Here is a 72,089-nt window from a genome sequence, read left to right as displayed (position 1 = left end):
ATACTATTTAAACTGCTCATCTTTGATTATGCTGTTAACTTGAGAAAGGCCCCCTTGTATCTGGTGGCCGAAACGCGTTGTGTTTACTAAATAAATTCCTGATATCTGGATTAACCACGTAATGGTGTGGTTCCCTGAACATCTGCGCCCACATTAAGCTGGGATTCCATGGTCCAATAGCCCATTGTGGCTTGTTACAAGATAGAACAGCTTCTTAGCCTACTTGACCAATCAGTTAGCCCCTAGAAATAATAATAATAATAATAATATTAATATATATATATATATATATATATATATATATATATATATTATATATATTGGGGTTGGAGCTGGTTGGGCATGTTATCTAGTCAGAGTTTTTCTGAGAAGGTGCATACAGAGAGGGCTCCTGCTGAGGAACTTCTTTCAGGGCTTGACCTGGAGGCCAGGACCTGTTTGCATAACTATGCCTATGAGAGCCTCAATCCTAGCCATGTCAGACTATAGTCCTATGTGGTGAGACTGCGGTAAACGGAAAAACTGTATCCACATTGGGCAGCTACCTTATTCAAGCCTCTATTTCAAAGTATATTCAAATATATTCTAAATGTATTATTCTCAAGTACCCAGTTTAAGGCATCTCAGACAAGCGTTAACTGTACTGCATCTGATTGATTCAAGAGCTACTGTTTAGGCTTGGTTCACACTGCATTTTTGCAATCCGTGTTTTATTTTTCCCATCCGTTCCTGCAAAAAACATGAATCTGTGTGCATTCGTTTGATCTGTTTTTCCATTGACTTCCATTATTTAAAAAAAAAATAAAAGTTTAAAAACAAAAACGTAGCTTTTTTCATGGATAAAATGGATGAAAAAAAGGGATTGCAAAACGCAGTGTGAACCCAGCCTTAGTGTACTGTGCCTTTAAGAAAATTTAATCAGTAAATGTTTTTCCAGGTTAAGTTAATTGCTGGACTCTGTGGTTCCTCACACTACACCTTCACCTGTTCTATTTAACGGGTGAGTGTTGGTACCTCCAGGCAGTGGCGGATTATAATGTGGGCGGTTTGGGCGGCCGCCCGGGGCCCGAGGCTCCGGGGGGGCCCATGCCACGCCGCCCACATTATAATGCCGCCCGGGAGGCCCCCTTCCCCTCGCCACTGCACTCTTGTGACCGCAAGCATTGTTTCGCTTGCGGTCACAAGAGTTTCCGGCTGCCTCCGGCTGATGCGCGGCTGCCAGGGGTGTCCCCTCCTCTCCCCGGCAGCGCGCGCATCACACAGCTCCTAGTGCCGCCTGGGGCTCTGACTTCCGGTACTGGGAGCGCACGTTAAAGACGCTCTGTGTACCGGAAGTCAGGGCCCAGGCGGCACTAGAAGCTGTGTGATGCGCGCGCTGCCGGGGAGAGGACGGGACACCCCCGGCAGCCGCGCATCAGCCGGAGACTGCAGAAGGAGAGAGGATCCACGGGGGAATGCAGGGTAGGTGAGTTGTATTTTGTTATTTTTGTGTTATTTACTTGTTGGGGGGGGGCATCTATAAAGGGGAGAAGGGGGGGGACCATCTATAAAGGGGGAAAGAGGGGGGCCATCTATAAGGGGGGAAAGAGGGGTACCATCTATAAGGGGGGAAAGAGGGGTACCATCTATAAAGGGGAGAAGAGGGGGACCATCTATAAAGGGGAGAAGAGGGGGGGCCATCTATAAAGGGGAGAAGAGGGGGGGACCATCTATAAAGGGGAGAAGAGGGGGGGACCATCTATAAAGGGGGAAAGAGGGGGACCATCTATAAGGGGGGAAATAGGGGGACCATCTATAAAGGGGGAAAGAGGGGGACCATCTATAAAGGGGGGAAAGAGGGGGACCATCTATAAGGGGGGAAAGAGGGGGACCATCTATAGAGGGGGAAAGAGGGGGACCATCTATAGAGGGGGAAAGATGGGGACCATCTATAAGGGGGGAAAGAGGGGGACCATCTATAGAGGGGGACCATCTCCTATAGGATTAGCAGCCTCCTCTCCTGACATCCTCTGTGCTGCTGGAACCTCCCCTATAGATCAGCACCCTCCTCTCCTGACATCCTCTGTGCTGCTCAGACCTCTCCTATAGATCAGCACCCTCCTCTCCTGACATTCTCTGTGCTGCTGTGACCTCCCCTATAGATCAGCACCCTCTTCTCCTGACATCCTCTATGCTGCTCGGACCTCTCCTATCAGTTCAGCACCCTCCTCTCCTGACATCCTCTGTGCTGCTGTGACCTCTCCTATAAGATCAGCACCCTCCTCTCCTGACATCCTATGTGCTGCTGTGACCTTGGGGGGGCAACATCAGGGGACCAGGTGAGGTGGCAATATGTTTATTGGGGGCAGTGGAGGTGGGGTGGGCAATGCTTACTGGGGGTAGCAGCAAGGGACCAAACATTATGTTTATTGGGGCCAGCAGGGAGGGGAGGCATGCAGTGTTTATTGGGGACAGTGGGGGGGGGGGGGGGGGGGGGGCGCAGTAGCGGATTATAATGTGGGCGAATTGACTGGGGGGGGCCCAGGTTGGGTGGACAGCCCGGGGCCCAGGGTACATTTAATCCGCCACTGCCTCCAGGGGTGGGCACATATCATTCCTGACCACGGTGACAAGTGCCTAAGCAGTACCCTAACACCTGCCCTAGCTAAGACCATCTGGCTCTCCTGGGTCACCACATTAGTAGTATTACAGCTCAGCTCTATTTACTTCAATGTAACTGAACTGCAATACCGCAAATAAACTGAGGACAAGGGTGATGCTATTTCTGGAAAAAAAAAAAAAAAACAGCTATGTATTTTTAATGCAGGATAACCCCTTTAAGGTGGCCAAAGACCTTCAATACCTGGTGGACGAACAATTCTCCATTAGACTTCAGAACATACAGCAGACAAGTACAGAGCTTGGCTACGTTCGGTTCAGAAGTCCCATAAAGAGTACTGCAGCTCCATTTGCTTGTTTGTCCCCCATTCTTTTGATCGTAAGGGGTCCCAGCAGTGGTACCCCCATCAATGAGCTAGTCATCCCTATCCTGTAGATAGAGAATGGATAAGATAGAAAATGGATAATGAAGTAGAGTGACTTAATCTTCTTAGTGAAAAACATTAAAAATTACATTAATGCAAATCCCCCCCCCCCCCAAACACGCTAAAAAAAATATCTATAAAAAAAAAAAAAAAAAAAAAAAAGAAGAAAAGAATTGTAATTGTATTAATTATACATGTACAGTGAAGATAAAAGAAAACAAATAAAGATACAGGTATATGGAGCAGAGGTGATGGGTGATAAACAGGATCGATACATAGACTATGTGTAATGATAAGGAGATCAATGTGACTGTATACAGTAACACTGCCATTTCCATGGGTGCAAGTCCAAGTTCACTTTTAATCACATTAGTGCATATTAAATAAAAAATAATTTCCTTGTTTCATACAGGAAGATAAAGTAATGTAAATGTGCTTGGATATTACAGTATAGCTGTCATTAAAAAAATAAATAAATAACTTTTGACATGTCCAAAGATTTGATCAGTCCGGCTTGGGCCCTTATCTATTTTCTTATAGATTTGCTGTATCCAATAAATAAAGCTAATCTTGCTAAGAATGCTAATGCTAAGCCCAAGTGACGTCATGTCAGATGATAAATCATAGAGGGGCTTCACCTTATCTGAAAGCCCATGGGCTGGCTAGTTTTAAGCAGAGCAACATCGTAGTTATTGGTTTCAGGTTTGTACAGCCCGTTGTAGTAAATGCTCTGAACTGAGCGAAGGGTTGATGGGTTGAGGGCCGCAGAGCGGCATGGACCTTCCACCTCAAGAAGAAATCTGTGACCAGTGATACCACAACTTGCTGTCTGCGTAAATGTACAAGTGAAAAGGGGTCCAGTCCAAGAATTTTAATAACTTACATGGAAAGAACGTGATTTTAGTAACTGCTATTGTTAATACTCCTCCATGGAGCACAACTATTATTCTACTTCAAGGGAATAGGACCAAAACAAGAGAAAGTACACTGGGCTGAACAGGTAGGATGATTTAAAGTACGGAACTATAGATGGCATATAGAGGGGGAAGGGTTTACTGATGCACTGGTTTTGTAAGTTACTTTGTGAGGAGAAATGAAAAAGCAGGAACACAGCAAGGAAAGGGTTACACTAAGCACTGAACTATTGAGACTAATGCTGCGTTTACACGGAGCGATAATACGCCCGATCGTACGATTAACGATTTCTAAATAATGATTTGTTTTTGATACCGATCAGCGTTTAGACGGAAAGATATATCGTATGGAAAAATCGTTTTTGCGATTGCTTAAGGCTATCTCACACATAGTTTAAATCGGTGAAAGACTGTTTACACGAAACAATCTGCGAATTTTTAGCGAACGACCAACGACGATTTGAGAACATGTTCAAAGATCAAAATTACCAAATTTCTTGCTCGTCGCTTGATTTCTCGCTCGTTGCTCGTTCGCTATGTTTACACGGAACTATTATCGCTCAAATGCGATGTTGTCATGCAAATTCGAGCAATAATCGTTCCGTGTAAAGGCAACATTAAGCCTTGATTTACCTTTCTGGGCAGTGCAGTTGCTCTGGAGGTTCATAGTTTGCAGTTATACATCCCAGCCCCACCCCACTTCCTGTGTTCTGTCTTAGCTCTAAGAAAGCTATGATGAAGCAGAGGACCAGCACCAGGCCCTGGAAAATGACCGAAAAATTACCTCAGGTATGGCAGTGACGTACCTGATGTAAATAAGGATTGTCATTTTCTCCTTTAAAACCTAGAAAACCATAAAAACCTTTTAGAGAGCAATACAGTTCAAAATCTTTCCACTTTTCCACTTATTCATAGGACAAGACACACTTTGAGAGTGGTGAATTCTCAAAGATAACACCCACAGAAATTTCAGCTCAGGTTCACTTCTTTTCTTCCGGTTAGACAGATGATTTATCCCATTGTATAATGGGAAAGAAAAAAGCTGAAACAGTTAACTATTTAACTGATGCAAGAATATTAAACAAGTAGGAGAATATGAAGTGTTCTTCGTACTCACACAACAGAAAGGAGCTGTATGTACTCCACTGGAGATACCCACTCACACAGGGTGTTCAGTGCCAGCAGCGGCCAAATACCTGATGTTCCTTTGCTGATGTATCAGGTAATTATACTGGACCCTCACTTGGTGGATAAAAGAATAATTTATTTACAGATGGGGGCTAGGTTCACACTATGTAACTGTGCGGCTATATTTTTTATGCGGCTGTAAATGTGCGGATGAAACTCCGGCCGTGGGAAAAAATAGACATGCGGCTCAAAACATACGGTCATTTACTTGGAAATCTGGTTCAACTAAAAATAACAAATAAAATCTTAAGAAAGTGATGCAAACACCTTTGGATGCATCTGGGAAAGCAGGGAAACAGTTTACAGGAATCGCTATTACCGGGGTTTGCGATCCTCTGCACTAATGCAGATGTCTCTCATGGTTAATCTATTAAAATAATAAAACACATTTTCGTTGTAATAAAGTGCCTTTCGTTGTTCAATAATTAAATTTAAACTAATCCATCATTTTGCAATTAAATATACTGTTAAAATAAATATATATATAAATAAATGTATATTTATATATATATTTATTTTTTGACAGTATATTTAATTGCACAATGATGGATTCGTTAGAATTAAATTATTGACCAACGAAAGGGACTTTATTACAAAGAAAATGTGTTTTATTAATTTAATATATTAACTATTAGAGGCATCGGCATTCGGCATCATTGCCGGCTATTTTTGAAGTACTCCGTACGGACCGCCTGTCAATCCAATGCCGTGTTTCCAGCCGCAAACAATGGTCTTGTTCATTTTTTACGGGTCCGTTTACGATCGGGCCGTAGATTCAGACATAGTGTGCACTGTGCAGCCGTATATCCTATACTTTCCAGCGTACGCATGAACCACCAAAAATACCGCCGCACAATTACAGCCGCAAATACAGCCGCACAGTTACATAGTCTGAACCTGGCCCCAACGTGTATCATGGCCACATTGCCCCTTCTTTTGGGATCCAACCATTATCTCCTTTAAAGGGGCATTACAGCCCATATGTAACCAGGACCAGACACTGCTGAACTGGAACTGTTGGGGACTGGGATAGGTAAGTATATTTTAGGGGCTTATCCCTTTGGGCTATGTTCACATTACGTCAACATCCGGCCATTCTGTGACCCCTGGCTGGGTGATCTTTCCGACCTCGGAGCTCTGATGTCAGTTTTTTCCGGCGCCGCATGGGATCCCGGTCGGAGCGTATACAATGTGTGTATGCTCCGGCCGGGATCCCACTGAAGATAGGCTATGTTCCACCCCGCAAAACTACGGCCATAGTTCTGCGGTGAGAACTACGGCCGTAGTTTTACGTAGTGTGAACATAGCCTTAGGCTGATCAGAGCGGCTATTGGGCTGTGCACTTCATTCAGTATAAACAAGGAGACATTAGAAGCCGATAGGTTTGGAGCTAAGATTCATTGCGGAACAAATATGACTGAGGTTATTTCACATAAATTATTTTATTACAAGCGGCCATTAGAATTTATCCATTATCTTCCCTTTATGAGTGTTACTAAACAAACCAGAGCATTATTGTGAGGATAATAGGAGTATTAGCTATTCAGGGTAATATATGGACTATAATACCAAAACTACATGTGAGTCTATAGGAAAGCTCTACATACATTTTTAAGTCCAAGTTATATGTATTATGTTCTGCTGAGCAAATCTAAAGTGATCGTCCATCACTTTTTAATTGTGTAAGTTGGTTCAGCAGTACTAGCTAAATGTAACTGCTCTTGGCCCTGCAGTTCTCCACACAGCCATTAGTGGCAGCAGAGAACCGTGCCCCCCCCCCCTTACTTCTTCCAGTCTGTGTATTAAAAACACAAATATTTACATTTTCACCGCCACACTAAGGAATAGGTGAAGGATTTCAAGCAGAATCTGCATTTAATGCTTTTATGTGTATCCCACTTGATATTCCTCTCATGAAATATGTACAGAGCAGTGTCCCATTGTGGTCAATAGGATTTGGACTCTTGCTCCATGGATCTGCTTTCCCATAGAAGGTATTTGGGCTTTGAATTTCTGCTTTCCGCTCGAATTCCAACCCTATTCCACTAGCGCTAAAGAGGAAATTTAAAACAGAAACCGTTCCTCTTTAATTCCTCGCCTTTAACTCAGTGTGAACATACCCTAGGGGTTGAATCAGCTGGCAGCAGAAAATCCACAGCATTTTCACCATGCCTCCATAATAGCAAATCATGTGGATTTTGTTTCAGACTTGATGCAAATATGCTAAGTTCTCTTCTCCATCTCTCTGCAGGAGGCAGGTTACTTTGTAAACCTACAGAGACCGTCTCCTTCAGTCAGATGGCAGTGAGCCTTGTCAAAACTTTAAATGATTTTTTAGGGCATGTCAAAAGCTTTTTAAAGTGACAATTTTAAAGTGACAGGGACTCTCATATACCTTATATACCGTCTTGAGGTCTACACTTTGTTATTTGTCTTGCGATCACCATTAGTGATGAGCGAGCATGCTTGTACCATGCGAGCATTAGGGCACTCGATGGTACTTGTTACTCGGACGAGCATCTCGCGATACTGGAGAAAATCTCATCATCCATTTCCTGTAAGTTTGGGCGCTATTTCTCAGCCAATAAACATGCAGGAGACTCTTTGGTACATCCTGCGATCACGTGAGACCCATACACGTCGATAGCAGCGATTGGTTGGCCAGATCAGATGACCCTGCCATGTAAAAATCTCGGCTGCCGAGGCTCGGCTCACATGCATGCTGGAAGAGATCAGGGACATAACTGCTCCTGATCAGGGAGAGTGTTAGGGAGGGAGTTAGCATTCCAGTGGGAAGGGAATACTAGCAAAACAACCAAACAGCCCTTGTAAAGGCCCTATTCCACGGAACGATTATCGTTCGTATTCGGCCGCTACGGACGATAATCGTCCCGTGGAATAGAGTGCAACGATCAGCCGACATCGTTCATGTCGGCTGATCGTTGCAGTCGCTTGTTTTTCAACATGTTGAAAAACAAGCGACTGATATAGCAGCGATCTGCTGCCGTCGCTCCGTTGAATAGGAGCGTCGGCAGCAGACGCTGCTATATCCTATGGGCTTCCCGGACGATCAGCGATTTCCCGGGCAGCCCCCCCGCAGCTCCCCGCCGCCCCCTCACCCGCTCGCTGCAGCCGCGTTGAATAGCGGCGGCAGCGAGCGGGGAACGAGGAGCAAACGAGCGCTGAGAGCGCTTCTTTGCTCCTCTAAATGACCGGTGTAATAGGCCCATTAGGGCTTCAAATCGTTTTTAAATTGTATTACTACAGACTGCTGGCTGGGACTTGCAGTGCAGCTACCAAGATTTCAGCAACACACTGTAGTGATCGGCTGCTGGCAGAAAGGGGACATTAGGTGTAGCATACACACCCCTAAGAAGTGCTCAGTATTATTTTATTGGGATCTCTACTATATTTTCTGATTTCTGTATTTCTTACACAAGGCATATCTAAGTTCCCTACTGCTTCCACAGTGTAAAGGGGGTGTCACAGAGTGTATATAAGTGCAGCCACCACCAGATTGTATCCCACAGCCCCCTAAAAACTAGTGGGCCCTCTACTATATTTTCTGATTTCTGTATTTCTTACGCAAGGCATATCTAAGTTCACTACTGCTTGCTCAGTGTAAAGGGGGTGTCACAGAGTGTGTATAGGTGCAGCCACCAACAGATTGTATCCAACAGCTATTGCCCAGAATTTGGCATAATGGTGAGATTAGGCAGGCATCCATACATGCTGCTCCTGCTGTTTCCTGTCCATTTCTGTGGTGTTTCCATCATTTTCTGCGGTTGACAGGTTTTCACACGACCTTCCCTCTACAGAACTTGGGTCCCCTGCAAAAATGCTCGAGTTTCCCATTGACTTCAATGGGGTTAGTTACTCAAAATGAGCACTCAAGTATCGGGAGATATTCGTCTCGAGTAACGAGCACCCGTGTATTTTAGTACTCGCTCATCACTAATCACCATATATAAACATGAGAGCTGACACAGCGTAGCAATGTCTTATTATCAAATACATGAACTTCAGAGGACTCTTGCTGCCATCTAGCGACATTATAGTAACACTGCACACAATTAAAGTAAAAGCTCGGAATTGCCACTAAATACACAGTATAGCACATACAGTACAACCCACAAACCATTAACCCTTAGGGAACACAGCCAGTTTTCAATTTTTGGCGCTTTCGTTTTTTCCTCCTTGTGTATATAGGGCCATAGCGCGTGCATTTTTCCACCTAGAGACCCAGATCTAATTTGGATGTAAAAGATGTAAACCCATGATGTGTTCTTTCTCTTGGTACCTTGATTGCGCATATGCGAATTTTTGATCACTTTTTATTACAATTTTTAGAGATTTGATGTGACCAAAAATGCATAATTTTGCACTTTAGAATTTATTTACGTTTACGCCGTTAACCGTGCGAGATCGGAAATGTGATAATTTATTAGTTCAGGTGATTCCGCATGCAGCGATACCAAATATGTCTGTTTATTTATTTATTTATTTTTATTTATAAAATGGGGAAAGGGGGGTGATTTTGACTTTTTTATTAGGGGAGGGGATTTTGTATTAATAAAAAGAAATTTTTTTTTACACACATTGTAGAAGTCCCCCTGGGGTTAGGGTTATTACCCTGGGGTTAGGGTTATTCCCCCTGGGGGACTTGTAGTATTACTACACTGAAATATAGTTATACCGCATAGATCCATGAGATCTGTGCTCTATTGCTTCGGGCTGCTGCAGCCAAAAGCAATAGAATGCCGAGCCGGGATCAGCGCCATTACAGCGCAGTCCCCGGCCGGGTGAGGATACCAAGATGGCCCCTTCGTGATCACGATCCCCCCACTAGACCACCAGGGATCCCCCCCTCCCCAGGCTGAACCCCTAGCTACGCCCCTGGTTGCATAGAATGAAACAATATGGCCAAACCATCGTACTTGTCGAGCAGTGGTTTATGAAAATTCCAAATATCTGACACTGTTATTCTCCGTCTCACAAGTGCTGATAATAGTAATATACAAGCAAAACCAATATGTGTCAGGACAGAGCAGCTTCTCTTGCTTGGGTACTATGTTATTATTTAGATATTGCTTTCCTTGACTTCTTCCAACACCTGTGTCCTGCTGGAGTCTCCCCAAGGATCACTGCCTGGTGTGTGTTATTGCGGAGCACATAGTGAGAAGGTGACACATATCAGAACCTGCTCCACCATGCGACTCCTACTGCTCGTCTGTGTTCACACTTTGCTGATATCTGCAGGTAAATTCTACTTTATTGGCTTTTTTTATTGCATCTATAGAGGTTAAAGGGGTTCCTATACACAGGGTCTTCTCTAACTAAGCTGAATACCACTGAGGAGCTGAACTGACTGGTTAATAATACTAGAGGAAGCTAAGGAAGAAATGTAGTATTACTTGCAATCTATTCAAAAGTACGGGGGACCACGTAATATATGACCAGAGCAGGTCCCAAACTTGCCCCTATATATCCCCCCCCAAACATATAGATAGGGATCCTGAGGACAATCACTTTAGGGAAAGTGCTTTGTGCTAAAAGTTTGTATTCTACCTTACCAATGTAGAACCTGTTTGGATCATACATTAGCTATAAAGAGTGCATCTGGACCTTGTGTCCGAGAAGATCCAAAAACAACAGTATTATAAATGGCACTTGGTGGTGGGGGTTGTGACAAATTTACACATATATGTAATAGACACCCTATGGACACAGCAAATCCACAGATTACCTTTATGAGAGTAGGTACAAAAAACACTCAGTAGTTCTCATACATGACAGGATATATACATATATGTATTTGCCGTTGTATTCTATTTTTAATAGGGTACGTGTATATTTCTATGTTTTTTGGTATTTTTTACATGATACAGATGTAGGTTTATCTTAGTTTACGCTGTGGTATAGGTTTTGTTGGGGGCTTCTGTCACAGATTCCGTTCCGTTCACCAGTTCTCCATTTGGGGTTGGTGATGTCTCTTCAGGCTATTCAGGATAAGAAGATCTCCTTGTGAGATTTGCAGTCCTTGTTGGGAAAATGGAATTTTGCCTGCCAAATCTTGCCCATGCGTTTGGAGCAGGCTATGGTGGGGGTGCTGGCACCTCATCATATAATTCAGCTACAGAAGGAGTGGATTGATGACTTGCAAGTATGGGCCTCTTTTCTGGAACAATATAATGGGTGTTCGTTGTTTATTGATATGGAGACACCAGATTTTGAATTGATTACATATGCAGTGGGAGGAGGGGGCTTACTGCAAGGCTAGCTGGTGTGCTTCGGAGTGACCTTTGGTGTGGAAGGAGGCAGGGTTTCTGAAGAACCGGGTTTTGCTCAAACTGTTCCTCACTGTGGTGGCAATGGCCATCTAGGGGGACAGGTTCAGGAATAAGAATATATTGTTCCATTGTGACAATATTCAGGTAGTATCAGCAATTAGTCAGCTGTCAGCATTGTCGCCTCCTGTGGTGCGGTTGCTGCAGCATCTGGTATCACTCTTGTTGTCTCTAAATGCCTGGGTGGTGGCTGTGCATTTGCCTTGGGTTCGGAACAATAGGGTGACCCTATTTCTCGTTCACAGTGGGATCGTTTACGGTGTCTAGCTCCAGAGGCTCAGGTGGTGGGGGATTCCATTCCAGCGGAGTGGAATCTGCCGTCCGAGCGATGAGCAGCGAATCAGGGGCTCATTGGCTGCAGGCACATGGGTGCAATATACTTCAGCATGGGAGCAGTGGGAAAAATGGAAGTTAAGGATTAGTGAGGTAGTTGGTGAGAAGGTGTCATTTCTGCTGCTGCTCGGTCATGGATAGGACTGGATAGGAAGGTTCACAGGATCGGAAGGTGGGAGTTGGTGCGGTTCTGGTCTTATGTTCATCTTGATTGGGTTTGATCTGGGATTTTGGTAAAGGGGGATAGGTCAGGACTTGAGAGGTTGAGGTTTTGGTGTTAATCTTTGGTTTTGTCTTTAGGTCGCCCTCCCTGCCTGGTGTTAATCATGGGAAACCTTCATGTTCTGGGGTGCCTTGTGTGCTGGAGTTCGAGGGTGCCTTGCGTGCTGGAGGCTTGGTGACATAGGCATGATGTGGAACTGAGTCTTACCTGAGTTCCCCTAGGTTTTTTCGGTTAAACAGGTTCATGGATACTTTAGGGAAACACATGGAAGACGGGGGATGACTTGAGGTCCAGGCCATATCGGGAGTTGGTGAAGGACATCAAGTTCGACATTTTGTAGCTTTGGTGCCTGTTCCCCAGGTTGTTCATGGTCTGGTTTGAAATTGTGCCCAGAAAATATTGGAAGATAGCATGGTCTCTGGAGAGCAATAACAAGCTTGGGATTAGAGGTAACTAAGCCATGAGATGGTTTATAGTGGGTAATGGGGTGGTGGCTGTGTAGCACACAGAGTTGGAGGTAGTGGAGGGTGCCTTTTGAAGGTGGGACGGAGTTCATTTAAACAAAGTGGAGATTAACATGTGTTGTCTTTCTCTGCACTATAGAAGTGGTGTTGCGGGTGTGGCAGGAAGAAAATGCTTAAGGGGTCAATCATTAGGGAGTAGATTACATATGGGACTGGTGGTGTAGGGGGGAAACCAAGGTGGTTCTGGACTCCCTAATTAATCAGGCAAAGTTAGATGGTGGTTGAGGAAGAGGAACTCGCTTGGGTTCATGTGGGCAGAAGACCGGGTTTGTTAGCTTAACATGGCATACACAAGTGTTTAGTAGACATGCCTAGGAGCCAAGTGGAGATTGGCTGGAGGTAAATCCTGTGAAGGTAAAGTCCATGGGAAAACGACCAGGGTAGGGTTAAGTAATGCTGGTACTGGTGGGTGGGGTTAGTAAGGTTGAAAAAATATCATTGTATGAGGTATGCAAAATGTTATGTTTGTTAATAAAACAGCTGCTGTGGCCAATTCATTCCAACACAGTGTTATGATTTATAAGGGGATTAGGGGGGTGGGGGTGCAATGGTCAGTCATAATACCCTTGTCATGTTGCTGTTTTGTTGTGTTTTATATAAGCTACAATATTCTTTATGTTTAGGTCACTGTCTTTGGTGTGACACATGCCACACATCTAATAAAGAAGAGATACGTGAATGTCGGGGGTCCAAAGTTCAGTGTGGTGAAAAACAACTGTGCCTCGCTTTAGTTTTGAAGACAGTCATTAGTGAGTATAAAGCCTGATATGCCTCCTGTGTCTCAGAGTGCCACCAATAGTGAATGGTCAAATCGGGTATCTCTAAAACAGTATGGCATCAGCTTATGATGTGGTTGTGTCTGTCTCAACCTTTTTAGTATTCATCATTAAAGGGTTGTCTGTTTTTAACTACATGGCAACTCTGAGGCATTTGATGGGGTCCCTTCCAGGGCTTTGGGGGTGTGACTGTGAGCCAATGACATAACGTGGGTTGCCAACACCTCGGAAAAGTTAAGTATTATGCACAGTGGCAGATTAACTGTACCATACGCCTCCAACTGTTCACAAAAGTACCTATCTCCCTTTTACATATTACACCTCAAGGAACATCAACCCTATTGCACACTAAAGTGGCATCATCATTTGCACACTGGTAGATTGTATGGTGCATGAATAGAAAATACTTCACGTTCCCAATCTGAACTGTATAAATATATATAATCAGATTTATGTAACAGATGCCAACGTGTCTTTTTGTCTCCAATCTCTCAGTTCAGGGCAGTCAGTTTAAGCGTATTAATCATTATTCTCTCAGAAGACAATGCTCGGATGGTGAAGGTTGTGGTCTCAATGGAAAAATATCATCCCCAACGCATAAAGTCATGTTCAGCACAAAATGTTGCAACACAGACTACTGCACGGTGCTTCAGCCACAATGTACGTATATGTATAACAGAAGACATGCCATTACATTAGAAACCATTGCTTCAAGATATAAAATCATTGTGCAAAGTGCAGCTACAGAGGGCGCAGGATGAGCCTTAGTGGTGTGTGACCTGTATAATCAGCCAGGACAAATCTGTCACAGCTCAAGGGGGCGCCATACATTGCCGAACCACTAGAAATCGCAACTCTAAGATTTGTATAGGAGTATTATATAGACCTTGTATATTACTGATCTATAATTTAGTCACTTTAAGCAGAGGTATAGCTAGGCTCTCCTGCACCCGGGGCAAAGAATCAATTTGGCGCACTTCCCCCCCCCATCTCCACTAAAAACACAATGTGGACCTAGCCTTACATTGTTCTTCAGACAAGATCAATAATTTGTTGAATAGTTCACATATTTCTGCATGATAATAAATACTATAATTTACATTCTTTGAATGATTTGAATTTTATTAGGGAAGGGATTTTTTTTATATATTTATGTATGTAAATAATTTTTTTCTTGTTGCATTGCATTGATCAGACCTGATAAGCAAATCAGTGGCCGAAGTGGTCACCAACTTCAGCCAGTAATTGGCTGAGCAGGCCTGTAATGTTACGACCTGGCTCCTACACAGTGGAATAATACTAGCAGTGGTGCAGGAGCCATGAACGTTAGTGCATGCTGTCTTTTATTTACCTCCTCCCTAGATATACAACAGCTTAAGAGCTTTAACCTCTTAGGGACATATGCCGTATCTGTACGGCGTATGTCCGCAAGAGGTGTTCAGAGCGGGGCCGCGCGAAGACCCTGCTCTGAACCGCCACGGTCCCGGGTGCCACACGTAACCCGGGGCCGCGGCTATTAGCGGGCACGGTCCGATCGCTGTGCCTGCTAATTCAGTAATTGGATGCAGCTGTCAAAGTTGACAGCTGCATCTGATTACTGGATGCAGCACTTCCCTGGTGTCTAGTGGGGGAGAACGCTCCACCGAGACGTTGTCCCGGAGGAGCGATCGACATGTCTATGCCGGCCGGGTGTCAGCTCCAAAATGGCGCTGATCCCAGCTCGGCACTCGGATGCTTTCGGCTGCAGCAGCCGAAAGCAAACGAGTGCCGATCTCATTGATCTATGCTGCATATCTATGCAGCATAGATCTCAATGAGAGATCAGTATACTTATCAGGGGGGCTTCTAGTATAAGTGTAAAAAAAAAAAAAAAAAAAGTGTTGTTATTAGTAAAAAGCCCCCTCCCCTAATAAAAGTCTAAATAACCCCCCTTTTCCCATGTTTTAAATAAAAAATAAATAAATAAATAAACATGTTTGCTATCGCCGCGTGCATCATTGCCCAAACTATTAATTAACCCCTTAAGGTCAAAGCCAATTTTCATTTTTGCTCTTTTGCTTTTTCCATTTTATGTTTAAAAGTCCATAGCGCTTGCATTTTTTCACCTAGAGACCCATATGAGCCCTTATTTTTTGCGAAACAAATTGTACTTTGCAATGGCAGGCATTATTTTTCCATAACATATGCTGCGAAACCGGGAAAAAATCATTTGCGCTGTCAAATTGAAAAAAAAAGAATTTGTTTTGATTTCGGGGAGTTTTGCATTTACGCCATTCGCCCTATTGTAAAACTGACTTGTTATGCATGTTCCTCAAGTTGTTACGATTACAATGATATATAACATGTATAACTTTTCTTTTATCTGATGGCTTTTAAAAAATTCAAACCATTGTTAACAAATATATGTTCCTTAAAATCGCTCTATTCCCAGGCTTATAACGCTTTTATTCTTGGGTCTATGGGGCTGTATGAGGTGTCATTTTTTGCGCCATGATGTGTTCTTTCTATTGGTACCTTGATTGCACATAAGACTTTTTGATCACTTTTTATTACATTTTTTCTGGATTTGATGCGACCAAAAATGCGCAATTTTGCACTTCGGAATTTTTTGAACATATATAACAAGACAGTTTTACCCCAGGTCAAATGGCGTAAAAAAAAAAAATCATTTTTTTTGTTCAATTTCACCACACATTGAATTTTTTCCTTGTTTCGCAGTGTGCTTTATGCAAAAATTCAGCCTGTCATTGCAAAGTACAATTAGTGACGCAAAAAGGGCTCATGTGGGTCTCTAGGTGGAAAAATGCAAGTGCTATGGCCTTTTAAACACAAGGAGGAAAAAACGGAACCGCAAAAACGAAAATTGGCTCCGTACTTAAGAGGTTAATGGGTTATATATTTTTTTGCTAAAACGTTGCTTTATTAAAGTTATATTAATTTGTATTTTAGATTAATTAAAATAAATCTATACATCCCTTGTTGACTAGCAACAGTAAAAGGTGACACAGGACCCTCTGCTGCCACCAAGCCCTGCAGTTCTCAGATCAACTGCTAATGCATAGCACTATACAGAGCAGGGTCCCATCTACCTCCCTCCAATCCAGTCCAGTAACGGGCGGGATGGGGGGTGTTGTGCGGGGACAGGATCCTGCAGTTCCAAACATAAGCATTGGTGATAGCAGGGGGGCCCATGTCATGGCACCCCTTGCTGCTGGTTCATAAAAATATTTCAAATCCCACCAAGGGCAACATCTGCAAAGAGTTTGTATGTTCTCTCTGTGTTTGCGTGAGTTTCCTCCGGGTATTACGGTTTAGTCCCACACCCAAAAACATACAGATATGTAAAGTGCTGCGGAATCTGTGTGCACTATACAAATAATTAAAAAAAAAAAACATTACTTTTTGAGATATACATGCCAAGTTGGGTTTATGCAAACCAGGGAGGTTCGAGAACTCCAATCCCAAGTGGATGGTCCAGGAATGAAGCGAGGAAGGAAGGTGACTGAAGCTGCACAGGAGCTTAGACTGAACTGGTGTAACCTCATGACCTCTACCACCATGTGCTCTGTATAGTGGTAGTATTCTCTGGATACTTTTGCACTGCACAGTATATTATTGGTTCTGTACAGCCCAATGCATAGTAACTAGCAAGTCCATAGAAAGCAATGTAGAACAATTCATATACAGTCTAAGGCCATATTCCGTAACTGTGATTTTGTTTAATTTTTTTTTTTTTTTTTACACTTTTTTTTTCAGTGCCAGCAGAAAACAATACAGATAATGGGTTGGTCTGCCCCGCCGCTTCTACCTTCATGGAGAAAGAATATAGTCCGAGCTTCGCCATGAAGTGCACCGGAGACGAGGCGTCTTGTTTCGAGTTAACAAGCAGTAAACCACAGTCACCATATTGATATTTTACAATCTTTTATTCTCCATGGCTACATCTCCTACAATGAATACCTTGTTTTGTCTTGTTTTGTCTCGTACAGAAAGCGTTCCAAAAGAGTACATAGCTGGCTGTGCTTCCCCTAGCTATTTCTATGTGAGACATTTAATCAGTGCCTTCTATCATGAGCAACCCAATTCAACAACTGTACAGGCATCCTGGAAAAAAGCAACTCCAACTAGTCCTTTGCCAGTGGGTGAGCGTCTTTTATATTATTTAGGTCCTTTATAGTCTCTTTCATAGTGTATCTTCTAGTGGTGGAGGGTCTTGTTATTTGAGCCTTACAGATTTCTGTCTATTAGCCCCCCATCACATTGTGGAACAATGGCTAAGCCTTAAAGTGTTAAAAACTTCTGACATGTCACAGTGGCGGGTCCGGCTGCTGAGAACCTCGCTGATCGCTAGAACGATCGCTAGAAGCGCTCTGCCCCTTCAGCTCCTTTACAGGGAGATGACTGTAACTGAGTTGAAGGGGCAGAGGAAACATTTTAGCGATCGGTGGGGTTCTCAGCAGCCGGACTCCGACTGATATATGCACTTCTGACATGTAATATAGACATGTGAGTAGTTTTAAAAATTGGTAGTTACACTTTAAGGCGTGGTTCACACACACTACGACACTGGCCGTTCTGTGCAACGCCGTTCATCCTGGTGCATTAGAGGCTGGATAAACTTCATTTCTTTAGAATTGGAATGCGGGCACATTTGGGTGCACCCGCATTCCAATTACCTATAGCAGACAATGTCGAGTGTAGCTGGAGCCGCACTTTACATTGTCGGTTCTGTCAGTCTTGTGCAGATGCTCTTTAATCAATAGAGGCTACACAAAACTAACATGTCAGTTTTTTGCACGGCCGCAAGGAATTCTGGCCAGGATCCCAGCTGGGATTCCATCACAATCAATGCAATGTATTATTTCATTTAGTAATGGCCGGTGTTACAACGGCTCTTATTATATGAAAAAATATGTTGTGTGAACTTAGCCTAAAGGGGTTATCCAGTTAAGGAAAACATTATGTATATGGTTTCAATGGGAAATAGAGGCAGGATTGTGCTCCTTGTGGCCTCCTTAGTTCTTGCACACAGTCAGCTAGTCAAGTGGCTCGGACAACAACACTTCCCAGTTCTGCTTTTCCATATAACAATGGCTTCTTATTTCTGAAAAAAGTGCAAATGGCTGTACCCAGGTACTGGGTTACCCAAACAGACCTCAAACAGCCACAATACATGCCTACAGTATACCCCTTGGGCACTATGAAAAACCCTAACGTGAATGTTCAGGAACAACAGCCAATTATTGACTGGTTTATAGATGTAGTGCCCGCCAAGATAAGGGCCCTTAACATTCATATTCCCTTTGTCTTTTTTTCCATCAAAGTAGAGCCGAGAGGCTGGACACTGCATATGTTGAATTATATACAGGTTATAATATTCAATTTTTTTTATGTCCAGTTATTCGTCTTAGGTGTGAAACATGTCATGATTTTACCAAACTCGGACGGCCTGACTGTTTGGGATCCAAACTTGAGTGTGGTGAAAACCAGGCGTGCCTCACGCTGCATATGAGCATATTAAATAGTGAGTATTAAATAACCTTGTCTCCAAAGTCTCAGAGCTCTGCCATTGCCGGTGATTGATGACAAAATCTGAGCCCAAACAAAAACTGTTTTTAATTATTTGTTTGTCAAACGGGTATTAACCAAAAAACTTGTTTCATTAAAGGAGAATCAGAGGGGAGGGGATTTTGTCACACTGGGGGCTTGCCGGCCCACCTCCCCACTGCTTCATGTAGGGCCGGTGCCAGCACAGACCAGCACGGTGCATGGGAACCAGGCTGCGGTTCAAAAAAAGGACCACGGCACTGGCATTCCCACTTCGGCGCTGGTCTATTGATGTAAAAATTTTAGAGCGATGTCCCTGATGGTACATTGGCTTTAATTTTTGCCCCTCTTCTTGCATCTCTTATTGCCCCTCACCCTTGGTGCTTAAAGCCTTTTAAAGGCTGCTGTAAAGAATGTAGCTACATTAACAAGTTTATTGCTACTAGTATTATCTGAGCACCTTATGGCAGAGGTATTTGGGCACCTTCTGGCAGTGTTATTTGGGCAACTTATGGCAGTGTTATTTGAGCAATTTATGGCAGTGTGATTTGGTTACAGTTTTTAAGTGTTATTTGGTCACAGTATTGCAGTGTTTTTTGGGCACTGTATGGCAGTGTTATTTGGGCACTGTATAGCAGTGTTATTTGGCCATAGTATGGTAGTGTTACTGTGTAACTGTGAATTATGGAACAGATACCACGTTGTTCTTTTTCTCAATGTTTCAGTTCAGAAAAGTGATATCACTCAACACAAAACGTATTTTATCGGAAAACAATGCTGGAATAACAAAGCTTGTTATCGTAGTGGCAAATTATCATCAGAGTTGCATAAAATAAGTTTTAGCACAACTTGTTGCCATTCAGATGACTGCAGAGCACCGCTACCAACATGTAGGTATTGTGGGGGGACCTTGGTGCTGTGTGATATCCCATTAACAATTATTTGTATAAGGGTGTGTTCACACGTACAGGATCCGCAGCAGATCTGCAGCAGATCTGCAGCAGATTTGATGCTGTGTTCAGTTTTAAGACAAAATCTGCTGCGGATCTGCTGCTGATCCGCAGCAGAAAATCCGCTGCGGGTCCGGTACGTGTGAACGTACCTTAGGGTAGAAACCCACTTGCCGGATCCGCAGCGAGTCCCCTCGCTGTGTATTTGCAGCGAGTCTCGCTGAGGATCCTGTCCCTATACTTTCAATGGCAGACAAACACGCAGCAGGGATGTACATTCCTGCTGCGAGTTTGTCCACAGCCCGCCCCGTTAACCCCCCGGCTGCCGGAGCTGATACTTTACCTGATCCTGTAGCCCCGATCGCTCCCCTGCAGCCCCGATCGCTCCTGCGGGGGGCGATTGGCGGCCGGACTGCAGGGGGGGCGATCAAGGCTGCGGGGGAGCGACCGGGCGGCCGGAGCTGCGAGAGGTGTTAAAGGGGCTGCGGGCAGGCCGGCGGCTGGCTGGAGCATATACTTCACCTGGTCCCCGCCCTGGCTTGCTGAAGACACCGGGAACCGCCGAAGCAAGCCGGAGCCGGGATCAGGTAAAGTACCAGCTCCGGCGGCCGGGGGGTTAACGGGGCAGGGTGGCGGACAAACTCGCAGCAGGGATGTACAACCCTGCTGCGTGTTTGTCTGCCATTGAAAGTATAGGGACAGGATCCGCAGCGAGACTCGCTGCAAATACAAAGCGAGAGGACTCGCTGCGGATCCGGCAAGTGGGTTTCTACCCTTAGGGTGCCTTCACACGTACCGTATCGCTGCGTATTTAACGCTGCGTTTTAACGCTGTGATTTTCATGTGAAAATCAAAACTGGCATGTACAAATCGCACCAAAAACGCAGCAATAAAAACGCAGCGATATGGTACGTGTGAAGCTACCCTTAAACAGTTTCTGTTCTGACTTATATAAGGGAAGTATTTAGACAGTGTAACACTGTTATACAATATGGTCACTGCGGGTAGGTGTTAAAGGGGTATTCCACTCAAACATAACTTTTCATATGTTGTTGCCCATGGTGAGACTAACAATTCATTCCATACTTATTATTATTATTATTCAGTCGCCTTCCCTCAGTTCTGAACAACTGCTTTCTGCTGAAAACATAAAAATGTGTGTGTAAGCCTTTTTCTCTGACTCCCCCCCTTCCCCTACCTTCTGAAAAAGCCTATGTTAACAAGTCCCTGGCAGGCTTTATCTGCAACATTGTAGCTTCTTTGTAATGCTGGGAGGGTTTATCACAGTGAGTTTATTAGCAACTTGACCTCAAAATAACTGACAGCAGGGATATGCATCCAGTTTCTCGTTACCTAGTTAGTACCCTAAAGGCAAGGGCTGCATAGACATCGCTAAACGAGGCCATCCCTGACAGAGTGGTAGGAAGCATGGAGTGGAGTGAAAAGGGATGCATAACCCTCAACCCTGCATTCGGGTAAGATGATGAGTCTCCCATATACTTGTACTATAGGCCCATCTAAGGGCTTAGTCACTGTACCATGGCCGAGAGAAAGTAGGGGCTATTGATGTGCAGGAAGGGTTGAAGTTGGGGGTCCTTCTTGCAGTTTGAAAGTGGGATAAAGACTGTGGGGGATAGCAGATTCCAGAGAGGACACAGCAGGACACCAGGAAAGTGCAGAGAGGTAAGCTTAACATATTTGTTATGTTCTTCATCAGGGAAGCAATGTATAAAAAAATGACCTAACACCAGATAACCCCTTTAACCACAAGTTTGCTGTGTGTTAGTGGAAGACCCATTGAAGTCAGTGGGTAGCTGAGATCGGAATATCCCTTTAATGTTGATATACCAATGCCAGTGGATTCATAGAAAAGACAAAGCAATGTACAAGAACTCATAGGTATGCCTACTCTACTTCTAGATCTCCTATACGTGGTACAGAGTTAGGCTATGTTCACACAACGTAAGGGAGCATCAGCGCGCGCCCGCATCAGAGCTTTCCATAGCACACAGTGAAGCGAGCGGACCGAGCCGCTAGCTTCACTGTGTGAACTGACAGGGTTTCCTACGGCCGCAATTCATTGAATTGCAGCCACAGAAAACTGACATGTCAGTTATTTGCGGCGCCGCACGGGATCCCAGCTGGAGCGTGTACGATGTGTATACGCTCCGGCCGGGATCCCATAAAGAAACAGGCAATGTTCACTGGCGCATAAAGCACGGCCGTTGTTGCCAATGGCATAGCCTTAAAATGTGTATAAATTTTATTTCTTAAATTTTTGTAAAATTTTCTATTTTTTGTTTTTAGTGCCACCAAAAAATAACACACATAATGGGATGGTCTGCCCTGTGACTTCTAACATCTTGAACCAAAAATCTGAGCCGACCTATGCCATGAAGTGCACTGGAGATGAGTTGTATTGTTTAGACTTCACAAGTGGTAAAGCACACTCACCATATTTTACTACGGTATGTTTTTTTTACTCCATGGCGTCATCTCCTAGAAAACATACCTTGTTTCCTCTTTTTCCCATGCAGATATGGAAGCAAAAGAAAATGTAACTGGTTGTGCGTCATATTGGTATTGTTTTGTAATACCATTAATCAATGAATTTTACCGTAATATACCTGATATGTTATTTGCACACCTGCCCTACAAAATGGCAACCAGAACAAGTTCTTTGCCAGTGGGTGAGTTTCTTTTATTACATTTAGGTTATTAATTTATTACATACTGTCTTTAAGGGGCATACACTGGATTTTCTAAAAGGGGGGGATTCATACAAGCAGACACACTAATACAGTATTTATATACTCTGCTCAGAAAAATAAAGGGAACACTTAAACAATACAATATAACTTCAAGTCAATCAAACTTCTGTGAAATCAAACTGTCCGCTAATGGTACGTTTACACAGACAGATTCGTCTGACCGATTTTTAAGCCAAAGCCAGGAATGGATTTGAAAAGAGGGGAAATCTCAGGATTTCCTTTATGACCTGTTTCTGTTTATAGTCTGTTCCTGGCTTTGGCTTCAAAGATCTGTTAGATAAAACTCTGTGTAAACGCACCATTAGGCTATGTTCACACTACGTATATGTCCGGCCGTAGTTTGTACGCGGCCGGACATGTGCCGCTGAAACTACGGCTGTTAGAAAAATAGACATGCGGCTGGATTGCGAACATGCGGGCGAACCGCGAACATACGGCCGTAGTGCAGTTATGCTTCCTAGCTTGTTTCGAAGCGATCTGAAACAGGTCATTTAATTTGAAATCTTCACACACAGAACCTTTTGGATCTAAAAATCAAGTTCAATTTGGCTGAAATAAGTACTCTGTACGGGACCGCATTGAAATCCACGGCCGTGAGTTGGAACAGTTCCGGCCGCAAACAATGGTCTTGTTCATTTTTCACGGCGCCGTATACGATCTGTACGCATCAACCTCAAAACTACGGGCGTATATTTGCGGTTCGCACTACGGCCGGAAATATACGTAGTGTGAACATAGCCTCAGGAAGCAACACTGATTGACAATCAATTTCACATGCTGTTGTGCAAATGGAATAGACACAAATGGAATAGACAACAGTGGAAATTATTGGCATTTAGCCAGACACACTCAATAAAGGAGTAGTTCTGCAGGTGAGGACCACAGACCGATTCTCATTACCTATGCTTTCTGGCTCATGTTTTGGTCACTTTTGAATGTTGGTTGTGCTTTCACACTCGTGGTAGCAGGAGACGGACTCTACAAACCACACAAGTGGCTCCGGTAGTGCAGCTCATCCAGGATTGCACATCAATGTGAGCTGTGGCAAGAAGGTTTGTTGTGTCCGTGAGCGTAGTGTTCAGAGTCTGGAGGCGAGACAGGACAGTACACCAGGAGACATGGAGGAGGCCGTACGAGGGCAACAACACAGCAGCAGGACCGCTGCCTCCACCTTTGTGCAAGGAGGAACAGGAGGAGCTCTGCCGGAGCAGTGTAAAATGACCTCCAGCAGGCCACAAATGTGCATGTGTCTGCACAAATGGTTAGAAACTGACACCATGAGGATGGTATGAGGGTCCGACACAGCCCACTTAGGGTAATGTCAGTGGGTTGTGGTTCACTGTCCTCTGTCTCTTTAGTGGGCAAGGTATAATCACTAACTCAGCCCATTGAAGGGAGGGAGGACACGTGATTATTAATTTTTCCAGATATGGGCCTATTTTATGAATATATAGCAGGATTTTCAGACAGACAGATACCAGGCTTCCACACAAGAGTCCTTGTTTTCCTGGTTATTAACTCATGGATTTTGTCATTTACTTTTTATAGGAAGAATAGCACTTGAAGAATAGAAAACCTGTGTGTGTATGCTTATGTATATACTTTCTGTATTTCAATAGTAAAATAGGAATTTATTTGTTTTATTACAGTCAACTCTTTGTTATGCCGGCAATGTCAAGGACCTCTCAACATGATATGTGAAATGTTTACAAAATGCTCAAAAGAAAATGATGCGTGTGTGACCATAATTTCGAAGATCTCATATGGTATGTATATATGTATCTGTAAATAGGAAGACAACTGTTCACACCAAGTATACATACTGTGCAGAGAGGGATTTATCACTTGTGTAGCCTGTTTAGCTGCACAGGGGCCCAGGCCAATAGAGGGGCCCACCAGGCTCAGACTCTAAAGTGTCAGCTCAGCATTGCACATGTCTGTAGTGGGCCCCCCAGGCAGTTTCAGCACCCAGGAAGTGCTGGCCCCCTACCCCTGTGGTGGGGCCCACTTAGTGACTGGATGCTGTGCCCGGCCGGGGCTGGTTCTCTTTTCTCCTCCTGCACGCTGCTGCTGACAGACCCTCCTGTACTCCACTGTCTGGCATACCTTGTGTGAGGAGGAGAGGACAGAGAGCATGTGGTGAAAGGGGCTGGAGGGATCCTGCAGAGTTATGTCTGCCAGGGACAGGACTGTGAAGAGGAGCAACAGCAGCAGCTCTGACAGTGAGTGACAGTGTGGTAGTATAAGATAGAGGGTGGACTGTGTAAGAGAAAGCACAGAGCCCCCACCCCCTCTGATGCTGATGTTTGATTGTAAGTTTATGCTTTTTTTTTGCCAATAGCTGTGCCCCCTCCCCCTGCAGCATGGTTGTTTTTCTCTTTTATCTCCCCCCTAAGCAGCCACATGCAGTACATGTATCCCACCTCTCTGAAACTACAACTCCCAGCATTCTCTGAGAGCTTTATTAGTGTAAAGCATTCTGTGAGTTGTAGGGTTCTTTATTTGGGTGCCCCCCCATGATAAGTTCTATTGGTTGGTACTCCAGTCCCACTCTGGGGCCTTCACAGACCAGACTACAGTACAGTCCTCTAGTAGGCCCTGGCTTCTGTGCTGTGCTGTAGGGCCCTCCCGAGAAACCAGGACACATGTACCTGATACCCGGGCATACATATGTGTGCGCCTTTAAGGCAGAAAGGTGGAGAAACTAATAGGTTATGGGGGCCCAAACTCATTTTTGCACAGGGGCCCTTTGCAGTCTCTGTCCGCCCCTGATACTGTGTGGTGTAGTATAAATGATCGGTGAGCTCTCCTGTGTTATGTAGTATAGAGGATCAGTCAGCTCACCTGTGTAGTATAGAGGATGTAACCTGTGTGGTGTAGTCAGGGCTGTTTCTATAGCCGGGTGGGGCGCTCACAGCTGGTTGAGGTGTGTGTGGGGGGGGGGGGGGGGTTGGTGTTGGCGGCAAGCCCCCCTTTCCCCTCTGAGCTTGGCGGCAATCTACAGTACAGACCAAAAGTTTGGACACACCTTCTCATTCAAAGAGTTTTCTGTATTTTCATGACTATGAAAATTGTAGATTCACACTGAAGGCTTTAAAACTATGAATTAACACATGTGGAAAAAAAAGTGTGAAACAACTGAAAATATGTCTTATATTTTGGGTTCTTAAAAGTGACACTGTCATCATTAAAAACGTTTAAATTACTAATCTTGCTGTCTCCATACCTTATTTCAGATGTTTAATCATGGTGCTGGTTGATGAGAAAAGTGAACTTTTATCAGCTTGTTAGTGCGCCACTGGGCAGGGCTTAGTCTCTGAAGCGCCACATTGCTCCACCCACTGCATCGCAGTCGACCCCGCCCCTTTGTTACGTCATCTCTCCAGGCCGCCGCTCCCACTTGTTTGGTCCTCCCAGCCTTTGCCTGGATGTCGGGACGTGCGCGCTCACATCACCCAGCGTAATGCGCGTGCGGCCCCGTCATATTCCGCGCAGGCGCACTGGGTCTATCCACAGCCGGGCGATCGGATTTTAGCAGGCGCAAGCATGGTGGGGCTGTCTGAAGGTCCATTGGCGTCCTGATGCCCCCCGGAGCTCTCGCTGCTGCTGTGAAAGTGTCCTCATAACCTGCAGCGATTCGCTGAGTTATTGCGCAGGAGCGTTGCAAGTAGGATGGACGCACTGTGCCTGCGCAATAACTCAGCGAATTGCTGCTGGCTGTGGACAGACCCAGTACTCACTCAGTGCGCCTGCGCGGAATATGAAGGGGTCGCGCACGTCCCGACATTTAAGCAAAGGCTGGGAGGGCCAAACAAGTGGGAGCGGCATCCTGGAGAGATGATGTAACAAAGGGGGCGGGGTCGACGGCGATGTAGTGGGTGGAGCGATGTGGCGTTTCAGAGACTAAGCCCCGTCCAGTGGCGCACTAACAAGCTGATTAAAGTTCACTTTTCTCATCAACCAGCACCATGATTAAACATCTGAAATAAGGTATGGAGACAGCAAGATTAGTAATTTAAACATTTTTAATTATGCAAAAATGAAAAATGGGGGTGACAGTGTCACCCCCATTTTGCTTTGATTACATCTTTGCACACTTCACAGGTATGTCCTCTCAGGTGTAATAAGTGGGATTTCTTGCCTTATAAATGGGGTTGGGACCATCAGTTGTGTTGTACAGAAGTCAGGTGAATATACAGCTGATCTGGTCTGATGAGTCCAAATTTGAGATCTTTGGTTCCAACCACTGTGTCTTTGTTGGACACAGTATTATACACACTTTTGTTTTAATGCAATATCCTATATCCTATCATATGCCTTGTGGTCAACTATTTGCATGCAGCCTCTCTGCTGCTACTACAGCTTTGCTTACAATTTACACCAAAAAGAAAAAAATGCTGAACTTACGTAGCAAGAAAATTCAATCTTTATTAAATACATGTATTTTAAAACAATTCATAAAAGAGAAAAAAACCTAACATTTAAAAAAAGAGAACGGTGGCTATCCCGGAGGTGTTTATTGATATGTTAACTCGTATTATTTGCTGTAGTCCCTGACCCACAACACAAGTCTTTCTTACAGATGGATAAAGTACAATATACAATAAATAACACTGAATAAATATTAAATTACAGTACCAAAAGTGCTAGTGCATAGTTCATTAGATTCATTAGATTAGTCCGGACGAAGGCAACGAAACGCGCGTCGGGGTGGTGGCGTCCCGGAGGAGCTACATAACAAATAGACCTGTAAGGTAGTATACTTGCTGTATCCCTGAATTAGTGGGGTAATAATGATAATATAGGTGGATTATGGAATTAATGTTATGATATACGTGAATCTAATGAACTATGCACTAGCACTTTTGGTACTGTAATTTAATATTTATTCAGTGTTATTTATTGTATATTGTACTTTATCCATCTGTAAGAAAGACTTGTGTTGTGGGTCAGGGACTGCAGCAAATAATACGAGTTAACATATCAATAAACACCTCCGGGATAGCCACCGTTCTCTTTTTTTAATGTTAGGTTTTTTTCTCTTTTATGAATTGTTTTAAAATACATGTATTTAATAAAGATTCAATTTTCTTGCTACGTAAGTTCAGCATTTTTTTCTTTTTGGTGTAAATTGGACACAGAAAAGGTAAATGGATGAACTCTACATGCCTGGTTCCCACCGTGAAGCATGGAGAAGGAGGTGTGATGGTGTGGGGGTGCTTTGCTGGTGACACTGTTGGGGATTTATTCAAAATTGAAAGCATACTGAACCAGCATGGCTACCACAGCATCTTGCAGCAGCATGCTATTCCATCTGGTTAGCGTTTAGTTGGACCATCATCTATTTTCCAACAGGACAAAGACCCCAAACACACATGGCTGTGTAAGGGCTATTTGACCAAGAAGGAGAGTTATGGGGTGCTACGAGATGGTTTGGGGGTGAGCTGGACTGTAGAGTGAACGCAAAAGGGCCAACAAGTGCTAAGCATCTCTGGGAACTCCTTCAAGATTGTTGGAAGACCATTTTAGGTGACTACCACTTGAAGCTCATCAAGAGAATGCCAAGAATGCAAAGCAGTAATCAAAGCAAAAGGTGGCTACTTTGAAGAACCTAGAATATAAGACATATTTTCAGTTCTTTCACACTTTTTTGTTAAGTGTATTATTCCACATGTGTAAATTCAAAGTTTTGATGCCTTCAGTGTGAATCTACAATTTTTATAGTCATGAAAATACAGAAAACTCTTTGAATTAGAAGGTGTGTCCAAACTTTTGGTCTGTACTGTATAGTGCACCACCAAGCTCACTATTTCGCACAGAATGGCGTCATTATTGGCTGAGCTGTGTAATTGATTGCGCTCCCTCCCTGGACCTCTTTCTCTGGAGCGCTGGAATCTATCCAGCAAGCGCAGTGATGTGAATTTATCGTGCCTGCTGTAGGATCCGTCCTGCGGCTGACAAACAGGAGAAGGTAAAGGGAGCCACTGCATTTCTGCATTAAGTGAGTATGAGTTTTTTTTTTTGTTTGTTTAGAGTTGGGGCACAGCAGGGGACTTTTAAGTATGGGGCAAAGCAGTGACGGGGCATTATTATTATAGATGGTATAGCAGGGAAGGCATTTTTACTATGGGAGCAAAGCAGTGAAGGGGCATTATTACAATATGGGAGCACAGCATGGGGCATTATTACTATATGGAGGGCACAGCAAGGGGCATTATTACTCTATGGAATGCACAGCAGGGGGCATTATTACTATATGGAGGGCACATCAGGGGGCATTATTACTATATGGAGGGCACGGCAGGGGGCATTATTACTATATGGAGGGAACAGCAGGGAGCATTAATACTACATGGAGTACAGCAGGGAGCATTATTTCTATGAGAAGGGAACTATTTACTATATGGGGACATAGAGAGACTATAACTATATGGGGGGCACAACAGGGAACCCAACATACAGGGGGAAACACACATACCTACTCACTTTACTGAACATGACTAACAGCAGGGGGCATTATTGCTGTATGGGGGCACAACAGGGGACATTCTTACTATATGGGGGCACAGCAGGAGACATTATTACTATATGGAGGCACAGCAGGAGGCATTATTACTATATAGAGGACACAACAAGGGGTATTATTACTATATGGTGGGCACAGCAGGAGACATTATTACTATATGGGGGCACAGCATGAGACATCATTACTATATGGGGGCACAGCAGAAGACATTACTGTACAGAGGGCACAGCAGGGGACATTATAATTATATGAGGGCACAGCAGGGGGCATTATTACTATGTGGGGACATAGAGACATTATAACTATATACGGAGCACAGCAGGGAATCCTACATATAGGTGGCAACACACATACCAACTCACTTTACTGAATATGACACTAAAAAGTGGATTTACTACTGTTTGGGACCATATGGGTGGGAGAAAGGGAAGGAAATTGCTGGAAAAGTGCGGAGCCTGAGATGTTTGTCTGGCAAGTTCTGAAGAGATGAATTGTAACTGGAAGGAATCATCATGAAGGCCGGGGCCGGATGGAGAGGAAAAGAAAGTGAAGTGAAGATTAGAGATTTGAAAACCTTTTCATTTTAAGTAATTGACCTTTTTGTGTATTTCATTAGGTTTATTTAAGTTGATAGAACATTTTTCTACTTGTAATAATCAGTATTCACAGTAATTTTATGTTATAGGAAATAAAACACGCACACAGCTGTTTAAAAGATGTGGCTTTTTAGCGGAGTGTAACAGCGCCGGGATCATCACTACTGATCAGGGGAACATATCCAAGAACACCACCTGCTGCTATTCTGATGACTGTATTTCTCCATTACCAACCTGTAAGTATCTCCTTAATGAGAATGTACCACCATTTAGCATATCACTATTTAACAGAATGGTGCTGGTTCAGGAAGGCTGGTGCCACTGTCTTTTTTTTGAATTGGAGCCCGGTTCCGCTAATGGCGCCAGTATATTACCGGGCACCAGTCCAGGCTGAAGCACTGAAGGCGGACTGGCCCGCCCCCAGTGGGAGGAAACCCCTGCTCCTCTGTGACGCGGCTCCATGTGTTGGTGTTGTTATGTATATGCACCCCAGTAAGTCGTGCACTCAGGTAAAAGTGGTGGATGTAGTACTTTAGTCTCCTCACTAGGTGTCACTATAATTTATTTATATTTCTTATGCACAGCTGAAGTAATGGGTTAACTGTATTGTGTCATGTGTTTCTTGCTGACCACTCACAGGTGCTTCTTCTATCTATCCTATCTTCTTTTCCCTCTCTCTTACCCACACTTGGCCCCACCACTCACAGGAGGGTTTAGATATTACCCATGTAGGAGGAGTTAAACTAGTGGAGGAAGTGAGTTGCACTTTCTGGTGAGAGAGCACACAACAGAACCAAGTTACTGCAGAAGTTAAGCCAGGGCCTGGCTGTACAAGCATCCATTATTTCTACTATGCAGTGCTAAGCTACCGTAGGGGAGAGCAGCCACTTAGGAACACCCTAGCCCACGCAAAGAACCTCTCTAAAATGTGCAGGGCAGACTCCTGGACCAAGAGGAGCTGACCCCAGTAGGACAAAGCTACGAGAGCAAAAGGTCTACGAATCCTACTGCCCAGCACACCTCGACTTGGAAGACTCGGGCACCTTACTACACCCAGATAACTGACGACTAAGGGCTCAGGATACACACCTAGGACGGGTTCTACGATACTAGGGGGCAGAAGGTGGTCAGACATTATCTAAACGTGAGAACAAGTATCACTCATCTACTTATATCTACACTACAGCTGAGTACAGGATCTATGTCAGAGTACAGGATCTACATTGGACAAGGGCTTCTCTGGCAACTCCTCTCCTCTTCTATCTACCACTACAAAGCACTACTTCTTCTACCAAAGTTCTTACTTTCTTCAAGCGCCTATTCCTGAAAGCACTAAGTCAGCAAACAAGTTTGTATCAAGATTTGCACTACTGCTATTGAGTGTACTATCTATCTTCAACCTTATACGGAAAACTGTTCTATTTTTGTATGAAATGTACGGGACTCTGTCTTTCTCTGTTTGCACCTGCACCCATACATACACCACTGTCTAGCTTGGGTTATTTTTCCCCTTCTCTATGGGTGGCGGTACCGACATCATGGGTATGTCTACTGCCACTCCTGGTTGTCATGACAAGTGCCCAAGGGACCCGCAACAAGCCTGGAGGTTACTGACCATTTGGGGACAACAAACCGGCCATACAAAGCAGGTATCAAAGTCACACCTGTGCACTGCTACAGTGCTGGCGTCACAAATTACCACCTACACAATGGAGGGTAAACGTAAAAGAAGTCCACCACACATTCTAATGGAGCCACATCACAGTGGGGGCGGGGTTTTCTGTCCATCCCTTCTCCAGTGCTTCAGCCTGGGCCAGTGCGCGGTAGCTGACGCCGCTCTATTGGTATGCTGCACTTAAAGTGTATATACCTGATGATACATTCGCTGTAAATGGGTTTGTCATGATTAGAATAAATATAGCTGCTTATTTTTTCCAGGAAAAGAACCAACTTTCTCCTTGACTTTTGTGTGGTATTGCTGCTCAATTCCATCACAGTAATTATAGTTGAGTTCTAATATTGCACACAACCTAAGATCAAGTGTGGAACTGTTTTTGGATTATTTTTTTTTTATTCTGGACAACTGCTTTGAAGTGTATATGCACCAACAGCCAACAGACACAATATTTTTTTTTTAATGCCAAATTTACAGAAAACAAGTACAGTTTAAGATCACATACTGTAGGTATGTTATTGAGTTTAATGTATGAAAAGTATGCAGTAAGCTCCCCCTAGTGGTGGCTGCAGGAAGTCATTATTTTATTATTCAACTTTGGCTGCAGACAGGATTTGGACCTAAGAAAATCTAACTGCTATTAAGTTATATTGAACAAGCATGCTGCCTTTTTTTCAGAGCCCAGGTAGTATGCTTACTCACGCGAGCTGTTGTTTCTCTCATGGTGCTATGTTAATTTCCCTTTCAGATGCCAATCTGGTTTTGCTGAATGCCCACCTGACCAGATTTTTGACTCAACAATCTACTCTGATTTAAGGCCTTATTACATGACCCGATAATCCGGGAGAAGTGAGTGTCGACCGGTCAGCTCAGTGCTCACTTCCCCCCTATTCCCGCTATTACACGCACAAACAGTGAGTGGGGAGCAGTTCTTTCCATACTGCACTGATATGCATTGAAGTCAGTGCTACAATGGCTGTTGTTTTCACACAATGTATTGAAAAACAGCCGTTGTTTTAAGTGCCAAACAATGGCTGTTGTTCAATTGATTTCAATGCATTTCATTGCAGTATGGAAAGAACGGACGTTGTTTTAATGGAAAACAACGGCCGCTCTTTTAAAAACTAGAAAGTTGTGTGAACATAGCCTTATAGTGATGTTTTCAGCAGTTATGATGATGTACTTTTGTTTCTAGTGCCCAAGGAAAGCAATGAAACCAACGGAGTCATCTGTGACTCCTGTTATCGTAAAGACCACGGTAGCTGCACTGGTAAAGATCACATCGCTTGTACCGGGAACGCTACGCGGTGTATTTCTTATACAGAGACACTGATAGAAGGTAATAGACAATATACTTTAATATTCAGTTTTCTTGTGCAAAAAGAAGGCTCTACTGTACAGTATAACTCCAGCATCACAACGTCCTCCTTGGTTCTGTGGCACAGAGCTGTAGGGACTTTACAATCATTAGTCTTGCAGTGTGTAAAGTTGAAGGTGCGGGTTTGTTACAGTGTATCACAGCTCTCTCAGGTAACAAGTCACACTCCTATTAGTTGAACATGCTTCCAATCTGGATCTATTTTGTACGTCTTTTTTCTGAGAGAATCCAGGGTGGATGACAAGATTATTGGTAGTTCCGGTCTGCTGCCTCCGCTCCTGTCGCACGGTGTGAAGGCAGCAGATCATGTGAAAAGACATTAAAAGACAACGATCAGCCGACATCAGCTACCGAATTTTCCGGCGTATAAGACGACTTTTCAACCCCGAAAAATCTTGTCAGAATTCAGGGATCGTCTTATACGCCGGGTATGGTCGCCCCATACGGTGGGGGGGCTCAAAAATGGCCGCATCCCCACCTTAAGGGGCGACCATTTAAAAAAAATAATAACAGTTAACTCACCCGGGCCCGTTCCCAGCCTCCGCGCGTCTTCTTCTCCGTTCCTGTTCCCCAGCGCAGACAGTGTGACGTACACTGGCAGCGGCTGGGATGCCCAAAGCCCTCCCGAGCAGCCGAGCGTCTAATCGGAGACGCTTGGCTGCTCAGGAGAGCTGCGAAAGAATGACAGAGGCTTCGGAAGGCTCCGGAAGTATCCAAAGCCTCTGTCATTCTCTCAAAGCTCTTCCGAGCAGCCGAGCGTCTCCGATTAGACGCTTGGCTCCTCGGGAAGGCTTTGGGCAACCCCGGCGCAGCCAGTGTACATCACACTGCCTGCACCGGGGAACGGGAATGGGACAGAAGGCACACGGAGGCTGGGAACAGGCCCGGGTGAGTTAACTGTTTGTTATTTTATTCATTTAGCTGAAGTTAACCCCTGCCTGATCGTAGCAGTGCTGTGGTCAGGCAGGGGTTAACATTTTCTGGCGTATAAGGCGAACCCGTGACAATCTGATCGAAAGTCAGGGGTTGTCTTATACGCCCAGTCGCCTTATACACCAGAAAATACTGTAATCGTTGCCTTTTATCACACAAAGCGACTATCGACCGTAATGACCAATAATCTGCCAAATACAGCCGATAATCACTTCGTGTAATAGGGCCTTACGTTTCTTGGCCTCAGTGTGTAGTGTCCCACCACAGATTTTCTTACACACTTAGGTGTGTTCTTTTGGATGTCACAGCTGAAGTATATACTGTAGTTTTCTGTGCATTACTCCTACAACTAGGTGTCACACTCCCTCAGGGCACAGCTGCAGTTCACAAGATAGGTTTAGCTACACACACCTTCGCTTACAACCTTTTCTTTCTGTAGTCAAGGGAGTTAGAGCTGGTTTGGGCCAAGCAGGACGTGTACAGTTTAGTTCCAGAGTTAGTCACCACCACAGATATGCGTTGCTAGACCTAACCCCAGTGAAGCCGGAGATAAGGGAGCAAACCTCCTTGCCTAGTCCGTGGATCTTTTTTTCAGGGCAGTCACCCCCTCTGTCTCTGGTTGTAGCTAGCTAGTAGTTTCTGTTCTACTCAGCCGAATGACGTTCAGTAGAGAGCGGATATCTTGCACTCTGCTCTACTGGGGATCAGTCTTACTTTTCCTCTCTACTTCTTTCCTACAAGCTACTACAGTTGCTCAAAACTTTTTACAAGTACTTGAGCACAATTGTTTTAAATTGTGCTAAAGATTTAGTCTAGTAAAGTTGAATACTGTTTCAAGTGGGACTCTGTCATCTCTGCTGCCATACCTGCACCTTACATCAGTTCTACCTAACCGTCAGCCCCCCAAACACCAGAGCCCACCAGAAGGTTCGATACCAGTTACAGCAACCCGGGCCACGGCAAGTGTATATTCTGTACCTGGGGCCTCCACCTACCTCATGCAATTTACTGTATAAGGGTACCATAATTTTCACTGTGGTCTATGGCAAGTTGGAGTGCGGGCACACCCGAATGTGACCGTATTCCAGTCAAAATCAAATTTTGTTTAACCAGCTGATACTACAGGTGAACATGTCGGACATCAGCCATTGTTTGGGACGGATGTGTCAAACAATGGCCGATGTTAATACCCCATGTGAACATGGCCTAATAGTGGAGTCATCTTATGTGGCAGATGTCTTACAATATGGCCCTAGTAAGACTTTTTCTCTATCTTACATCTACACCTCTGGGTGAAATTTGGCAAAACATGGGGGACATGTCTTTTACTAATAATAATAATTTTTTTTTATCTACAGGGAATCTTACAAGCAGAGAAACCTTTCATGGCTGCGCCCATCCCAGTATATGTGATAGTGGAAACATAAATGTGACTTATAACCGTAGAATCTTTGAGGAAACAAAAATATGTAGTATTTCAGCAAAAAACAGCGTATATCCTTTGAAAATCCTATGTGCTTACACTATGTTGGTGATATGGTCAGCTTCAATGTAAAGAATGGAATTTAAGGGAAATTATAGTCACCACTGACATTAACACTAGTAATACGGCAAATTCTAATAAAGACATTTCTAAACTTTGGTTTTGCCAAATATGTTTTATATTCTGATTGTTCCTCCTATAATGCATTGGTAGGGAGTGCATATAATGCATCAGGAGATCCTAAACCGTTTGTTGTGGTTTAGGAACCTGGAGGCCTAGTACCCGGCCTCCAGATTATCATGTATGGGCTATCTAGGCATTGAGAAGTAGCAGTCTCTATTTTGATAGCATGCAAGATTGCAGCAGTCATGTGATTAAGGGCCCTATTACACAGGGTGATAACCTGCCCGGATCAGGCTAAATCTGGTAGATTTCACCTTGTGTAATGCCGAAGAACTGATCATCAGCTGATCGTATAGTCTAGTAGTGATGTGTGGCCGACGGCTGAGGAATATGTAAAGTAAAATAATAAACTTTATACTTACCTGTCCAGGCTCCTTCTAGCTTCTCACTGTTCACCATAGCTGCCGCTGGAACTTCTGAGGCCATCTGCGCAGTGACAGGCTGCTCAGCCAATCACTGGCCACAGCACTGAAAGGCCTGTCACTTTAGCAGTACCAGCAATGGCTGCAGTGAGTGGGGAGAAGCAAATAGGCTCGATAAGCGAGCAGATCAACGCTCGCTTAGATTAAATGTTGGCCTGTCTAATACGGCCTTTAGGCTGGGTTCACACTCTGTTTTTGCAATCCGATAAACATATCCTTTTTTAATTGGTTACTTTTAACAAACAAAAAGTCAGTAGTCAACACTACTTTTGTGTCTGTTAAAAAAAATGCATCGTTTAAATACGTTTTTTTTTTAATGGAAATCAATTGAAAAACGAATCCAAACGTTTTTGCATAAAACGTTTACTTTAAGTGGATTGCAAAAACGCAGTGTGAACCCAACTCATGTGACTAATTTGCAATTCAAGTAGAAGATAGTGGCAGCCTGGGAACCAGCTGCAGCAAAGCGTTACTGGTAAGTACACAACTCTGTCATGGTCCTGTAACCCCGACAACATGACAAATGATCAATTTAGAGTGGACAAGCTCATTTAATGAAATATATTACTTACTAATCACCCATGTGCCTGCTTTGAAAATATGTTTCCCTTGGTTATGGACCACCTCAGTAATAAATAGATTAGCCTTGTCTGTAGAAGTTCTGAGAAAGGGAATACAGAATCTTCCTGCTTCTACTGTTACATCAGACATGCAGATATATAAAGTTCTTGTGTGTAATTAGTCAGTAACCTGTAATCATGGATCACTGACACCACAAGCACCTGGCTTATTCTATGGAACATTACAGAGACACACAGCCGACCTCCAGGGACTTTGTGTTTGTCTTCTGAAGGATAATTTCTACTAATTGTAAAATACAAAAGCAAGAGGGGGAAAAAAAAGTATCTTTCAAGTTATCCATCCATCCATCCATTTTTTATACTTTGTGGGGGCAACTGTCTTCCTATACTTGTCATATCATAGCAATTTATGATATCATTTAGGATGAGTTCACACTGCATTTTCAGCATCCGTTTAACGGATCCATTTTTTTTTTAACGGTCAAAAAAGTAGTGTCAACAGTACTTTATTGTGCGTCAAAAAAACGCATCCGTTTTGATCCGTTTTTTTTTATAATGGAAGTCAGTGGAAAAACGGATCAAAAACGGATGCACACAAATGCAAAACGGATTGCAAAAAACCTGAATCTGAAAACGCAGTGTGAACCTAGCCTTATTAGTGTACTGTACAGAGCCAGGAGACGCATGCCGCTTTGACAGTGCAAGGAATGCCGCGTGCACACTTCAATAGATTTACAGGTTGGCCTGCGACTTTCTCAAATTTTTTTTCCAAATTTTGCCCAACTGTGTATTTCACTTTGGCACCTCTGTCCCAGAATATACAGAAATCCCATGCAAGGAAGAACAATATATCTGGCGTGCAAAACTTTTATTTTCATATTTCAAAATACAGTTCAAAACATTTACAGGATTCTAACCTTAATGCATGTCTGGGGGGGGGGAGAGGGGGGGGTGACTCATGGGCAACCCCATTGGTTTCAATAGGCATAGTGTAAGGCTTGGGCTGGGTTCACACTGCGTTTTTGCAATCCGTTTTTTTCATCTGTTTTTTGGAGAAAAAAAAAAGGATGAACAACGGATTGCAAAAACGGATGCAGTTGTGTGCATCCGTTTTGATCCATTTTTCCATTGACTTCCATTATAAAAAAAACGGATCAAAACGGATCCGTTTTTTTTTTCACGGACACAAAAACGTTGCTGACACTATTTTTTTTGTCCGTTAAAAAAAATGGATCCGCTAAACGCATTGCAAAAACGCAGTGTGTACCCAGCCTTACTAGTAAATGTACAAGTTCTATTACAGAAGTAAGTTGGGGAATTATATAACACATAATTCCTTGAAGGTATTGGGTATAAGGCATGGGAAATACATTGCAGCTTGAATAGTCTGGCTGGAAAATCAAATTATATTTCTTATATTTCTTTTTAGTAACTTCCCACTATTGGTCTCATTTTGCTAGGTACTTGTGTTGGTGACATCATTTTCTCATTTTATGTAAAAATTGCGTTTAATGCACCATGCAGTCCATGATGTATTCCGCAGTATTATCTGTTTCATTACTAGGGAAACTGGTGGAGCACAGGCGTCCATTTTTATTATCTATTACTGGCAGATCTGAAAGACAATAATGCACAATAAAGACATTAAATCTGAAGGGTGTGGATATGTCTGCAATACTGTTAAGGCCCTATTACACAAAATGATTAACGGGCAATATCGGGCAAAATGAGCTTTGTCCATAAAGCCAACCGGAAGACAAGGTATTATGGTTCACAAATGACTTCAGGTACAATGGGTACAAGTATTTTGTATTTAAAGCGACTCCGTACCCACAATCCGTCCCCCCCAAACCACTTGTACCTTCAGATAGCTGCTTTTAATCCAAGATCTGTCCTGGGGTCCGTTGGGCAGGGGATGCAGTTATTGTCCTAAAAACAACTATTAATCCTACAGCGCTGTGTCTAACGGGCGGGGCTTATGGTGCGTTTACACAAAACGATAATTGGCCCGACCGTACGATTAACGATGTCGGAGTAACGATTTTTTTTTTCATAACGATCAGCAATTATACGGTACGATATATCGTACGGAAAATTCGTTTTGCGATCGTTTTGCAATCGCTTAAGCCTATCTCACACATTGGTTAAATCGGCGAACGACTGTTCACACGGAACTATTTGCAAATTTTTTGCGAACGACGATTTGATAACATGTTGAAAGATCAAAATTAACAATTTCTCGTTCATCGTTTGATCGTTCGCTGCGTTTACACGTATGATTATCGTTCGCATTTGATCGTTATTGCACAAATTCGCACTACAATCGTTACGTGTAAACGCACCTTAACATTTGTATATGCATTAGGCTGGCACCACTTTTCCGTCCTTCCTCCCCACCCTCCTCATCGTTAGGAATGATCCAGGAACATTTACTGCTGTTTGAGCTTTGCACAGGTGTATTAACGATCCAGCCCATGTTCATTATACACACAGGTGGGGAATAGGAAGCAATCTGCCTGGAGTATTCCTAATGATGAGGAGGGTGGGGATGAAGGAAAGAGAGGGTGTGCCCGCCTAATGCATATACAAATGTAAGCCCCAGCCGTTAGACACAGCGCTGCCGGATTAAAAGTTGTTTTTATGACAATAACTGCATCCCCTGCCGAACGGACCCCAGGACAGATCTTGGATTAAAAGCAGCTATCTGATGGTACAAGTGGTTGGGGGGGGGGACAGATTGTGGGTACAGAGTCGCTTTAAGTCAATGCAAACAATGGCAGTTGTTGACACAATGTATTGAACAAAGGACGTTGTTTGCTACGGCCACCAAAAGTAGTGTCTATTAGAGTCTCTGCATAAAATAGTCACCAAACATCATCCTCTGGATAGGGGACAAGTTAATTTTGCCCGGACATCCTCTTGTACTGTATTAATAGGGTGTTCCTGTTTCAGCTTGTTAAACGCTATCAGTATGATATTATTGTTATTATTGGTAATATAGGTCTGGGTATGCTTTATTTGGTCAGCTTCAGTTGATGTTTTTTTGTTGCCACATGATTTGCTCCCCAAAGTAGCCCGCAGAGGCCCCAAAAAACCTGGACCCGGCCCTGCCTGCTTGATTGACAGTAGGAAGCTGAGCCCTATCAATCAAACAGGGTGAGGGCTGTGAGAGGGAGCAAGGAGGCATTTCAGTCCTCAGCACTTTAGGGGCCTGGAAACACCCTTTTGATTCTTTGAAGTGGCTAATAAAAGCATTTTTTTTTATTTTCTGGAAGCACAGACAGATATTTGAAAGATACCATGGGAGAGATTTATCCAACATGGTGTAAAGTGAAACTGGCTCAGTTGCCCCTAGCAACCAATCGGATTCCACCTTTCATTCCTCACAGACTCATTGGAAAATGAAAGGTGGAATCTGATTGGTTGCTAGGGGCGACTGAGCCAGTTTCACTTTACACCATGTTCGATAAATCTCCCCCTGTGTGTCTAGTTGGCCTAATATCTATCTAACAGTGTCAGCAATTGCAGCTGAATACATAAAATAAAACAGACCTGAAAAGCTTCCTATTCACATGCATAGCAGAAAAAGCAGCTCTGAAGCACAAACTGCTGCTTTAACAAGTAAATAACTGTGCAAATGATGAGGACAGAAGCATTTATAAGCACTAGGGTTGACTATGTGACCATAAATACATTTTCCCACATAAAATGAAATATCCATGTTACTGATAATGTAAGACAGATTTTTGCCCTGAGGCTCATTGTCCCAGGTGATTGAGTCTGATCTAAAACAATGTATCTTCCAATGCCTCATCCTGTGCCAGTCATTTATCAGTCCGTCTTACTGGTACCCGTAATTGCAGGGTGGCATTAACAAGCAGAGACACATACTGTACGCTATGATCACGTGACTACTGATGCAACAGCAGAAGGTGAGAGGCTGTTTTGTATTAGTTTTGATATAGAAACCTCTGTGGGACGTTAAAGTAGTATTCTGCTCCAGTGCTGGCACCTGCATTCCCCTGCTTCATGGTCTGAGACAAGACTTGTGACGTGAGGTGATAGGCCCACTCACCCACGTTACATATCAAGTCCCATTTCAGACCAGGAAGCGTCCGGGCACCAGAACAACAGAATGCAGGCGCCTTTGCTGGAGAGGTAAATGGATGTTATTGTTTTCACTCACCCCCTCCCCAGGCATTGTGAAAAAGGGGGTCAAGGACGGAATACCCCTTTAAGCTATAGATGGAGCAGCCTTTGATGTAACATAGCTTACCTATGTATAAATAATCTAATTAATAAGGCTGGGGTGTCCAGATCCTTCATCTATAAGCCAAGGAAACTAGAAAAAGTGTCTTACTCTGGAGGACCCATTGTGTAGAAATCTCGGGGACGAGGTGATGGGGTCACTTGGTCTCGGGGAACACTATATCCTGGGACTGAGACAGTTTGTATACAACACAGGTGTCACATCAGGGTGATCCCTGAACTGTCCCACAGCCTTTGTACCTGCCTACTTGCCGGTGTAGCAGGCCAAATTAACCCCCACCCAGATTATAACTAGGTATAGTTGGCCTAGGCCAGAGTATACACCGGGTATAAAATAGCCTAGGCCAAAGTATACCCCAGGGTGTAAAATAGCCTATGCCAAACAATACCCATCCAGGCCATGAAGTGCACAAAATCTCCTTAGCAAAAAAAAATTAAAATAGTGCTCACACATTGATAAACGTCCCCTGTGTGTTAAGACTTTTCAGATTTACGTCAGTAGCTTCTCGCTTAATTTAGCAGACAAAGTTGGATCCCCAATAAATGTTGAAAAATTAAGTAATTCCTGTGTCTATCACTCAATGCTACTGATTTCATGGGAGTATAAAGTGGATTGGCCTAGGCCAAAATATACACGGGGTATAATCTAACCTAGAGCAAAATATACCCTGGGGCATATTCTGGTCTGGAGGGATATACTCTGGCCAAGGCTATTTTACACCCCGGGGTATACTGTGGCCTAGGCTGTTTTATACCCCGGGGTATACTCTGGCCTAGGATATTTTACACCTCGGGGTATACTCTGGCCTAGGCCAAACTATACCCGGGTATAATCTGGACAGGGGTTAATCTGGCCTGCTACACCAGGATCACCTGATGTTTCCTCATATGTTGATCGTTTGTCAGCCTGCAGACCACAGAACAGGAATCTGCCTTCTGACTTCATATAAATAATATATAAAAAGACCCCAATGTTGGACTGAAATGTTGACTGCTTCTGGAATATTGGTGAATGAAATAATGAAACTGCTGTTCTGACATGGAACTTGATCTGACACGTTTTACTTAGGGCCTTAATAGACAGCGATAATCTGCCTATTCAGGTCAATTCGGCAGATTATCTCTCTGTGTAATAAAGACATTGTCTGATCATTGTAGTTTAAACCTGCTATAAAATCATCATGGTTGATGACACTGTAAAAATAATAAAGTTTATACTATTGTCCCCTGGTGTCATGTAGCCTCTGGCCTGCTTTGCCAATCACTGGCCGCGGTGACCCTTACATATTACAATAGCAAAAATACCTATGTCCATGGATTTCTATGAGGGAGTCAAGAAAACGGATGAAGGGAAGGGGTATGGGTAAAGAAGATTTCTGTACTATTATACATGTATACACATGCTGCCTTTGGGGGGGTGTATATATTTTGTTCCAGAGATGTGCATGAACCCATTAGCACTGTGTTTTTGATTTGTGTGATACCCTGTACTACGAAAGATTGCAGTGTTAACTTATAATCTTCTCCTATTAACTAACTGTAATTATAGTCAGAATATCTATAAATAGCTTATTACAAGTAAACCTCTTTAAGAAAACACTAGAGATGAGCAAACCGGGTTCGGGTTTGAGTTGATCCGAACCCGAACGTTCGGTATTTGATTAGCTGGGGCTGCTGAACTTGGATAAAGCTCTAAGGTAGTCTTGAAAACATGGATACAGCCAATGACTATATCCATAATTTCCACATAGCCTTAGGGCTTTATCCAAGTTCAGCAGCCACCGCTAATCAAATGCCGAAAGTTCGGGTTCGGATCGTCTTGAGCATGCACGAGGTTTGCTCGTCTCTAGAAAATACTCATTAAGATTTTTTCATGAACTTTTCATTTTAGCCACTAGATGGCAGTCTATCTAAAGAAAATAGAGAAATGTTCGACCTCTTTTGTGTTCATACGGTGCCAACTATTATTAAAGGGATATATCTGTGCTACCGGTTTCCAGACGCCGATCACAGAAGCATTGTGTACATACCTTTGGTAACATTTGGTGGTCTGGCATCCTTATTCCGGGCTGACAGTGTCTTTAATCTTACTCTTTGGCCACGGCTGTATTTTCGGGGCAATCAATCTGGTGGACGCGGGCACCATTACACACCACCAGGGACTAATCTACACCTATTTACTGGAGTGTGTTAGGACCAAGGTGGGCCCATGAGCCTCTGAGCCCTGTGATAAGAGCCGCAGAGGTAACGCAACACCTAGCACCCCTGGGTTACACTACTGCAAGGAAAACGGATTCTTCTTGCAGCCACATACTCAACTTCTAGAATCTGATCAGTTGCTTTGAGGCGCTCCTGTACACATTTGAATAAATGTGTCGTAATGTCTCCTGACTGTCTCAATATCTGTCAAACTGCGGCATTAAGACAAAATACCTCCTAATCCATACTCCAGAGCTTAAAAAGTGGACAGGAAAGCTAGCGGCATGTCTAGTCAGCATGTGTATGGTGTGACGCCATAGGATATTCCCAGGAGCATATGGATTCAATGTTGTCACCTACTGGAGGCAGCACCTGTTGCTAGGCAACCAGAATGAACAGTGCACATAGATAGGGGCTGTCTACAGCAGAGCTTATTACAGGAAGCTATATGTTATTGGTGGAAATAGTCAAAATGACTTTAAATAAGAAACTTTCAGTAATTAGGATATCCTTGTAACTATTTTGTAAATTGTAAAGGGTACCTTTACTATCAAAAGCATTTTAAAAATCTTTATGGTGTGGTTATGTTAAGAGTCAGAAAGGTGACAAAGTTATTTTAGTGCACTCACTTCTGTTATTAAATAGTACCCGTCATTATAAAAAGCTTTTGACATGTCACAGAGACCGCAACTGATCAGGAGAATGAGTCTGCACGCAGCATGTTCTCTTCCTGCTCTGTGTAATGTGTCCTGGAAGGCCGCATAATGTAAGTCTATAGGTCCACCAGGACAGACGGAAACAGAGAGAGAGAACACTATGCACGCGTACACCTCCTTGCTCATTCTTAGGTCATTGCCTGAACATCAGCCGCGGTCAGAGCCCAACTGATCAAAAATTTTGACATGTCTCTATGACATCACCTAAAACTGTATGAATTTTGAACAACACAAAGGAAAACCCTACTGTCCCAGAAGTAGGCATGAAAATATGGAAGGAAGAGGGTCCAACAGCATCCGTACTATCATTTTAAGGCTTTTTTAGTAGAGATGAACGGAACTTTCGGACTTTCAGTCCGAAAGCCGCTCACTCCAGTGTGATGCCTGCGATCCCGGGAGCGTAGTTGTGCTCCCGGGAATCTGCGGGCAGGATCTTCCAGGGAATTCAAGATACATTACCTGGAAATCCAGCGTACTTGCGCTCCCGGGATTGCAGGCATCCCAGGCATTGTAATTGAGCTCAGATGCCGTCGGACCAAAAGTCCGACGGTTCGCTCATCTCTATTTATTGGCATAGTCAGATACAGAACATGTTTGGACCCCACATGCTTGACAAAGGCCCACATGGGGTCAAAATGTTGCATGTTTTGTACCTGACTATGCCTATAACCGTACTACAGATGTTGTTGGACCCTCTTCCTTCCACCTCCATGTGGCAGAATTCCGTGGCAGATCTCTCCCGTCTGCCACAGTGTCTCTATAAGAGGGCTCACGCGCCTCCACTTCCGTCGCTCTCCGCTCAAAGAATTGAGAAGAATTGTTGCAAACCCTCCCAAAGAGACACTGTGTGACACTGAGGCAGGCGGGAATTCCGCCTCTTTTGCTCCGTGTGAACATACCCTAATGACAGGGCACCAAAAGAAAGTTTTGCACAGGGTGCCATCTACCTTACGGCCGACCCTGGATGCCAACACATTTAAGCTTATTTGCAGAAACTGAAACACCCCACTATTTTATACGTAGGTACACGATTGTCCATTCGCATTCGCATATTTTTCCCCGCATATCACTTACACACATTCTTACATCAGGAACATATGTGAGATATGTCTCACTTCCCACTCATGTAAAAACTGGCGGCTCAGCATGTAGTGCTGGAGAGGTTGTAGGCCACTTCTATCACATATATCCCCTTCCAAACTCATTTACAGCATTTACAGAGCCCGCTATGGGATTTCCATCTAGAAATAGAATTTCTTGGGATAAACTCACAAAAAGCTTTATGGCACGAGCCCCACTCCAAGCCATTGATCTGTACTGAGAATCCCAATTGCCAAAATGTTCAGAGGCCTCTTCTGCTCCCAATAAAAGAAACCTCTTGACTAATTGCTTGGCTTGATGTCTATCTGAAACCTAAAGGTTATTAAGGTCCCCTGGGAAATTCAAGGGCTGAATTGGAGCAAATGCTCAGCCTGACTGTACACACAGAACTAGCCTGGGACCAGTGACATATGTTCTTATTGACGGCCGATGTGCAATAATTTCATTTGATCTTCAGATGTCTGACTGCTAATTGTTCATAAATCTTAAAGGCACCTGCGATGATTTGACGTCTTAGCTCAGAGCCCACGGTTGTGCCTTAGCGCTCCTTGGGGTCACTTGTAGATAGCTCTGTGAGTGATGATCATTGGGGCTCCTGAGCTCAGAGAAGATAAAAGTCACAGTCTGATATTTTTCTTCCTCAGAGCTCTTTCACGGATTTATCTAAAAAGACACAAAAAGGAGGCAGACGGCAAAAAGAGTTACCAAATACAATGTATACTGTACTATATAAAGAACAAAAGATATCAAGGCCCATATAAGAGGATCATGGATCAATAGTTTCCTATATAAATGCTGCTAGAACGTAACACCTTTTGTTGTTTTCATAGGAAATTTTTTTATTATTTATTAGTGCTAATTAGAGATGTGCGAACCTTTTTAAGGGTTCAGTCCAGCAGGTTTTCCAAACTTTAACGTAAAGTTCGGGCTCATCCGAACCTAACTCTTAACAAACTGCACTAAAACATCTAAACGATTGCAGGTATTTAGCTGTTTTAGTGCAGTTCAAACAATTCGCTCATCTACTGTATACTCACCTGTCCCTGCTCCCCTGGTGTCCGTCTTCTCTGGTCCCCGCAGCTGCCAAAATCTTGTTCAGCCAATCACTGACTGATGGGACAGTGGTGTGACCAGTGATTGGCTGAGCAGGCTGTTACTCTTGAAACGAGAGTGACTGCCCACTCAGGCAATCACTGTGTGTCATTCTGTCCTATCTCAGCCAGTAAGTGATTGGCCGAGCAGGCAGTCAATCTTGTCTTGAGAGTGACAGCCCACTCAACCAATCTCTGGCCACAGCACTGTCCTTTTTCTGTTAGTCACTGATTGGCTGAATGGTCAGTCACTCTGATCTCGAGAATGACAGCCCGCTCATCCAATCACCAACCACAGTGCTGTCCCCTCTCAGTCAGTCAATGATTGGGCTGAACGGGCTGGAGGTTGCTGGAGATACCTGAACTTTTTGAACGAATCTTGGTTCAGGAAGTTTGGTTCACTCATCTCCAGTGTTATTCTATTCCACAGCACTGTACATAGCTTGTCATCACTCCCATTGGTCACTGTCCCCATTGGGGCTCACAATCTGAATCTCTTTGGAATTTGGGAGGAAACGGAGAACATACAAAACTCTTGTTCGACGGTGGGTGTATGCTCTGCAGCTGACAACCATCACGTATGGCCCACATCAGGAATTTAACTGTTTAAATGCTAGGATCAATTGCCATTACATTATTTTTAATGCACTTTTGTCATACCATATAGTCAGTGCTCACTGGTGTGTTGTTCTGACTACTTTAGCCTGTGTACTGTAATATTTTTCAGGAAATATGTACAGACGTCTGTGTGACTGACATTAGTTGCTCTTCCCAGTAGCTGCCATGTTATAAGCTGCACGCTTTAGCTCCAGCACTTCTTTTAGGTTTCTATATTTGCCATGTTGTGTTTGCTATTATTGCCAGAAGCCCAATTTTGTGCAATGGCCTCTGGGAAATGATGTGAACAGATGCAATACTTCCGCTGGGCTTCAATGTGCTTCACCCTGATTGGAGGTTTGCTGTGAGTGGGAGCCCCCCGGAGAACCATCCTGGCGAGGATTACTGTCCCATTTTCCAACTGTTAAGAAATCTGCTGACAGTTGGCAGCCCCTGAGATTGGGCCGTACAGTATTACGCAGCCTTTACCAATGATGTTATTACCACGGATAACCCTATAGGTGGCGTATAAAGCACTGCAGTAAACTCTGTACCTTCTGTGTTATTTTTATGGCTACCACTATAGGACACTGCTAACCTCAATGTAGTAATATGATGGCTGCAATGCAATACAGATTCACAGTAGCAGAGAACTGAGTTTGCCGTTTACTAGGTCATTATGACATCATCAGTCTCTGGATGGCAAGAATACAGAAGCTGTGACAATGGGATATCCGGCAATGCAGCAAACTCTGTCACAGGTCAGTGACTGGGAGTTTGCTGTCATACGACAGCCGATGAAATATTGTGGCATTAAGCATGTAATACATGCAAATATGATGTCCTTATATATTAAAATGGTTGAAAAGTTGGAGGTTCACTTTAAATGTCAAACTGTGTTGTTTGTATCCTAACCCCTACAAATTATGAGAATAGTGGGGCAGATTTACTATAGATTGTTTGCATAGTTGGCACCAAAATTGTATTAGACGACTTGCACCTTATTTCCTGTGAAGTTTAGGCACTGTTCTGTCACATCCGACAAAGGGGCACAGCCAGTGGCGTAGCTACCACGGTCGCCGCCGCGGGGGGAAGGAGGGGGGCATCTATGAGGGTGGGGGAAAAGAGGGGGGCATCTATGAGGGTGGGGGGAAGGAGGGGGGCATCTATGAGGGTGGGGGGGAAGGAGGGGGGCATCTATGAGGGTGGGGGGAGAGAGGGGGGCATCTATGAGGGTGGGAGGAAAGAGGGGGGCATCTATGAGGGTGGGGGGGAAGAGGGGGGGGCATCTATGAGGGTGGGGGGAAGGAGGGGGGCATCTATGAGGGTGGGGGGGGAAAGGGACCATCTATAAGGGAGGGGGAAAGGGGACCATCTATAAGGGAGGGTGGGGGGAGAGGGGGCCATCTATAAGGGAGGGTGAGGAGAGAGGGGGCCATCTATAAGGGAGGGGGAGAGGAGGCCATCTATAAGGGAGGGGGTAGAGGAGGCCATCTATAAGGAGGGGGGAGAGGAGGCCATCTATAAGGAGGGGGGAGAGGAGGCCATCTATAAGGGAGGGGGTAGAGGGGGTCATCTATAGGGAGGGGGAGAGGAGGCCATCTATAAGGGAGGGGGTAGAGGGGGCCATCTATATGGAGGGGGGAGAGGAGGCCATCTATAAGGGAGGGTGGGGGGAGAGGGGGCCATCTATAAGGAGGGCAACATGGGGGGAGAGGGGCCATCTATTTGGGGGGGGGCAACATAGGGGGAGAGGGAATACACAGAGGGGGGCATATATTATTAGGGGGGTCACATAGAGTCAGGGCTACCCACTAAATGAGGGTGTAAAGGGGCCAATACAGAAGTTCAGTTTGTAGAGAGATGAGGATGGTGCCAGTGTGAAGAGACTAATATGTCTGTCTGGCAGATTCCATGGATTCGTGGCTCGGCGAAGTTCTCATAACAGCCTAGGACGGATGGAGAAGATAAAAAGGAAAGAACTCCGATCAGAGAAGACGTCTCCTGTGAGTCACCTGATATAACTGCACTGTAATGTATATGGTGTATAGAACCTGTGTAGAGCTGCGTCCACCCCTATATGACTGGATGAGGTGATTTAGTATACTGGATTTGGTCAGTAACAATATGGTGGTGATGGTAGTGGTTGTGGTGTGGCGGTAACATTTCCTTCCTACATACTGGTATTACTGGTAATATTGGTCTCAGTATACAGGATTTGGTCGGTAACAGTATGGCGGTAATATGTACGGTGATAATACTTTCTCTTCCAATATGCTGGTGTTATTGGTAATATCTGTCCAGGGCCCAGGAGACATTAGCTACGCCCCTGGGCACAGCTTTAGTGTAAAAGGAGGTTCATGGGGGAGGAGCCCAACTGCCATGAAGCCCCGCCTAGGTGACACTGTCCACTGATGAAATGAAGCTATTTTACAGCAGTAAGAAGACACAGGCAAGTGTAAGGGTGGCTTTACACAAAGAGATTTATCTGGCAGATTTTTGAAGATTCCAGTATTTTCTTTATGACCTGTTCCCTGTTTATAGTCTGTTCCTGGCTTTGGCTTCAAAGATCTGTCAGATATCAGATATATATCAAATGTTCAGCATCTAAGCTTGTTGATGGTACAGAGAACCGCACATAGAGTATGGGGGGTGACAGTATCACATCACTGTGCTAAAACAGCACAAAAGTCAATGTTGTTTAAAGAGACACTGTCACTTTTTGCATTCTGACACAGGTGTAATGGGTAAATTTAGCAGTTTCCCCACCTCTTTTTATATAATACATCATGGTGCTTGTTCCAGTAAAAAGTGATTTTTTATCATCTGCAGATTGTATTAAGTGGGCGGGGCTTCACAGCAACAGTGGAAAGTTATACACATTTTAATATTATTTCTATCTAAAGCGACTCTGTACCCATAATCTGCCCCCCCCCCCCGAACCGCTTGTACCTTCGGATAGCTGCTTTTAATCCAAGATCTGTCCTGGGGTCCGTTCGGCAGGTGATGCAGTTATTGTCGTAAAAAACAACTTTTAAACTGGCAGCCCCGTGCCCAATGGGCATGGCTTAGATTGTGTATGCATTAGGCTGGCACAACCTCTCTGTCCCTACTCCCCGCCCTCCTCATCATTAGGAATGCTCCAGGCAGATTGTCTCCTGTTCTCCACCTGTGTCAGCCCAGCACATGGGCTAGATCGTTAGGCCACCTGTGCAATGTTCAGACAGTAGAAAATGTTCCAGGGGCATTCCTAATGATGAAGAGGGTGGGGAGGAGGGATGGAGGGGTGGTGAAAAGTTAGGGCACAGATACTCCTGTTGGGCACAGGGCTGTCAGTTTTAAAGTTGTTTTTTTTAGGACAAAAGATGCATCATCTGCCGAACGGACCCCAGGAAAGATCTTGGATTAAAAGTAGCTATCCAAAGGTACAAGTGGTTTGTGTGTGGGGGAGGGGGTCAGATTGTGGGTACAGAGTCTCTTTAAAAATCTCAAGACTTCCAGTACGTATCAGCTACTGTATGTCCTGCAGGAAATGGTGTATTCTTTCCTGTCTGACACAGTTAACTTTGCTACCACCTCTCTCCTGGACTGCCCAGAGCAGCAGCAAATCCCCATGAAAAACCTCTCCAGTTCCTGTCACAGACAGAGGTTGCAGCAGAGAGCTCTGTTTTAGAATGGAAAGGAATCTCCTCTTTCATGTAGTAGAGCAGCTGATAAGTACTGGAAGATTTTTAAATAGAAGGAAATAAAAAAAATATGGGTAACTATAATTACTGTACTAACTATCATTTTTCTCCAGAATAGCCCTTTAACAAAAAGTGGGTGTGACGATCAGCTGATCACTTTGCGTCTGCTTTTTCCACCCCTTCCAGCAATCACCTGGTAGTGGCCAAGAAACAATGTCGTGCTGGACCTTTTATGGCCACTGCAGGGTCCTAAACAGGAGGCATGGAACATTCTGCAGGAAACAATCCCCCCACCCACTGAATTGTTGATAGTATACAGTAAAGTATATATAATGTAGATGTTATTGAGTGCAGATTCATTGTTTTGTGCTTGTTCAGTGAAATCCAAGCATTGCTGTGCATGTAATATTTATACCCAGATAAAAACATGTAAGTACCCACTACAGCCAATCAATTGACTATCGAGCAGTAGGTTAGGAATGGTAGACTGCTGACTGGTTGTCATGGAGAGCTGGAAATATTCCCTTTAATAATGTATGAAAGTATTTTGCTCAGTAGTTTAGTAACAATATAAAGGCTAAGGTCAGTGAGAAAACAACTGCTCATGTCCCATAATGGCAGTCATTTTCCGGTGTGTTGCCCTCTCCTGCTGCAAGTTATGTCGACCTGTTGGCAGCTGCCAAACAATTGACAGCACTTTGCCCGGTAGTCCCGTCTCTTAAACGATCTAATTGTCCTGATCAAGGACAAAATGGCTGTGGAGAGAACAGAGCTGGTAAGTGTCACCCATAAAGAGAAGATGATATAAGATCTCCATGCATGAAGAGAACAGGAAAAAGAGGCTCTAAACTTGAGAACAGGATGTAAAAGCTGTATCCCTGAAGAAAAACAGGGCTGGCACACTGGATAAGGAGGGAAACTGGTAAGCACCCACCTTGGGCATTAGAGCCTAATGGGACTGGGAGGGTGCAAGTGCTGGTGACCCTGGTCTAGCGAGTACCACTTTTATCTGCAAGTGTGTCACAAATGCAGGAGAAAGCCGACAGAGCAAAGAATTGTTGGATCCTGTCCCATTGTTTGCACCCTGCACCCTGCCCTCAGGTGACGTCCACCATTGTACATGCACCACCTGCCATGCAGCAGAGAGGGCAGGAAAAGAAGACTTTTCACCTAGCAGATTAAGGCTATGTTCACACTACATAAGTTCCGTGGAAATAACGGCCGTAGTATTAGTAAAAATGACATCCGTGCAGGTGTTAAATAGTGACCTTCAGTCCAGTGTGCAGTTACAGCTGTGCACACTATGCAGTGTACAGTATGTGTGGGGGTGCCATGGGTGCAGGAGAAGCTAGCTACACCTCTGGCGTATCATCACATGGCCATTAAATTACAAGCCTCCATGGCTGTCTCAAAGCAGTCTGACCCTGTTGGAAATAGCAAATTATATTTAAATTCACAGACCTAAGTATAGCTCAGGACTTTGTAACGTCTTTAGAAGACGCTTCTTGGGTTACAGTGTGTTACAAGGTTAGTGGAGAGTAATTCAGAGTCTTCCAGAAACACTGTATCTGCAGATTGGAGTAAAATAATCTATCATAGCCGTGCCAAGGAGAAGGTCTTGAGTGCACTATAATGATACCTGATTCCAGGGGCGTAGCTAATGTCTCCTGGGCCCTGGTGCGAGAGGCCAACTTGGGCCCCCCCCCCTCCTTTCACGACCAAGTGATGCTATTGTTGTGTGTGTTTGTGTATATATATATATATATATATATATATATATATATATATATATACACACAGTGGTGCCTTGGATTATGAGCATAATTCGTTCCAGGACCGTGCTTGTAATCCAAATCCACTCTTAAACCAAAGCAAATTTTCCTATAAGAAATCATGTAAATGCAGACAATTGGTTCCGCACCCCAAATATATTTATTATTCTGTACTGTACAGTAATGGAGAGGATGGGAAACACAAGGGCTGACAGAGACTGCAGGGAGCATGAAGGAATGAGCAGGACAGATGTGGGCACATACATGCAGCGCTCTCTATCCGGGGAGAGAGGGGTTACAGCTATGGAGAGATTACCCCCCCCCCCCCACAGTCCTGTCCCCTGATGTAAGCCCCAGCCTGAAGGGGATCTGCTATGATTTGGAAGGTGTTTAGAGTACAGTGCTGTAGACCCCGCTATGCAGGCCATGCCCCTTCTCCACTCGCGCTCCCACCCGATACAGGAAGTTCTTAAACCAAAGCAATGTTCTTAAACCAAGTCACAATTTTGAAAAACTGTGAGCTCTTAAACCAAAACGCTCTTAAACGAAGTTACTCTTAAACCAAGGTACCACTGTATGTATATATATATATATATATATATATATATATATATATATATACACACACACACACACCAAGACAGATATTACCTATTACCGCCATACTGTTACCGACCAAATCCTGTATACTGAGACCAATATTACCAGTAATACCAGTATATAGGAAGGAAACATTACCGCCACACCACAACCACTACCATCACCACCATATTGTTACTGACCAAATCCAGTACACTAAATCACCTCATCCAGTCATATAGAGGTGGCCCCAGCTCTACACAGGTTCTATACACCATATACATTACAGTGCAGATATATCAGGTGACTCACAGGGGACGTCTTCTCTGATCGGAGTTCTTTCCTTTTCATCTTCTCCATCCGTCCTGGGCCGTAATGAGAACTTCTCCGAGCCACAAATCCACAGAATCTGCCAGACAGATATATTAGGCTCCACACTCTGACACCATCCTCATCTCTCTACACACTGCACATCTGTATTGTCCCCTTTACACCCTCATTTAGTGGGTAGCCCTGACTCTATGTGACCTCCTAATAATATATGCCCCCCTCCCTTATAGATGGCCCCCTCTACCCCCTCCCTTATAGATGGCCCCCTCTACCCCCTCCCTCATAGATGGCCCCCTATACCCCCTCCCTTATAGATGGCCCCCTCTCTCCTCACCCTCCCTTATGGATGGTCCCCTCTCCCCCCACCCTCCCTTATAGATGGCCCCCTCTCCCCCCACCCTCCCTTATAGATGGTCCCCTTCCCCCCCCCCCCTCCCTTATAGATGGTCCCCTTCCCCCCCCCCCCTCCCTTATAGATGGTCCCCTTCCCCCCCCCTCCCTTATAGATGGTCCCCTTCCCCCCCCCCCTCCCTTATAGATGGTCCCCTTCCCCCCCCTCCCTTATAGATGGTCCCCTTCCCCCCCCCCCTTATAGATGGTCCCCTTCCCCCCCCCTCCCTTATAGATGGTCCCCTTCCCCCCCCCCTCCCTTATAGATGGTCCCCTTTCCCCCCCTTTATAGATGGTCCCCTTCCCCCCTCCCTTATAGATGGTCCCCTTTCCCCCCCTTTATAGATGGTCCCCTTCCTCCCTCCCTTATAGATGGTCCCCTTCCCCCCCCACCCTCATAGATGCCCCCCTCTTTCCCCCCACCCTCATAGATGGCCCCCTCCTTCCCCCCACCCTCATAGATGGCCCCCTCCTTCCCCCCACCCTCATAGATGGCCCCCTCCTTCCCCCCACCCTCATAGATGGCCCCCCTCTTTCCCCCCACCCTCATAGATGCCCCCCTCCTTCTCCCCCACCTTCATAGATGCCCCCCTCCTTCCCCCCCACCCTCATAGATGCCCCCCTCCTTCCCCCCCACCCTCATAGATGGCCCCCTCCTTCCCCCCCACCCTCATAGATGGCCCCCTCCTTCCCCCCCACCCTCATAGATGGCCCCCTCCTTCCCCCCACCCTCATAGATGGCCCCCCTCTTTCCCCCCACCCTCATAGATGGCCCCCTCTTTCCCCCCACCCTCATAGATGCCCTCCTCCTTTCCCCCCACCCTCATAGATGCCCCCCTCCTTTCCCCCCACCCTCATAGATGCCCCCCTCCTTTCCCCCCACCCGTACAGGCTGATAAAAAAAACAAAACTTAACTCACCTGACATCGCGCTCCCACGTTGATTCTCACTCCTCCTGGTCTGTCCCCGGCTGCTGCGCGGCTGCCGGGGGTGTCGCGTCTTATCCCCGGCAGCGCGCGCATCCCAGAACTCCCTGCGCGCCGGAACCGGAAGTCAGGGCCCAAGGCGCGCAGGGAGTTCTGGGATGCGCGCGCTGCCGGGGGTAAGACGCGACACCCCCGGCAGCCGCGCAGCAGCCGGGGGAAGACGGAGCCCGACTCTTGTGACCGCAAGCAAAACAATGCTTGCGGTCACAAGAGTGATTGATCGGGGGGCCCCGCGGGCCCCCCTTGTGGCGGGCCCGGTCGCGGCGGCGACCCCCGCGACCACGGTGGCTACGCCACTGCCTGATTCCTTCATTGCGCTTTCCTTGGAGGGTGTTTTTGTGGTGTCTGGGGGAATATTGAGAGTGCTTCTGACATTCAGTAACATATGGTAAAAATAGCCCATAGTCAATGTTACTCGATTACATCCTACAGAGATTATCTTCTGTTTATAAAGGGGGTCCTTGGGTTTGGGCCTTACCTTTGTATCAGAAGGGTCTTCCAATTATAACAGAGCACAGGGTACTGCACTGTTGAGACCCCAAACAATTAGGTGTAATCTGTTACAGGAAGTATTACATTCTTCTAGAATGATGGATGCTTTTTGGATCAATTTAACTTGTGCCAGAAAGTGCCAGGGATTTGTAATTTACTTCTATTAAAAAAAATCTCAAGTCTTCCAGTACTTATCAGCTGCTGTATGTCCTCCAGGAAGTGGTGTATTCTTTCAGGTCTGACACAGTGCTCTCTGCTGCCACCTCTGTCCATGACAGGACCTGTCCAGTGCAGTAGCAAATTCCCATAGAAAACCTCTCCTGCTCTCCAGACTGGAAATAATACCACTTCCTGCGGGACATACAGCAGTTGATTAGTACTGGAAGACTTGAGATTTTTTAATAGAAATAAATTACAAATCTCTGACACTTTCTGGCACCAGTCGATCTGAATTTTTTTCCCCCCCACTAAACTACCCTTTTAATAAAAGGTTTTCCAAACCAAAGAATTAATCAGCTATAGAAAAGCTCCACCTATGCTGAAAACGGTATGTTATCTCCAGTGTTAAGGGATCGGCATGTCTGTTTTATGGCATAAGTAAAACTATTTACAGATAGGTAAAAGCTATTTCCAGATCGAGAAACCCTTAGGTAGAGAGAAGTGAGGACCCCAATGGATACCAGTGGACCTAGGATGAACAAGAAGTGCAGGGCAGTACTAAGTCATAGGCAGTGAGCAGCACTGGCAGGATTGAGACCAGTATACTGCAGCACCAGCGGTAACTATCAGGGCGTCATCATGTGCGGTTCAAACATCCAGGCCCTTACCAATGCAGTCTGCTTCACATGAATTCCAGCTTCCTGAATTGTACTGTAATAGGACGCCACTGTCAGTTCATGGAATTTCTTCTCCCTAGAGCCGCAAGTAAAAGCATTTAGGAACTCAGCCCCAAAGTGGAGACCACATCAAACTACTGGGTCCCTCTGAGAGGCATAGTGCATGAAAGTAACCAATGCTCTGATGATTCAATAACTAAAGAGAGCAAACCTGATCTGGCATTAAAATAAACATAAAAACGGTGCTGCCGCCGCACATCTCCTCCCCGCTCTGTGTAAGAAAAAAAGAGTTGGGTTTCATAGACCTGGACCAACCAAAACTTTGGACATGTCTCTATGACTTACTATCAAAAGAGCACCAGTCCCAAGTGTGTAGCGAAAGCCTTCTTGAGAATAGGTCTAGGGGCACGTCTGGAGGTCTCCAATTCCAATAGGAGGCCAAGTAACATCAAAAAATAATTGGTCTGGCAGCATCCAGTAGTAAAGTTCTTGGTAAAGTTTATTCAAGCAACATACATCATGGCAACGTTTCGACCCCCGGGGGTCTTTCTCAAGCCTAAGAAAGACCTCCAGGGGTCGAAACATTGCCATGATGTAGGTTGCTTGAATAAACTTCACCAAGAACTTTACTACTGGATGCTGCCGGACCATTTCTTTTCTGATGTCTCTATGACATGTCAAAGGTTTTCCCAAATGAGAGTCACATTGTAGGTGTCACAATACTTTTGTTCATATGATGTATGTAAAGTTTTGTTTAAATATATATTATATATTGCTGGATTTATGCTCTGCATAGGTGCCTTGGCCAAACTTTGGTGTCAAGGGCTGCATTTGAGCACCTCACATGGGTTTAGTTTTCATCCCTATTGTGCAGTGTAGGAGATGGCATGGTATCTCCACATTGCCCCACTGCCATCCTCTGATGGGCTTGCCCGTCTACAATGGCAACATCTATTACCACCTCTTTATAAGTATAGAATATCTCTTTTGCATAGAGCGTATGTCTCCAGAGCATCCATAAGACGCCATTGTGGTCTATAATTGGTAACTACTAACTAATGTACTAATTGCTCCAAGTGTTGTGTTGTTACTCTTCCCTACAATCCCCCATTGCCTCTTCTTTCTAGGTTTTAGCAATAACATTTTCAATTTGTTACCAACCAGAAAGCCATTAGAGAACATACACCATTAATTATACACTAAACCCTGGGCAATAAAGCTGGTTCATAAGCGCTCCATGGGACTTGCATGGAAGAGGTTAACAATCCCTGAAGAAGAGGTTTTATATTCCCTAGAAGGGAATCTCCATGAGATACTGACCTTCTTTAAATCTAAATATATAAAGAAATTGTGCTTTACTTGCTGGGCCTGTAACGTTATCCTGTCGGGCACCAGGGGATCGGGTTTATCAGCAGCTCTCAGCATCACAGAGGCATCAGGCTCGTGGAGGTGAAGACATAAATGAGAGGTTTTAATGGCAATCTTTAGAGCAAATACAGATTCGTGTGCAGAGCCTTTGAATTTCCAGCCTTTCATCAATGGGGTATGTGTGGAATATTAATGCGCTGAATGTATATGCAAAAGGTTTAGCAAACACAGTCAGATGACCTAGATCATAGAGGGAAGGCTCGGGGATAATGTTTGCTTCTGCCCTTTGACATAACTCATTTCAATCTCACTGCTCAGATTCTCAATCCTGTAGAGAACGGTGTGAGCACAAACAGCCATCTGTTATATGTAAGAACATAGCGGCCTCTGCCTGTGCTCCGTCACGTCTCATATTCCGCTATATCCAAGGCCAACATCACCATCCTCCACCCAACATACACAATGTCATGTCACACCCTTACTTCATCTACAGTGAGTGTTCATACTGTATAATGCCTGCAACAGGAATACACATGATAGAAGACAGAGAGATAGATAGATAGATAGATAGATAGATAGATAGATAGATAGATTATCTCTCCAAGAACAAAAGGCTTGAGAAGTAAAAATGTATTACACCTTCTCTCCACTGATATCATCTGGCCCTTATACACTTTATACTGTGTAGCCAAAGTGGTATGGCTGACTTTAGTATAAAGTGTATGGGAACCTTTAGCTAAGCCCTTCTCCCCAGTTGTTCTAGAAATCAGTGGACAGTGACAGTGAAACTTTAAGGAGCAAAGAAGGTCAGAGGGACTTGGGTCAAAAACAGGGCTGGACTGCCCATCTGGAAACTCAGGCAAATGCCAGATGAGCCAGTGTGCCAAGTTATTTAATTGCCAAGTTATTTCATGTGAAAAGTAAATAGAGGGGCAGTGTGGAGTGTGTGGAAAGTTTTTTCAGAACTTTTTTTTACTACTTTCTATTACTAGGCTGCTGCTATTTGGTTTCCACCTGGCTGGTTATGTAAAAGAGAAGGGCCCTACTTACTTTTTTCTTTAATTTTTTTCCACTTGACTAGAGTCCCCCCTCTTTTCCATAACCACCCAGATAAAAAAACAAATCAGAAGCAGCCTAGTAACATTAGGATAGTTGTTTATGTACTATTTATAAGCCTTTGGGGGGGCATCACTTGCATGCTGCATTAAAAAAAAACAAAACATTAAAGGGGTTATCCTGGCGAAAATAAGGCTGATGAGCTGTCTATGGGGTAGGTCATCAGTCTCTGATCGGTAGGGTGCTCAGTGCTCACACATCAGCCCTGGTGCCACAACACAGTGAGTGGGTCCGTGTTCCCTGTATAGAGGTAGCAAATAGATGAGTGCGATAAAGAACATGCTCCAGTGCAATTGCATTTTATGATGTATTCGGAGATTTGCATTTTTTACCACCCTCCCCATGGAGAGGATGATGGCAGAGGGATGCTCAGTGTCCCTCCAGTGCCCTGTGTCCCTCAGTGCCCCCCTGCCATCATGCTCTCCAGCAGCCACAGCCCGCACAGCTCTGGGAGTCGGGTCGTGACATCACCATTTTATCCAGGAAGTGACATCACCATGTTATCCAGGAAGTGAAGCCTTGATGCAGTAGTAAGTGCAGGGAAAAAAGCACTTTATAAGAATTTCCCCTAATATGTGTATATTGATAATTTGTATAATGTTTGGGGGGCAATACAATACTTTAATAGAAAATTTTGCTGGACTTCTCCTTTAAAATTTTTGACATGTCTAAGACATGCTTCTGTAACAATTTTTTCAATCTCTTCTGATGCCATCCAGGTCTTTGTCACACTTTATGTCTTTAAAATAAGCTGATAAAAAAATTCTTAGATATTATATACTATAGATATTATATTCATCCATATAAAAATATCTAAATATCTCCTGTCATATGATCAGCAGAGATTTCTTACAGATGATAGCTTTCTTTTTCTATTAACAATTTCACATGTGCAATAAAAGTATACACCTGTCAAGTATAGAGACTTCCCAAGAATAAAGATACTTATGGAGTAAGGACCTTCACCTTATCATCAAAGCTATCCAGAAAGCCATGTTTTTGCTTTTGGTTAATATGATAATAGATCAGACTGGGATGAAGTTTCGCACCTCTGTCTGTTCGCGCTAATTGAGACTTACCACGTCGGTTTGATAGGTGTTGTGAATGCTCATTAAAACAGTGCAAATTGGAGTGGTGTTTAAGGTGGGTATATTTTTGTGAGTGTAAATATGTATGCCATGAGAATGTGCGAGAGGGCATTCAGTTTTATGACTCATGTTGCGGGATTTCAAACCTATTTTTAGAAAACAAAACCATCTTATTGGTTGAAAAGATGGTATCGGAATAGAAGTATTTTATGTTCATACTATCTACACACTCTGGTGATTCTAAAAGAACATATAAAGACAAGCTATGGAAATACATCCATATTGATTTTAGCTTTGTGGGCAGTAATTGTCTGATATGATGGACCGAGTATGATACGTCACCAAGGGGCACTGAGGCCAAGTAAAAAAAGACCCTTTGCAGATGATGGAACTGTCATAAAGGGAGTTTCAGGTAGACAAGGGAGGGTTAATCTGGAGAAATGGTCTAGCTGCTTCCGGGTCTAACAACAAGGTAAACTCTCCATCCATATAGCACCAGGTTGCAAATACAATATCTGGCACATGGAAGTGAAAAAGAATACCATGAGCCCTGATTGGTCCACCGACCAGGCCATCTGGTTGGTCAGAAGAACATCAAGCTTGCAGAATGGCTAGGAGGCCATGTTAATTGTGCACGTGCCAGCCAACATACCAGTCAATAATACCAGAAAGACCATAGTGGACATGATATAGGGATGATGAGGGAACATGCTGACTAGAGATGAGCGAACCGGGTCCGGGTTCGAGTCCATCCGAACCCGAACGTTCGGTATTTGATTAGCTAGGGCTGCTGAACTTGGATAAAGCTCTAAGGATGTCTGGAAAACATGGATACAGCCAATGACTATATCCATGTTTTTTCACATAGCCTTAGGGCTTTATCCAAGTTCAGCAGCCACCGCTAATCAAATGCCGAAAGTTCGGGTTCGGATCGACTCGAGCATGCTCCAGGTTCACTCATCTCTAATGCTGACATAGTTAAGTGAGTATGTGACTGGTCTTCTAGCTTATTCTGTCTCTTATTGCAATCAAAAGTGTGAGAAGCATATAAAGGATTCCTCTATATGTTTCTGGGGAGAGCAGTCATTTTCCACCTGATCACACACCTAAAAAAAATATTTAGCCCTGGTTGTAAGGCAACTGGCAAAGGCAAGAGTGTGGGATAATACTCATAAACGTACTTCACAGTAAGTAGCTGCCAAGAGCTCCCTTAAAGATGGTCCCAGTTATTTGAACTGGTTAAAGTGGAGATGCCTGGATTTGGTTCATAATCCAAAATCCATTCTGGTTGTAATGGTGCTTGTCAAAAACGATATAAAAAACAAAAAGAACTCAGTCCTTATGCAACCATTATAATATCTATGTCAGCTACTCATAGGGTCTTGTCACCAATATGAGCTACTGTGCTGACAGATGAGATTTCTACCATGATTATAATGGTCACCTGCCAACCAACATACCAGTCAAGAGGATATGAGCCACAGAAGTAACGGCATACAGCCGCTAGTTGTAGTGGCTGGAGACAGGAGGTGATCTAAGGGAAGCAAACATCAAGCCCTTCTTATGTTACAAAACATGGCCCCATGATAGGAGACCCTGCTTAAAAGGTCACCACTGTTTTTTTTTAAAAAAAACACCACCCAATTTCGTAGCCAATGGGTTTCCAATGTGTCAGTTAATTAACCTCAATTGACTCCTTACCCCAGAAGAAAACAACTCTAACGTCTTTGCCACTAGGTGTCTCACTGTGTAATCTGATGTCCAACGCCTGTCATCAGGGGAAATGTGTCTCTAGTAACAACTAAATCATGACAAATCAAATGAAATAGGGGGGGTGTTTAGCTACTGTTATGTGCAGGATAAAGACAGGGGTTGTGTACCTGCAAGCTACCGTAAGCACATCTGCCTTCTTTAAATGATCCAAATTGTTCCTGAAAGGTAAATCAAGGCTTTTATTGCCATCTCTCACTACCCATAAAGCTCAGGGTAGCTGTCTCAGTTCCTTACTGTGACACTGCTGCTTCATCTTTACTTTCTGCTCACATAGCACCTTGCAAACCCAGTGCATATCCCCCCTTACCCTCATGTGCCATCTATAGTTCTGTACTTTGTAAATCATCATCCTAGTGCAAGCCCATTCAGTCCAGTACACTTACTCCAGTACTATTTCATGGCATAGCAGAGAGGCTTATAGACTTTGCTAGGGAAGTAAGGGAATGGAAGTCCAGGTGTGCACTTTACTGACAAACAGTCCAGCTCTGGGCCTTCTCCCCTGTAATAGCTATGCACCATTGGGGAGGGGGGGGGCTCTCACTTGTCACAACTCTGAAGTGTGGATTGAACAAATCCAGGCAGGTTTATAAAAATCTTTTGAAAGGACGGGTACACTTATTTTTTCTATGGCCTCTCTTTATTATCTTATGAGGCCTAGGAAACCACCAAATCTGAATCTGTACATCAACATGAGAAACTCTGCCATCATACTGATATACTGTAGTTGGATATAAAAGCTACAACATAAATGAACACCACAGCCGTATCTTCCATGACTTGTTTCTTTGGTGAGGAACATTTTTTATTTAGTAGAGAGGATTTGTTTGCCGCTGCTGGAACATTCATCAGACTCGGTAACTAGGTCATCCTTCATGTTTCACTGCGGCATTAGCTTTTTATGTTTTTATATTCCTCAGAAACATACTGTGCTTGTGATGCTTTGTGCCATGTCTTTGTTAAGAGGTTGGTTTTTTTACATATATCATACGTATATAAATGTTACTCCCCCTCCCGTATGTAAAAGGTGGGTGTTGCGGTACTGAAGCCATTCTGGTAGGAGGGGGATATAGAAAGACTACCGTATGTGGTGCTGTGTGTGTGGTGGAATCACGTGAGGGGTGTGAGTGTGAGAAGGCCTGTGCTTGTCTATCATGACAGGATTGCTGGGCTGAAGTCCTTTTTCATCAGGATGGTGGGCAAGAGGCTGGGACAAGTGACAGTACCTGAGTAGCAGGTGTTCAGGGGTCTCCTGAAAGTCTGCCAGGGTGTAATGGGTCCTTTAATGGGTCCCAAGAGTGGCTTCCAGTAACCTATTAAAGCAAGGAAAAAATAATTCATTCAATGCACACCTCACCAGACTGCACCCGTTCCACATAAATCAATCCAAGCGCAGAGGCAGCACTTTTAGGGAAGAAATTGTAATGTTACATTTACCCAAGATGCCATCTTGGGCAAATTAAATGTCACAATTTCCAAACTAAAATTGCTGTCTCTGCGCTTAAATTAATTCCCAGTATAACCTGATAGTTGCAATAAATATATGAAGACACATATCAATGCAGGTAACAAATATCAAAAATAAGATCCTGCCATTAGGTGACAGAAACAGAACGATGATGGGGAGGATATTGGCATGGTTAAATGATGAAGAATGAACGTAAGAGCTATTAATAACAGAATGAACATATAGAAAGAGCTATCAAAAACTGAGTAGAACCACCCATTCGACTATTTAGCCACATTGGGCCACATGTATCATCCGGCGAACGGATGATTTTCGGCGGAAAGTGCCGATTTGCGTATTTTTTTATACGCAAATGGCCGATCTGCAAATAAAATATTTGCAAATCGGCACTTTCCGCCGCGTACGCCAGGGGGGCGGAAAGGGGGCGTGTAGTGGGCGGAACGGAGGGCGCGGACTCGGAGTCCGCGCGATTTACCATCCGTTCCGCCCAAATGTACGACGAAAACCTACTCCAGTCCTCAGCTGGCGTAGGTTTTCGGCGGTGCACACCGGCGCGCACGGGATTTATGTAGAGGCACTCCGCCTCTACATAAATCCCCTAGCGCCGGAGCTGCGGGGGCAATTATAAGTCCGGCGTAAAAAACGCCGGACTTAATAAATGCCCCCCATTGTGTTAATTTGCAATAGGGAATAAAGGCCCAATCTGGAGGGGCAAGAAAGCGCTAACCTGTCAGATCAGCGCTCGCTTGCTCCTTGTTCCCCACTTGCTGTCAGCGCTCTTACACACACAGACATGGACTGGGGAAGGGGGGCATGGAGAGCTGCGGGAGGGGCCCCCTGGACGATCTTTCGTTTCTTAGGGGAACCCATAGGAGATAGCGGTGGTCTGCTGCCGCCACTCCTGTTGCTCAGATCATTGCTATCGGCATCAGGATTTTGGTCCCTGTTTTAACCCAGGGATCAGCTTGAAAATGGTGGCAGGTTGCCACTGAAATGTCGCGCTTGAAGTGTTGCACTATGTTTTGATGAAATAAACAAAGTGCTGTGGATTTTCTGTATATCTATCTGTCTATCTTTCTCCTTTGTCTATCTAATCTATCTACTGTATCTCCTATCTATCTATCTATCTATCTATCTATCTATCTATCTATCTATCTATCTATCTATCTATCTATCCAGGCTCAGACTGGGCCACTGGGGAGTCGGGGAAATCCCCGGTGGGCCCCGCCCCCCAGTCAGGGGACACAGGGCTGGAGACTGCAGCAATGTAGTCTTCACTTAAGCCCAGCCGGGGCCCCGTGCTCCTGGGGGCCCACTAGGGGCCCCATACTACTCGGGGGCCCGCTCGGTTCCTTTTTAACTGGAAGCAATCGCAACAATCGCTTCCAGTTAAATGTAGTGTTCTGATTGACAGCGCGAGAAGCCATAGGCTTCCCGCGCTGTCAATAACTCTTGTGACTGCAGCGTTTTGCCTGCGATCACAAGAGTGTCCCCCCGCCCCGCCCGACGAGCAGCTCTGCTGTGGAGTCCCGGCCAGCGCGCATCACTGACCTCAGTGTGTGCCGCGGCGGCTGGGACTTCCGGTATGCGCGCCCTTAACCGGAAGTCCCAGCCGCCGCGTCACACACTGAGGTCAGTGATGCGCGCTGGCCGGGACTCCACAGCAGAGCTGCTCGTCGGGCGGTGAAGAAAGAAGAAGAAGAGACCAGCGACGGAGAGCGTGTGGTAAGGTGAGTTGTGTGTTGTTGTTTTTTTTTATCAGAGGGGGAGCTGGGCAACATAAGGAGGCTATATGGGGAGGGGGGGAGCTGGGCTGGACAACATAAGGGGGCTATATGGCGAGGGGGGTGGACAACATAAGGGGGCTATATGGGGAGTGGGGAGCTGAGCTGGACAACATAAGGGGGCTATATGGGGAGGGGGGAGCTGAGCTGGACAACATAAGGGGGCTATATGGCGAGGGGGGTGGACAACATAAGGGGGCTATATGGGGAGTGGGGAGCTGAGCTGGACAACATAAGAGGGCTAAATGGGGAGGGGGGAGCTGGACAACATAAGGGGGCTATATGGGGAGGGGGGAGGCTGGACAACATAAGGGGGCTATATGGGGGTTGAGCTGGACAAAATAAGGGGGCTATATGGGGAGAGCTGGACAACATAAGGGGGCTATATGGGGGGGGGGAGCTGGACAACATAAGGGGGCTATATAGGGGATGGACAACACCGAGGGTCATCTATAAGGGAGGCAAAGGGGTGCAATCTATTAGGTGTTTACACAGAGCAGGCATATACTATAAGGGATATATATATATATACACACACACATATACACTCACCGGCCACTTTATTAGGTACACCTGTCCAACTGCACGTTACCACTTAATTTCTAATCAGCCAATCACATGGCGGCAACTCAGTGCATTTAGGCATGTAGACATGGTCAAGACAATCTCCTGCAGTTCAAACCGAGCATCAGTATGGGGAAGAAAGGTGATTTGAGTGCCTTTGAACGTGGCATGGTTGTTGGTGCCAGAAGGGCTGGTCTGAGTATTTCAGAAACTGCTGATCTACTGGGATTTTCACGCACAACCATCTCTAGGGTTTACAGAGAATGGCCCGAAAAAGAAAAACATCCAGTGAGCGGCAGTTCTGTGGGCGGAAATGCCTTGTTGATGCCAGAGGTCAGAGGAGAATGGGCAGACTGGTTCGAGCTGATAGAAAGGCAACAGTGACTCAAATAGCCAACCGTTACAACCAAGGTAGGCAGAAGAGCATCTCTGAACGCACAGTATGTCCAACTTTGAGGCAGATGGGCTACAGCAACAGAAGACCACACCAGGTGCCACTCCTTTCAGCTAAGAACAGGAAACTGAGGCTACAATTTGCACAAGCTCATCGAAATTGGACAGTAGAAGATTGGAAAAACGTTGCCTGGTCTGATGAGTCTCGATTTCTGCTTGAACATGACAATGAGTTCACTGTACTCAAATGGCCTCCACAGTCTCCAGATCTCAATCCAATAGAGCATCTTTGGGATGTGGTGGAACGGGAGATTCGCATCATGGATGTGCAGCCGACAAATCTGCGGCAACTGTGTGATGCCATCATGTCAATATGGACCAAAATCTCTGAGGAAGCTTCCAGCACCTTGTTGTATCTATGCCACGAAGAATTGAGGCAGTTCTGAAGGCAAAAGGGGGTCCAACCCGTTACTAGCATGGTGTACCTAATAAAGTGGCCGGTGAGTCTATATATATATATATATATATAATTGGGGATGGTCCGAACCCTCCGAGGTTCGGGTTTGTATGAACCCGAACGCTCGGCATCAGATTCCCTCTGTCTGCCCGCTCCGTGCAGTGGGTGGATACAGCGGGAGGACCGCCTGGAAAACTGGGATACAGCCTATGGCTATGGCTGTATCCCAGTTTTACACGGAGCGGGCAGACAGCGGGAATCATTACCGTGAGTTCGGGTTCATATACACACACACACACACGCATATACTACAAAAAGTCAAGGCTACCCATTGAAAGAGGGTGTAAAGGGGCTGATATACGTGTGCAGTGTGTAAAGAGATGAGGATGGTGCCAGAGTGAGGAGCCTAATATGTCTGTCTGGCAGATTCCGTGGATTCGTGGCTCGGAGAAGTTCTCATAATGGCCCAGGGCAGATGGAGAAGAAAATGAAAAGGGAAGAACTCCGATCAGAGAAGAAATCCCCTGTAAGTCACTTGATATAACTGCACTGTAATGTATATGGTGTACACAGCTTGTGTAGAGCTGCGTCCACCTCTATATGACAGAATGAGGTGATAGTAATCTGTGCACAGTGAATATTATTCAGTATCAGCTGTGGTGTTAGTCAGTATGTGGTGGTGGTAGTCAGTATCAGCGATGGTGTTAGTCAGTATGTGGTGGTGTTATTCAGTAGCAGTGGTGGTTTTAATCATTATGTGGTAGTATTAATCAGTAGTAGCGGTGGTGTTATTCATTTGCAGCAGTGGTGTTAGTCAGTATGTGGTGGTATTAGTCAGTAGCAGTGGTGGTGTTAGTATGTGGTGGTGTTATTCAGTAGCAATGGTGGTGTTAGTCAGTATGGTGTGGTGTTAGTCAATATCAGCAGTGGTGTTAGTATGTGGTGGTGTTATTCATTAGCAGCAGTGGTGTTAGTCAGTATGTGGTGGTATTAGTCAGTAGCAGTGGTGGTGTTAGTCAATATGTGGTGGTGTTATTCAGTAGCAGCGGTGGTGTTAGTCAACATGTGGTGGTAGTCAGTATCAGTGATGGTGTTAGTCAGTATGTGGTGGTGTTATTCAGTAGCAGTGGTGGTTTTAGTCAGTATGTGGTGGTATTAGTCAGTAGCAGCGGTGGTGTTAGTATGTGGTGGTGTTATTCATAAGCAGCAGTGGTGTTAGTCAGTATGTGGTGGTATTAATCAGTAGCAGTGGTGGTGTTAGTCAGTATGGTGTGGTGTTATTCAGTAGCAGTGGTAGTGTTAGTCAGTATGGTGTGGTGGTATTATTTGTTACTTATCTGGTACTGTGCTTTATTGGATTTAGTAAACTGGATTTAGTCAGTAACAATATGGTGGTGATGGTTGTGGTGTGGCGGTAATATTTCCCCCCTTGTGTACTGGTATTATTGGTCATAGTACACAGGATCTGGTCAGTAACAGTATAGCGGTAATATGTATGGTAGTAATATTTCCCTCCTATATACTGGTATTATTGGTAATATCAGTCTTGGTATACTGTATTTGGTCAGTAATAGTATGGTGGTAATATGTGTAGGGATGTTTGCTCTTTATATACTGGTGTTATTGGTGGCTGTATGACCTATGTATCTAAGTATACAGTGTTATGCAAAGAAAATTGTCCTATAGCCCAATTACACAGGCCAATTATCAGTAACAAGCGCTCCTAGGAAGCCCCATGTAAAAGTGCCAGAGATCAGCTGACAAGCATATGCCCCATAGTCGGCTGATTTGATCTTTTGTGCATCCATAAAAATCATTGCTGTCGGCTGCACATCTCTATATATTCCTGCCCTGCTGATTAGCCCTATGCTGCCCCATATCACGCTGTGTTACTGGACCCCCCATGTAATGTGTGTTATTTAGTGAATAAATGCTTTACACCGCACTACCCCTTTAATGTTACCATAGATAAGTATGGTGGCTGAAGGGTGGGCCCCAAGAATGATTTCCCCTGGTGGGCCCAAGGCACTGCAGTCCGACACTGTATCTATCTATCTATCCATCCATCCATCCATCCATCCATCCATCCATCCATCCATCCATCCATCCATCCATCCATCCATCCATCCATCCATCCATCCATCCATCCATCCATCCATCTATCTACCATCTGTCTGGTTCGATTCAGAACATTGTACTTCAATAGGAAACAACCTTGTCAGCTGATCCATCTATATGGAAGCTTCTGTGCAGCCAGCCTGTGTTTTTCTAGTCTTAGAGAAAACATTTGTACAAGAGTAATTTTTCTAATAAAGAAAAATTGACATTTTCAAGGCCCAACTCCCACCTTTTCCCCAACCCAAGCAGAGACTATTCCCCTGATTTTTTTTCTGACAGATGAGAAAAAGTAGCAGATGCCTGCCGTGGGAATAGGGAACAGTCACATAGAATGTGAGCTCTTCCACCTTGCCATGAGATTGTGAATTATATTCTTTCTGCATTTGTAATTAAGTGGATGAACAGATGGCGCCGGTTTAATTTAAAGGAACACAATCATCTGAAATTCTTGCTTCATGACTCCACATTCTTCATTGTGCTTATTAGTTGTATTTACTGTGGTTGTATTATGTACTCGAGATGATTAATTGGCTTTAGTGAGCTGCCATACATGCTCGTTCTTATATTACAGCATGTAGAAATATACACCATCAGACGTGTGTTCTTAGGCTTTTGAAGACAAAGCTAGGGATGGGTCGTAAATGGAGGGCAAGATAATGGAGGCCTTTACACAGATTTTTGAAGCCAAAGCCAGGAATGGATGTGAGAAGAGGAGAAATCGCAGTCTTTTCTGTTTGACATGTTCTCTTTATATAGTCTGTTCCTGGCTTTGGCTCCAAAAATCTGTCAGATAAATCTCTCTGTGTAAAGGCACCCTAAGGGGGAGATTTATCAAGGGCTCTGTGCCTATTTTTAGGTGAATAATTGGACTTTTTACCCATTTATAGTCTAAATTCTATTTTTGAACCAATATTCGACGGGTGACTATGTTTTAGATGCAACTTTTTTTCTGCCTGCTTTGAGTATTCCCCCCCCCAAATTTGCATAATCCGGAATTAACGCCCAATTTATCATTTGCACTTTTTAAAAAGTCACACAAACAAGTACAGTCTTAAGTCTGGTCAGTGCCAGGTGAATATGCTTGCACAATTTTTACTTTTTGGTGACTTTTTTTTTGCAACTTTTTTCTTAGATACATTTACTATGGCATTTTAATAAATCAGTTACAAGATATAGGAACAAAATATACAACAATCCTCAGAGTCGCACAAATTAGACTCCATAGTAAATGTCCACCCTATGGTGCGTTTACACAGACAGATTATCTGACAGATTTTTGAAGCCAAAGCCAGGAACAGACTGTAAACAGAGAACAAGTCATAAAGGAAAGACTGAGAATTCCCCTCTTTTCAAATCCATTCCTGGCTTTGGCTTCAAAAACCTGTCAGATAAATTATCTGTGTGTGTAAACGCAGCCATAAGACCCTATTACACCAAGCGATTATCAGCCATATTCGGACAGTTATCGGCCGCTACGGCTGATAATCGCTTGGGGTAATAGACCCACACAATAATGGAAAAAATTGGTGTACAGGTTGAGCAGGTTGACCTTATGATTCCAAAGAGGAACAATCTCCACCCTATTGGCCATATAAAGTAGGTACATATTTATTTAATTTATTTTTACATGGCCGAGACCATAAAACAATGCGCCTATTAGTCGCTGACACTTGGACCTAGTAACAGATTGTCTCATGTCAGCTGCCAGGAACAGGAGATGCATTTATCTTAATACAGAGCTTGTCATGCCGTGACCCCCATGTAAGACTATTCCCCAGAGGAGCTGCACACACAATTACACTCTCAATGTCTCTTTTACATAGGGCACAGGAACTGAGGAAACGACTTCTCTCTCTTCCTGTAATGGAGAAAATAAATATCTGAGAGGGGCCAGGCTGCAGTTTGTTTTTTTTTTCATTACGGCTCAATTACCAGTGCTGGAAATACTATTTGGTGAGCCATTGATCTTCGAAACCGGAATGTTTTATTGCCCTAAATGGAATATACAACAGCCGTGTCTCCAAAGTACAGCCAGCAGCAGCGTGTGTCACAGCCGGCCATAAAACAACTTAATTGCTGCAAAATGATACAGAAACATTGAAAGGTAAAAAAAAACAAAAGCAGAATAAAATCAATCTGTTTATGGGACATAAGGGTCAGTTGGTTTTCTGCAGATTGCAAGCTTTGTGAATTGTGGTATAGAGGACACCTCTATGAATACCACTCAAGATTGGGGTGAAGAATGGTCTTTTAGAGAGGGGATTCTATAATGAAAAATATTTATAAGAAGAGTTCCTTAAAGCTTCGGACCACCAGTACAAATTCTATAGTGATACCTCCACCCATCTATAATAATGGTGCCTTCTTATGAGCTGGATCCCGGTGTGACTGCTGTGTCTGGATTCCCCTTAGCTACGTCCCAGAATAGAAAAATGTCCATCTCCTCAAAGAGGTGGTCTTTGGAGAGATTTAACTGTATGTCTAGCCAAGGCGTTTCTTCGGCTCCAACTTACAGACAACCACTTAATATCAGATCTATATCCTATACATAAATTGACGCTTTTCCATACACCCAGCAGCGCGAGCTCAAACATGATGACCCAACAGAATGAACTGTACAATGGATGCAACTGGAAGCTGGGAAGGAATGGTCGGAGTGAGGGCCACATTGGGAAAGGGTTATGAGGGTTTTTTGAATTATGGGGGAGATTTATGAAGGCTGTGGCCAGGGCGTATGCCAAAGAGAAGGCGCAGATTTGCCCCTTCTCCCCGGGGTATACCAGCCATATCCCCAGCTCCAGGGGGGGGGGGGTTGGGAAAGCAGGGCGGGGAGGAGGCGTGACCTCCTGAGCAGGCATAAATCATGATACAAATCTACATGATACAAAGGCTTTACAGGGCTTTATTTAAAGGGGTAGTGCGGTGCACATTTATTCACTAAATAGCACACATTACAAATTTATACAACTTTGTAATGTGTGTTATTTAAGTGAATGGCCCCCTTCCCCGTGTTCCCCGACCCCCGGAAGTGTGGTGCATTATACTCAGCAAATTGCTGTCGACCCCAACCCCATCTTGGGTCGAACATGTCATCTTCAGGAGGCCGGTCCTCCCTCATGACGACCCCCTCCAGTGCGTCATCAGCTGCTTAGCCGCGATTGGCTGGGCATAACTATGCTCAGCCAATCGCGGCTAAAAAGCTGATGACGCGCCAGAGGGGGCTGACATGAGGGACGGCTGGAGCGGTCCAGCCGGCCTCCTAAAGATGACGTGTTTGACCCAAGATGGCGGCCGGGGTCAACAGTGATTATGTGAGTATATTCCTCACACTTTCGGCAGGTGGAAGGAACATGGGGAAGGGGGCCATTCACTTAAATAACACACATTAAAAAAGTTGTATAACTTTGTGATGTGTGTTATTTAGTGAATAAATGTGTAGCACCGCACTACCCCTTTAACTATTTGACTACAATGCAATCATTAAAATACCTGCTTGATAACCTCTCTTTATTCTGGCTCAATGGGGCCCAAGGGGAGATGGTATTGATGGCATAGGGAAATTGATTGTCAAGATGAGGCTAACCCTTTACTTATAAACTAAAAAAAATTGCTGCTTTCTTCCAGAAACAGCACCACTTTTGTCCTCAGTTTGGTAGTGTATTTGTAGCTCAGTTCCATTGAAGTGAATTGTAATTGTAATTGGATCATCCCATGCCCTGTAGGTTGGCACATAGTGCAGGGCCGTCTTAACAGCATTATGGGCCCCTGGGCAGAGGTGTGATCTGAAACAACACTGTTCATATATAATATAATAGTCATGTTGTTGCCCCCTCTGTATATATGAGACATGTTGTTTTGCCCTTCTCTATATATAAGCCATGTTGTTTCCCTGTATATTGTATTATACAGTATACAGGGAGACAACAATGGAGCGATATATACACACTCAGGAAAAGGATAAGTATATAATACACTGCTGTATACACTGAATGGAGATTATGTACACACTCAGGAGGAGGATAATAAGTATATAATACACTGCTGTATACCTACACAGAATGGGGAGATATATACACACACTCATACAGGGGGATAATAAGTATATTATACACTGCTGTATACCTACACAGAATGGGGAGATATATACACACTCATACAGGAGGATAATAAGTATATAATACACTGCTGTATACACTGAATGGAGATTATGTACACACTCAGGAGGAGGATAATAAGTATATAATACACTGCTGTATACCTACACAGAATGGGGAGATATATACACACTCAGGAGGAGGATAAGTATATAATACACTGCTGTATACCTACACAGAATGGAGAGATATATACACACTCATACAGGAGGAGGATAATACGTATATAATACACTGCTGTATACCTACACAGAATGGAGAGATATATACACACTCATACAGGAGGAGGATAATACGTATATAATACACTGCTGTATACCTACACAGAATGGAGAGATATACACATTCATACAGGAGAATAATAAGTATATAATACACTGCTTTATACCTAC

General features: G+C 44.4%; 2 long non-coding RNA genes across 2 annotated transcripts; both read left to right on the top strand.

Annotated features, from left to right (window-relative positions):
- Positions 1-17,400: 17,400 nt before the first annotated feature.
- Positions 17,401-19,682, top strand: LOC138770047 (uncharacterized). Its single transcript, XR_011359381.1, has 3 exons — positions 17,401-17,470; positions 18,727-18,852; positions 19,601-19,682. It is a non-coding gene; the product is annotated as an uncharacterized lncRNA (long non-coding RNA).
- Positions 19,683-29,819: 10,137 nt separating this feature from the next.
- On the top strand, positions 29,820-35,178 carry LOC138770046 (uncharacterized). The gene is made up of 3 exons (XR_011359380.1): positions 29,820-29,954; positions 32,589-32,732; positions 35,063-35,178. It is a non-coding gene; the product is annotated as an uncharacterized lncRNA (long non-coding RNA).
- Positions 35,179-72,089: the final 36,911 nt, after the last annotated feature.

The sequence above is a fragment of the Dendropsophus ebraccatus genome, chromosome 12 (assembly GCF_027789765.1).
Source record: "Dendropsophus ebraccatus isolate aDenEbr1 chromosome 12, aDenEbr1.pat, whole genome shotgun sequence".
In the NCBI taxonomy this organism is placed as follows: Eukaryota; Metazoa; Chordata; class Amphibia; order Anura; family Hylidae; genus Dendropsophus; species Dendropsophus ebraccatus.
The sequence above is the reverse complement of the archived record's forward strand: the minus strand, read 5'-3'. Positions and strand labels throughout refer to the sequence as shown.